The sequence below is a fragment of the Helianthus annuus genome, chromosome 7 (genome assembly GCF_002127325.2).
Source record: "Helianthus annuus cultivar XRQ/B chromosome 7, HanXRQr2.0-SUNRISE, whole genome shotgun sequence".
Taxonomy (NCBI): domain Eukaryota; kingdom Viridiplantae; phylum Streptophyta; class Magnoliopsida; order Asterales; family Asteraceae; genus Helianthus; species Helianthus annuus.
In genome coordinates this window covers 76,464,039-76,536,127 of record NC_035439.2, presented here as the reverse complement: position 1 = coordinate 76,536,127, position 72,089 = coordinate 76,464,039, and the positions used below count along the sequence as shown (strand labels likewise).

At 36.9% G+C, this 72,089-nt stretch overlaps 1 protein-coding gene across 1 annotated transcript; it reads right to left on the bottom strand.

Annotated features, from left to right (window-relative positions):
• Positions 1-41,759: 41,759 nt before the first annotated feature.
• LOC110883358 lies at positions 41,760-60,294 on the bottom strand. The gene is made up of 7 exons (XM_035974921.1): positions 59,869-60,294; positions 59,399-59,488; positions 58,863-59,168; positions 58,412-58,453; positions 58,167-58,311; positions 49,663-49,764; positions 41,760-41,824 (listed from the first exon to the last, which is right to left on the bottom strand). Exons 1-7 carry the CDS (start codon positions 60,136-60,138, stop codon positions 41,760-41,762), a joined length of 1,020 nt encoding a protein of 339 aa, XP_035830814.1. The 5' UTR covers positions 60,139-60,294.
• Positions 60,295-72,089: the final 11,795 nt, after the last annotated feature.

Sequence of the window (72,089 nt, the reverse complement as noted above, 5' to 3'; positions counted from 1 at the left end):
GGATATTCTTCATCATCCTCTTCTTGGTCAACAGCATGCACATTCTTGTTCTCATTTCTATGGTAGGATTTGAACTTGTTGCTTTTGAAGGAGGATCCTTGCTTATCTTGTTTTGAGGATCCTACTTGTCTTTCCTGGATCCTCTTGTCGTCCTCTAACCGGATAAACCTGAGTGCTCGAGTTCTTACTTCATCTAAATTCCTGCATGGTGTCATAACAAGATCATCATAGAATAATGAATCTTTAAGCAGTCCCATTTTGAAGGCTTCAACAGCCGTAGCCATATCCAAGTTGGGAATGTCCAAGGATTCTTTACTAAATTTAGTTATATAATCCCTTAATGATTCGTTATGATTTTGAGTTATCCTGTACAGATCACTAGTTAATTTTTTAAATTTTCTACTACAAGAGAATTGGTTATTGAATAAATTAACTAAATTGGCAAATGAAGTAATAGAGTAAGGGGGAAGACTTAGCAGCCACTTAAGAGCTGATCCAGTAAGAGTGGATCCAAATCCTTTACATAGGCATGCTTCCTTCAATTTTTCTGGGATTGGATTGATCTCCATCCTCTCCCTGTATTGTGCTATATGCTCCTCTGGATCCGTTGTGCCATCATACAGCTTCATGGTAGGGATATGGAACCTTTTGGGTACCTCTGCATCACAAATTGGTGGTGCAAAACGGGATACCTTGTGGCTTCCATCCGCAATCTCTGGGATAGGCTTGACTACCCCTGGAACACTTGAGATCATGTCCTTTAGTTTCTGTAATTCCCTGGCCATAGCATGATTGGTACCTGTATCCTGCATGAATCCAAGGTTAGTAGTAGGATAATTATTTAAAGTGTTACCTCCCATTGGGTTCAAGTTAGGGAATCCATATTGCTGGGATTCTGGAACAACCGAGGGACCAATGGAAGCAATGGTCTGCATTGGAATGAAGTCCCCTTGATGGACATCTAGACTCCCTGTTTGCAAACTTTTTAGGGATCCTGGCATCTGTAAGGATCCTGGTATCTGGGATGATCCTGGAACGAAGGAGGATCCTTGAACCTGGGATGATCCTGGAACAAAGGAAGATCCTTGAACCTGGGATGATCCTGGAACAAAGGAGGATCCTTGAACCTGGGATGATCCTGGAACAAAGTAGGATCCTCGAACCTGGGATGATCCTGGAACAAAGTAGGATCCTGGAAACTGCTGTGTCTCCGGATAGGCTCCCGAATTCCTGAAGGATCCCATGTACTGAGGATAGGATCCTACGGGCTGAAAATGTGAGCCTGATGTCTGAGTCATTGCTGCCGAGTTGAGATGTGATCCTCTTGATTCCCCTATAATTTGCACGTCCGGGATCCCTGATGGCTGGGAAGTGATCATTGGAGTATCAAAGCTCAAAGATTTGGGCATCAGTGGAGAATGATCCTCTGCCGCTTTTTTTTGTCTTTTGAGATCTCCAATTTCCCTGAGGATCCTTTCGTTAGTTTCATCTTGCCGCTGCATACGATCCTTCATCTGCAAAATTAAAGCAAATACATCACTAGTACTGGGAATAGAAGAATTCATAGCAGAAGAAGATAGAGGTTTAGAGGAAGTGGGAGTTGATCTCTTCTCAGTATTTTTCTGGGATCCTGCCGGTGGAGGAGGCAAGGTGATCTGTGATGAAGTGACCGCAGACATCGCCGTGGACGTGTTCTTCAATGATGAAGCCATGTAACTCTCTGAAATGATTTCGAACAAAAGATTTTCTTATGAATGAAGCACCAATTGCCCCACGGTGGGCGCCAAACTGTTTTGGTCAAAAATCACACAAGGATAATGTAACCAAACTTTATGTAAACGGGGTATGATGCTTGGTTAATTATGAAAATAAAGGATCACTTCTGTGATAAAAGATGCAAAGACACAATGATTTATACGAGGAAAAAGCCCTTGATCAATGAATGATCTCCGGCATAAAAAACCTCGGGTGATGGCCACTACCGATCACCAACTTCAATATAACAAAAATATGATTACAACTTCGGATAGTAATGAGCTGAGTACAAGGATCACTGAGTGTCTAAGTGTTTGAGAGTTGTGTCGTATGTCGTGTGTGTTCTTCCGAATGAGGAAGATGGGTATTTATACATGTGTGGGTGACTTATTTTAGGTAAAATGACTAAATATCAGCTCATTACCCCTTTAGAAATAAAGACAATCTAGCCTAAATTGCTGCCCATGAACCAAGCCATGTTTCCATATCCTGTGCAACGTCTATCTCTGATTTAGCTCTTGCCATATTTGTGAAGACGCGTCCCTGGATCATGGTCTTTAGAGTATATCCTGCTAGATGTTCCTGCAAAACAATATTGTATTAAGCGGAAGTGGCCGTTAGTATGAGGATCACCATAATGTCCCATGATCCTGATCCTGAAGTTCTGCTGAGGATCACTGTCTGCCAAAGAAAGAAGGATCACTGGTTAGGATCATGTGTAAGGATCACCTACAGTAAAATCCAGCCCTAACAGCAAGCATGGACACTTTTCCATCAGGTGCCTTGGGAAGTTTACCAACTATATCCATTCCACATCTCATGAATGGCCAAGAAGAGGATATGGGATGCAAGAGCTCTGCTGGTTGGTGAAGGATGTTACTATGTCTCTGACAAGGATCACATCTCTTGGCATAATCCACAGCATCCTTCTTCATAGTAGGCCAATAGTATCCTGTTCTAAGGATCCTTCAGAATAGTGCCCTGCACCCAGTGTGGTTTCCACAATCTCCTTCATGAAAATCCTTTAGAACTTCTTGGATTTCAGGATCCTCAATACATCTTAGATATGGTCCTGCAAGAGATCGCTTATATAACATGTTATTCAATATTATAAATTGAGATACCTTGATTTTGAAAGCCCTGGGGTTTTCTCCTGTAGGGATCTCTCCATGCTGTATATATCTCATGATTGGAAGGATCCATGATCCTGAATGAGATCGTGTATCATTACTAGGGATGATAGCAGAATCCTCTCCTATCTCCATAGCTACATGATCCTCAATAGCAGGAGTTAGAATATGAATAATAGGGATCTTGATATCCTCTGGAATCTTCAAGGATGATCCTAGGTTGGCCAATGCATCAGCTTCTGCATTCTCTTCTCTGGGTACCTGTGTCAAACTAAAGGAAACAAAAGAGAGTGCCAATTCTTTGACTATCTCTAAATATTTGATTAGCTTTTCACCTTTAATAGCATAGGATCCATTAAAGTGATTAGTAATTAACAATGAATCTACATGTACCTCAAGATACCTGATCCTCATATGCTTGGCAATTTGCAAACCAGCTATCAAGGCTTCATATTCAGCCTCATTATTAGTAGTTTGAAACTCACAAGCTATGGAGTGGGGTATTATATCCCCCTGTGGCGATTTTAGTAGTATTCCAAGTCCGGTTTCTTTAACATTAGAGGCTCCATCAGTGAAGAGTATCCAAGGATCCTTAGTTTCTTCAAGCTGTTGGACTTCTAACTCAGCTTCCCTTTGCAAGTCACTACTGAAATCTGCCACAAAGTCAGCTAAGGCTTGGGATTTAATGGCAGTTCTAGGCTCATATCTTATATCATAAGCACTGAGCTTCACTGCCCACTTAGCCATCCTTCCTGACATTTAAGGTTTCCTGAGAACGTTCTTAATTGGAAAGTTAGTCTTAACAATAATGGCATGAGTTTCAAAATAATGTCTTAATTTAGTAGATGCCATAATCAAGGCAAGGATAAGCTTTTCTAAATGTGAATACCTGGATTCAGCATCAAGCAAACTCTTACTTACAGAATAGACAGGATGTTGTGTACCTTCGTGATCCTTAACAAGGACTGCACTTACCGCTTTAGAGGATACCGCTAGATATAAGGATAATACATCCCTTTTTTCTGGTTTCATCAAGGCAGGAGCTGAGGATAGGTAATCCTTAAGAGCTTTGAGAGCATTTTCATGCTTTTTAATCCATTCAAATTTCTTGTTCTTTCTCAAAATGTCATAGAATTCCTTGCACTTTTCTGATGACTTGGATATGAACCTGTTCAAGGCTGCGATCCTCCCTGTTAATCTTTGCACATCCTTTGCATTGGCAGGAAATTTTATGTTCACAATTGCCTTGATTTTCTCTGGACTTGCCTCAATGCCTCTTTTTGTTACCATATATCGAATGCTTCCTCCAAGTCTCTAAGGTGATCCTCAGCTTTCTTGGACTTAACCACCATGTCATCTATATAGACTTCCATAGTGTGTCCAATTTGTTCCTTAAACATCATATTGACTAGCCTTTGATAAGTAGCACCTGCATTTCTTAGTCCAAATGGCATAGCAATATAACAATATATACCAGTTGGGGTCATAAAGGCTGTATCCTCTTGATCAGATGGTTCCATCTGAATTTGTTGAAATCCAGATGAAGCATCCATAAAAGTCAACAACTCATGACCCGCGGTAGCATCCACCATGGAGTCAATGTGGGGTAATGGGAAAGGATCCTTGGGATATGCCTTGTTTAAATCAGTAAAATCGACACATACCCTCCACTTTTCATTTTTCTTTTGAACAACAACCACATTGGATAACCACCTTGGATACTTGACCTCTCTAATCATACCTGCCCGGAGTAGTTTATCTACCTCCTCCTGGATAATGGCATTCCTCTCAGGTGCAAACTTTCCCCTCTTTTGGTGTACTGCTTTGAATGACCTGTTAATGCCAAGTTTATGAGTTATCTTTAGAGATACCTGTCATGTCTTCATGTTTCCAGGCAAAGGTAGTCTTTCTCTTCTTTAGGAAGGATATAAGCTCCTGTTCAATGTTATTGAGGATCCCTGATCCTATAAAGATCTTGGATTCAGGATCCTGAGGATCCATAAGCATATCCTTCACATCATGTTCCCTTGCCTCCAAGACATCTCTTAGAGGATGCTTTAATTTCTATTGCTCCCTTGGTCTTGAGGCTGGCTTCATTAAGGAGGTGTAGCAGTTCTTCGCTTCTTGTTAATCACTCTCAATTTTCACCACTCCCCATGGACTAGGAAGCTTTACACATTGATGATAGGTCGATGGGACTACCTTCATGTCATGTATCCATGGCCTGCCAAGGATAACATTGCAACAGGAGAAGAAATCTATAACACAAAATTTTTGATAAGACTGAAGACCCTCTATATAGATGGGAAGTTTAATGTCCCCCAATGTGTTCTTGGTTTCTCCACTGAATCCCACAATAACTGAGGATCTTGGCACAATATCCGATTCAGGAATGTTCATCTTCTTGAGGACATCAAGCTGAATGATGTTTACTGAGCTTCCTCCATCTATTAGGATCCTGCGAACAAAGTGGTTAGATATAAACAAAGTAATAACGAGACCATCATGATGAGGATCCTGTACATCAACACGATCATCCTCATCAAAAGTTATAACTTTTTCCTGTGTAACTATAGAGGTTCGGATGGGTCTATCCCCATTATCCATCTTGGTTTCCTTGGCATATCTTTTGGCTGCTGAAAAGGAAGTGCCACATATATCTGATCCTCCAGATATGAAATTTATAACTTGTGCATCTGCCGGAGGAGCAGGAGCTCTTTCTGGAACCTTTTCAGGATCCTGGATCCTTGACTTTTTTTCTTCCCAAAAGCTCCTTCAAGTGCCCCTTGCTTAACAAGTAACCAATCTCTTTTCTTAGTGCAATACATTCTTCAGTGAGATGCCCGAAATCCTCATGATATGCACACTATTTGGACTTGTCTTTTGTTGCGGCTGGTTTATCGCTTTTTCTAGGCCATCTTGCTTTTTCACCTAGGTTCTGCATTGCAAGGATTAGTTCATTGTTATCAACAGAAAAACAATATTCAAAAATTGGAGGATAATCCTCATCATCCTCTTCCTGTTCTACTGCATGCACATTCTGGTTATCAGACTTGTTGTAGGACTTGGACTTGTTGTTCCTGAAGTAGGATCCTTGCTTCTCCTGCTTCGAGGATCCTACCAGCCTTTCTTGGATCCTCTTATCATCCTCTAATCGGATAAATCTAAGGGCCATGGTTCTCACTTCATCAAGATTCCTGCAAGGGGTCATGACAAGATCATCATAGAACAATGAATCCCTAAGTAAACCCATTTTGAAGGCTTCTACAGCCGTAGCAATATCCAAATTAGGAATATCCAAGGATTCTTTACTAAACTTAGTGATATAATCTCTAAGTGATTCATTTTGACCTTGTGTTACCCTGTATAGATCACTAGTTAATCGTTCAAACTTTCTACTACATGAGAATTGACTATTAAACAGGTTAACTAGATTAGCAAATGAAGTAATAGAGTAAGGGGGAAGACTTAGCAACCATTTAAGAGCTGATCCTGTGAGTGTGGATCCGAAACCCTTGCATAGACATGCTTCTTTTAACCTCTCAGGAATTGGATTGATCTCCATCCTTTCTCTGTATTGAGCCACATGCTCTTCTGGATCCGTCGAACCATCATATAGCTTCATGGTTGGAATCTAGAACCTTTTTGGGATCTCTGCATCACAGAGAGGTGGTGCAAAACGAGATATCCTGTGGCTTCCATCCGGGATATCAGGAATGGGTTTAACCACTCCTGGCACGCTGGATATCATATCCTTCAATTTTTGTAATTCCCTAGCCATAGCCTGGTTGATACCTGTATCCTGCATAAAGCCATGGTTAGTAGTATAAGAATTATTGAAAGTGTTACCTCCCGGAGGATTCAAGTTTGGAATTCCGGATGTGAATCCATATTGGCGGGAGTCTGGTATAATTGAGGGACCAGAAGAAGCAATGGTCTGCATTGGTATGAAGTCTCCTTGATGAACATCTGAACTTCCGGGTTGTACACTCCTTAAGAATCCTTGATCCTGAAAGATGTTGGATCCTTGATGTGTTGTAGATGGGGGTCTTGGAGGATAATCCATGGATCTGAAAACCTGAGACCAGGATCCTTGAGGCTGAAAGGAGAATCCTTGAACCTGAGAGGATCGTTGAACCTGAGAGGATCCTTGAACTGGCTGTGTCCCCATGTACCCTCCTGAACTGGTGAAGTATCCCTGATGCTGGAAGAAGGATCCTTGATGTTGAATAGAGGATCCTGAAGGTTGAAAGTAGGATCCTAGAGCCTGAGTCATTGCTGATGATCCAGAACGCATTCCTGTTGATCCACCCTGGTATTGGACATCCAGAGCTGCAGAATGCTGGGAGGTTATGACCGGAGTGTCGAAATTCAGCGATCTGGGTATCAATGGAGAGTAATCCTCCACTGACTTCTTCTGTTTCTTGATGTCACCAATCTCCCGGAGGATCCTTTCGTTGGTTTTGTCATGCTCTTGTATGTGATCCCTCATCTACAAAATCAAAGTAAAAAGATCACTGTTAGTAGGATTAGAAGAAACAGTAGAAGATGGTGGTTTTGTGAAAATGGGGCTCTGTCTCTTCGCAGCATTTTCAGCATTCTTTTGGGATCCAAAAGGTGGTGGAGGCAAAGGTGGAACGCCCTGTGAAGAAGTGATTGCCGGCATGGAACTTGAAGTGCTCTTTGCTGAAGAAGCCATCTACTTGGGAGATAATGAACACATATTTTCAGCAGCAAAAATGCAGCAGCATATGACATGTTAGATCATCCTCAGATAACATACTCAACATTTAGACACGCAATCTACTACTTTTGTCATTTCAGCTTTACTATCCAAAACTGGGCTGTTTTCGGGCATTTTAATAAAATAGTTATCTTACTTTAAAAATTCCCAACTTTTTACAGAAGGTGCTAAACGATCCAAATATTATTGTGTAAAAATCTCAGGATCCAATTCATCACCAATATTTTATAAAAATTCATTTTCCGGACTGCAATCAGATTCATTACTTTCTAACTACAGTCCACGGAATAATTCATTAAAAATTCATTGTAAGTCGGATTGACGAAATTCCAGTGGGACAAATACTATGACATCAGTTTCCATCTACAGTACCAATTTCGTGACCTAGTTCTACTCAGGTTTCAAGTTATGATGAAGAATATAACACATATTTTCAGCAGCAAAAATGCAGCTTTAGCTGCTGTTACAAAACGACACTTTAAAAATAGTAAATGAAGTCCAAAAATTATGATTCTAGTGCCATTAGAACCGTGTTTATAATACATAAATCTAGGCTTCAGAAAATACAGTTTTCATGTTATTAAGGTCCTGTTAAAGCCAACTGAAGTTGGCTGTAATCACCAATCAGACTCCTGTTTTCAGCTTTTAGCTTTCTAACTCGTGTTCGATCGATTCCGTTAACATGTTTAGTGATCACAACAACATCAAACATCAATATTAACAAGCAAATCATCAGATAATCAACAAGAATCAAAACAACTTCATATTAACATCATGTTTTCATCTTACTTCATCATCATGTTACTTTATATTCAAGACTTTGTTTATGACCCTATAGTGTTCATGGATTCTCATCATCAAATAACTATTAACCACTTAAATAACATGAAAAATGAATGGATCTAAGTTCTTACCACTAGTTTAAGACTAGGGAAGTTCAAGTGTAGAAATGTGGTGGTTAATAGCGAATGGAAAAGGTCCTTCCACTTCCGAGAGCACCAAGCTTCGTTGTATGACTTGTAGCACCTTTGTATCACTAGAGAATGGATGGAATGGAAGTGAAAAATGGTGGTGGTGGTGCTACTAGGGGCTGCCGAGATCAAGAAGGGAGGGAGAGTGTGATAGTGTTGATGGGTGAATGGTGAAATAAGAATGAAGGACTTGTGGTTTTATAGCTAAACTTCCCAACATCCTTTTAACCAATAGACTTAGTGTTCCCTAAGTACATAACAATTACAATAAACAATTAAAAGAAATCAAAGTGGTGATCCCACTTTCTAGAACAGGTTGTGGGTGGGGGGGGGGGTTTCTAGTTGGATAGTGATGGATAGTTAAGCTAGTTTAGTTAGAAATCAAGTATATAGTTAGGGGTTTATTTATTAGATATTTATATAGTGTGTTATGATGTTCGGGGATCATAAGTGGCTCAGAAAAATAAAAACAATGCTTCTAGCATTATTTTAGTGTTCCGGGTAATGTCCGGTTATTCGGTTCAGTGTTGTTCCGTTAAAGTGCTTAATTAATCCGTAAAGTGACCTATATATATATATTTTTGTAACATTTTTAATTTTCAACACTCAGGAAAGCATACCGGACTATTTAGTAACTTTTCTGTACACTACTAGAATGTTAACAAGCACATGTAAGTATAACACAGAAATCAGAAAGCAGTTAAGTAATTCCACACAGTCATCAAGCACTTTAATTATCATTAATAAATTGTACGGAATACATGGAATTATGAGGGTTGTCACATTCTCCCCCTGTTAAGAAAAATTCGTCCCGAAATTTAGCACGTGGTTACTGAGGAAGCTAGTTATGTTGCGTTGGTTTCCTGGTTTTCCTGGGGTGTCACATCATCCCCCAGTTGGTTTGGAATTTCGTCCCAAAATTCTGCAGTAGCTTCAGCCTCAGTAGTAGTTGCGTTTTTCTTAAACAGCTGGGGATACTTGAGTTTCATTTGGTCTTCTCGTTCCCAGGTGTACTCTGGGCCATGACGGGAATCCCAACGGACTCGGACGAGAGGTATTCTGGTACGCTTGAGAATCTTGACCTCTCGATCAGTAATCTCTATTGGTTCCTCGACGAATCGCAGCTTGTCGTCGATTGTAAGCTCTTTGAGAGGAACTATGAGGGTCTCATCTGACAGACACTTCTTCAGATTTGACACGTGGAAAACATTGTGAACTCCGCTGAGTTCTTCATGTAGATTCAACCTGTAAGTGACTTTGCCAATTTTCTCAATGATCTCGAATGGTCCGACATAACACAGATTGAGCTTGCCTCGTTTGCCAAAACAAACTACACCGTTCCAAGGTGAGACTTTGAGTAGCACTCGATCCCCAACCTGGAACTCGAGTGGCTTTCTTCGCTTATCAGCATAGCTTTTCTGACAGTCACGAGCTGCCGCCATGCGATGTCGTATCTGAGCAATCTTCTCGGTTGTATCTACTACGAGTTCTGGGCCAGTAATCTGACTGTCACCAACTTCTGCCCAACAAAGAGGTGATCGGCATTTCTGTCCGTACAACGCCTCGAACGGAGCGGCCTGGATGCTGGTGTGGTAACTGTTGTTATACGAAAACTCCACTAACGGGACGTGTTTTTCCCAGCCATTACCAAAATCGATTACACATGCCCTAAGCTTGTCTTCGAGGGTTTGGATGGTGCGTTCAGATTGCCCATCTGTCTGTGGGTGATAAGCGGTGCTCATATCTAAATGTGAGCCAAAAGACTTGTGCATGGCTTGCCAAAGTTCAGAAGTAAAACGCGCGTCACGATCAGAAATGATGGAGGTTGGCACTCCGTGCCTTGATACCACTTCCTTTAGGTAAATGTCTGCTAGAGTAGAAAACTTATCCGTTTCCTTGATAGCCAGAAAATGTGCAGACTTGGTCAGTCGATCCACGATCACCCAAATGGTATCATTTCCTTGTTGAAGTGGGCCTAATGGTATCTGGTATTCGACCTTGACCCTAGCACAAGTCAAGCATTTACTGACGTAGGTTGCTATGTAGTCTTTAGGTCGTGGTACATCTTATCCGAACCAGGATGTACTGAATAACGAGACTTATGTGATTCATCCATCACAAGCTCGCGTAAATCTCCATAAAGTGGAACCCAGATGCGCCCGTTAACATAGTAGGTGTCGTTTTCCTTTTGCTCTAGCCGTTGCCTCGATCCTCGTAAGGACTCAGCCCTGATATTCTCTGCTTTCAATGCTTCATCCTGAGCATCGCGAATCTGAGCGGGAAGGTTAGATTGGATGGTAAGCTGTAACACACGTACACGCTTAGGTATAGTATCCTTTCGACTGAGGGCGTCAGCCACAACATTGGCTTTGACCGGATGATACTTGATAGCGCATTCATAATCGTTCAAGAGCTCGACCCATCGGCGTTGTCGCATGTTTAACTCCTTTTGCTTGAAGATATGATCGAGACTCCTGTGATCGGTGTAAATGGTGCACTTGGTACCGTACATGTAATGTCTCCATATCTTAAGCACGAAAACAACTGCTCCCAATTCCAAGTCGTGCGTAGTGTAGTTCTTTTCGTGAACCTTAAGTTGGCGTGATGCGTAGGCAATGACCTTGTCACGTTGCATCAACACGCAACCAAGTCCTTGGATGGAAGCGTCGCAAAAAACCACGAAATCATTTGTGCCTTCGGGCAATGAGAGGATAGGCGCGCTACAAAGTTTGTCTTTTAAGTGTTGAAATGCGGACTCCTGTTCATCACCCCAACGATAGGTGACACATTTCTGAGTCAGTGAAGTGAGAGGTTGCGCAATCTTTGAGAAATCCTTGATAAACCTTCTGTAATATCCTGCCAAACCCAAAAATTGGCGGATTTCTGTTGGTGTACGGGGTGCAGGCCAGTTCTTGATCGAGTCAACCTTGGATGGATCTACATGAATCCCATCCTTGTTTACCACATGGCCTAGAAAATGGACTTCGCGAAGCCAGAAGTCACACTTCGAAAACTTGGCATACAACTGCTCTTTTCGAAGAAGTTCCAAAATAAGCCTTAGATGTTGCTCGTGTTCCTCCTGACTCTTAGAATAGATCAGGATGTCGTCGGTGAACACTATGACAAACTTATCTAGGTAAGGCTTGCACACTCGGTTCATGAGATCCATGAAGACCGCAGGTGCATTCGTTAATCCAAAAGGCATAACCAGAAACTCATAATGGCCGTAACGAGTTCTGAATGCTGTTTTGGAGACATCTTCCTCTCGGACTCTCAACTGATGATAGCCCGATCTCAAATCAATCTTAGAGTAATAACTCGACCCTTGCAATTGGTCGAACAAATCATCAATGCGTGGAAGAGGATAACGATTCTTCACGGTCACCTTGTTGAGTTCGCGGTAGTCAATACACATTCTGAAGGTACCGTCTTTCTTCTTTACGAATAATACTGGAGCTCCCCAAGGCGAAGAACTAGGACGTATGAATCTCTTTTCTAAGAGTTCTTTTAGTTACGTGGACAGTTCTTCAAGTTCTGATGGAGCTAGACGATAAGGTGCTCGAGCTATGGGCGCTGCCCCAGGGGCTAGCTCGATCTGAAACTCGACTTCTCGATGAGGCGGAAGACCAGGTAATTCCTCAGGAAATACCGCAGGAAAGTCGCTCACAATAGGAATGTCTTCTATCTTCCTTTCTTTCGAGGATGTATCAGAAATGAGGGCTAGAATAGCTGTGTGGCCCTTTCGCAAACACTTCTTGGCCTTAAGGAAAGAGATGACGCCTACAACAGCACCACTCTTGTCGCCACGAATCACGAGGGGTTCTTTATCAGAACGAGGGATACGGACGATTTTCTCATTGCAAATAATCTCCGCTTGGTGTTGAGATAACCAATCCATCCCAATGACAACGTCAAAACTACCCAGAACGATAGGAATGAGGTCGACAGAAAAGGTCTGATCGGCAAGGACAAGCTTGCAACCCTTAACTACATGTGTAGCCTCTAAACTTTTACCATTTGCTAACTCTACGATGTGCTTGGTGTTCAAAAGTGTTGGAGTACGCTTAAGCATCTGACTAACTTTTAAGGACACGTAGCTAGTATCAGCACCCGAATCAAATATAACAGTAACAAAGAAATCATCCAGAAGAAACTTACTCATCACAACGTTGGGATCGTTCCTTGCTTCACCATGACCAATCACGAACACACGACCTTGGGCGCCATTGCCATTATTGTTACCTCCGTTGTTGCCTCCGTTGTTGCCTCCATTGTTGTTTCCATTGTGGTTCTCGTTTCTTTGGTTGTTCTGATTCTGGTTTAGCTGAGGGCAGTTACTCTTAAAGTGGCCTTCAGCGCCACACTGAAAGCATCCTTTATTGCCCTGCTGATGCTGCTGTTGGTGGTTCTGTGGAGCTTGTTGTTGTTGGCGATTCTGATTTGCAGGACGCGGGCTCCTGCAATCCATAGCTTCATGACCCAGCTTGTGACATCTCTGACAACGACCCTTGTTGCACTGCCCGGTGTGATGCTTGTTGCACCGATTGCACTTGGGGTGGTTTCCTTGGTATCCACCCTGTCCTTGACTACCAGTAGATTGCTGACCAGGACTCTGGTGGGCATCAGTCCTTCGCTGCTGAGACTGAACTGAAGTCGAACCCTTGCCCGAATTTCCATCCCACTTGTGCTTATTATCATTGGGAGCATCAGAAGTAGTAGCGCTAATACGCTTGGGTAACCTGTTCTGCTCAACTGCCTGATCAGTGAGACGATGAGCCAACTTGATGATTTGCTGAATGGTGCCAAGATTAGCTGAGGTTACGTGGCTTTAGATTTCTGGCACCAAACCCTTAAGGTACAGCTTAATGCGTTTGATGGGAGGGTCCACCATTGTAGGACACAAGATGGCTAGCTCGTTTGACCTCTTCGTGTATGCCTCGATCTCAGACCCCGTCATCTTTAAATTGAAAATTCCACCTCCAGCTTGTGGATGTCGTCACGACTGCAGTACTCTTCTTTAATCAGTTCTTTGAAACCGTTCCATGGGGTGGCATTAGCAACCGCCAGCCCTAGCAGTTGAACCTGTGCTTTCCACTAGGTTAACGCTGCACCTTCGAGTGTTCTAGTAGCATATTTCACCCTACGATCTTCAGGGCATTCACACATCTCGAAAACAGACTCGAACTTCTCGAACCAGTGAAGAAGACCTACAGCTCCCTCTGTGCCGCTGAAAGTACTAGGTCGGCAATCCATGAAGGTTTTGAACGTGCACACAGGAGGCTGAGCATGTTGACCTGTGGTGCGAGAGTAAAAGACAAGGTTAAGCACGAGGGTCAGTTTGTGAAGGTAAGATCTAAACGTCCTAAGATGGGTTGATATGGCAGGTTATACCTCCGGCAGGAACAGCTGCGAGTGCCTCAGCAACTCGTTCATTGATCAAAGCCGTCAGCTGGGCTTGAGTTAGGTTGATACGTCCTCCGCGTCCGCTCATGATATTAATAACGAAGAAACGTAAGTGAGAAAAGTGTCACGAAAGTGCGTAAGTGTGGAATGACAGCAGAGAGTAAGCACACAAGGTTCAAATAGCAATTATCTCGTTAACTAACGCATAGTGTGAACTATCTAACCGACAATATAACATAAATCATACCACCTATTGTGTCGAGTCTTGCACGTGGAGCGAAGCGTCGTTGTGGATCGTTGAGCACTGTACAAGTTATAGTCTGGTTTAATCAAAAAGTTTTTTCCCTTTTTAAAACCAAGTTCACTATAACCAATGGCTCTGATACCAATCTGTCACACCCCCAAAATCCACCATGCGGAGTATCACCGCTTGGGGGCGTGTAACACCCCGAAATCGGGGTTGTTAATTAAACCATGTTAATAATAATGAACGGGTAAAATACCGTAGGTGGTTAAGTAAACCCGGTGAATATTAGGATTTAAATAAATAAATCTAATATTTATTAAAAGGATGAAAAATACTTTGAGAAAAACAAAGTATATAAAGGGCCCGAGTTAACGGGACTTAAAATAAAACGGAATATGAACAAGATAAAATAACTAGGAATAAATAACCTAGTTAGTCACAAGTCTTGTAGTAATAAAGAAATTGGTTAAAACACACTATATGCAACTTGGAGAAAGTTGAGGGGCCAAATATGAAAAAGTGGAAACTAGTTTTAATTAAATAAAATCCTACACCAAAACAAACACACTAAGTGTGTGTTCTGGTCGATACAATCACAGGAACCAAGGGGCTCTCCTACTCAAACCCTAACAAGCACAAAATCAACAAATTGAAGGGGAAAATCAAGTCCAAATCAAAATCTAAGCTCAAATTAGTGATCACCTCCATGAAGGGATCATAAGGTATGCCAATTTTCGTTATTTAGTTCCATCTTGAATTCTTGGTGAACATAGAAAATCGAGAATTTGGCTTACATGATTGATGCTTGGATGAAATTAGGACGAAATCATGTCTAGGAGTAAACCCTAGTCAATAGTTTGTTGAATTAATGTTTATAATTGTGAAATTCATGGTCACCCATCTATGTGTTAAATGGGTGTTTTAGAATGATGAAGAACACTAGAAATTTGATTATAAATTGAGTGTTATTTATTTACATAAGGTGAATCTAGATGTTATTATGCATACTAGATATATTAAAATTGCAAAAATTGTTTAATCTTGGCTAAATAGTTAGTCATGAAACTTGATTTTTGATTTAGTGAAATTATGCCTACTAGGTGTTTGTTAAAATGCCTAAATGAAGTTCTTAAATACCCTTAACGGGTCAAAATAAGCATACGAACGTAAACGGGTTTAAATTGTGTAGTAAACCTGTGATTAGAACCTAAAATGGTAGTTAACATTAAATTGTAGAAGTGTATGTGATATAAGGATCAAACAAACATGTTTGTTTGATAAAATGCATAAACAGGCTAAAATTCGGTAAAAAGGTAACGATTCGAAGGCTTAGAAGTCTCAAAATTTATTGTGTTGGATGTTGGATTTTAACTCCATATGATGGAGAATTAAATTACGGACGCGTAGGAAAAAGAATCACGTAAAACGGATTAAAAACGAGAGAGTTATGCTCATTTCCGTGAAATCGGGTTATGCTGAGAATCTACAGCACCAGCAAACAACATTCTGTCGAAATGGGGGCTAGGCGTAGCGCGACGCTCCCCCTGAATCCCAAAAATGTTTAATTTTGTTTGTTTGACCCATATAACTTGTTTAAACTTGTTATTTAACTATCAAAACTAACTTTTAAGTTGGTTTTGATCATAGGCGATCGCTAAGAGTGCCCTGATGAAGATCAAGCTCGAAGAAGAACCGAACACACGAGATTAAAGCTTCCGCACGGCGTTATGTCGTAACTTTTAAACGACGAACTTATTTATATAATGTTGAAAACTTTTAAGTTGTAAAAGTTCTAAATTACTCGTATTTTCCAAGGATACTCAATCGTAATTACATGTTTATTTTCGTTAATTATACGAAAACCTTTAAAATAATAACAAGGGTGTTACAAGTTGGTAATCAGAGCTTAAGGTTAAAAGAATAAAGTGTTCGGTTCGAGGCTTGATCGCAAATCCGGTAAGTACATGTATATCAATGGTTTAGTATGATTAAAATGTTGAGAACAACACATATGGTTATCGTGTAATACACGTTACACCAATAAAAACGATATAGAATAGATATAGTTAACGACATTACACGCGTTGATGCGTATAGTAGAAAAGCCTTGTATTATAATACATGCATCCTTTAATGTCGAAATTACTAACTGTTGTATATGTTTTAGTTGAAGGACACTCACATATGAAGATAGCGAGAGTTTAACAAATCGCGGATTTGACAGAGGAACGGTCCAAAGTATGCTCACCAAGGGCCTAAATCGCGTAACGGTCGTGAACAAGGCTAATAGCAAGAGAAGCCCGTTAGGGCAAGCATTACCAGGTGCACATTTTAAATTTAATTGCACAAATAGTAATATGCAACAAATATGTAGAAATTGAAAGTTGCATATGTAGATTAAAAACTTGGAAAAACCCGAATAGAAAATGTATTCGGGATATTGTTTCCAAGAGAAACAAATAGAGGCATTACTTACATAGGGCATGATGTGAAAACTATAAAACGGTCATGCGTGTCATGTGTTAATCGCTTACTCTGGCCAAGTAAGTAGTGGCATATGATACCATGAACTTCTTATAGCGGACACTTTACATCCGATGTAGTAAGGACGGGGTTAAAGGGACAAATTAAAAAGGTACCCAAGTGAGTCAAATAAGTAAAATGTTGATGGTAAACGTAAACGCAAGTCGGATGACGGAAGCGTATTACGTTAGAATAACGAGCCCGAGAGAAGGGGCAAGGATTAAAGTAAATGAAAACACAAACCAACTAATGTGAATGCTAAGGCATAGGGGATAAAGTTTGACTGTCAAAAGTGATGAAATTCACACACACAAGTCAAAGGGGTAGAATAAAAGAATAAAGGACCTGACTAAATAAAAGCGATGGATTTCGCTAAGACGATCAAATAAATTAAGATGATGTCTAAAACCATATAAGAATGGTTACTTGATGATGACTTCGGTAAAGATACCCGATGAACAAGTAGGATTGTGGGTGAATGCGTAAACCAAGAGACGGAAACGCGAAATAGAAAGTCAAAAGACTCGGAATATGAGTCATGACTAAAAGACGATGAGAATATGCAAACAGAAATTCTGATAACTACGTTTAACAATTTTAAAGTCGAACGGGTCGAATAAAGAACGGAGTCTGAAGTTCATAAGTGATGAAATTTCACACGAACAAGTCAAACGAGTTAAATTAAGAATAACGCTTAATAACGTAAGTAAGCGCGAACTGAATAAATAAAAGCGCGAAATATTAACAAATCTATATAAAAGGTTATGGGATAGTGTAGAATGGGAAAACGCCTACTAACGAAACAAGAACGATAAAAACATTAAGATAAAAGAACTCGGGTAATGAGTTGTAAAGAAGTATAAGTACGAACCGGGAAACGGTAAGTATAGGACAAACTGACGAGTAAATGACGTAAGGAGTCAAAAAGTTGGAAGATTAGTTCGAAAGTAAACAAAAGAAACCTTAGATTACGGTCAAGGTCAACTAAAGTTCAAAAGCGAAATAAATGATTCCAGACATAACAAGGGATGCCTTGAAGCTATATATGTATAAATATACATTTGAATATAGACGTGAATAAAAGATGATCTATGGGATCATCATAACTTGCGGGATTAAATGTAGTGATAAGGTCTACGGGACCAAGAAGACCATTGCATCATAAATAGAAAGAAACGAACTGTTGGGTCTCACCTTAAAAAGGTGAAAGATATAAAGAAATAGCCTATGAGGCTAAGTGAAAGAACCTATAGGTCAATGATGTAAAGCGGGGAAACTGGTTGTAACTCCCCATGTAAAGTAATATCGGAAGGTAAAATTTGTATAAAAGCGATGAGTTTCGCTAAGTTAACAGAACGGGTTAAAATGAAGAGATCATGAAAAGTTTGGTGAGCAAAAGTGGAAGATTTCACTAAAACATCTAAACAGACTGAAATGACAAAAGAATTCATGATTATTAAATTGTGTTATTTTCACAAAAGGGCGAAGGCATTGCCAAAATGACAATAGAAAGGAATAAGTCCTCGAACGTAAAATTCCTAGATACGAGAAAAAGACGTAGGACAAGGGGAAAACGTAAACTAAAAATTAAATTTTTAGTCAAAAGCAACGTGTTAACAAACATAAGTATTAAGGAGAGGTTTAAGAAATCGTAAACACACATAAGGACGATGATGCCAGTATAGAATACCCGGGTGACGGGGTATGAAGCGACGGTAACTAATTAGTCTAGCCGGTAAAAATATGCAAAGTCAAGATAGTGTTATGACCAATGTAAAGCGCTTGTCAACATAAGACAAACGCGGAGTAAACGTGTTGATGGACTAACGCGACTAAATGGTCGAGTGATTACTCGGTCAAATAGGCGACAAGATAAGAAATATAAGATGAAGGTTATGGTTCATGAGGACTTACACATGAAAGACACACATGTCAATACGAATGATAAAATAGTGACCAAAAAGAATGAATGCTTTAAAAATGAAACCAAGCTCGTTTGGTTTAAACCAATGAACTACGTAAGCAAGGTTTCGGGGACGAAACCTCTTTAAGGGGGGTAGACTTGTGACACCCCGAAATCGGGGTTGGTAATTAAACCATGTTAATAATAATGAACGGGTAAAATACCGTAGGTGGTTAAGTAAACCCGGTGAATATTAGGATTTAAATAAATAAATCTAATATTTATTAAAAGGATGAAAAATACTTTGAGAAAAACAAAGTATATAAAGGGCCCGAGTTAACGGGACTTAAAATAAAACGGAGTATGAACAAGATAAAATAACTAGGAATAAATAACCTAGTTAGTCACAAGTCTTGTAGTAATAAAGAAATTGGTTAAAACACACTATATACAACTTGGGGAAAGTTGAGGGGCCAAATATGAAAAACTAGAAACTAGTTTTAATTAAATAAAATCCTACACCAAAACACACGCACTAAGTGTGTGTTCTGGTCGATACAATCACAGGAGCCAAGGGGCTCTCCTACTCAAACCCTAACAAGCACAAAATCAACAAATTGAATGGGCAAATCAAGTCCAAATCAAAATCTAAGCTCAAATTAGTGATCACCTCCATGAAGGGATCATAAGGTATGCCAATTTTCATTATTTAGTTCCATCTTGAATTCTTGGTGAACATAGAAAATCGAGAATTTGGCTTGCATGATTGATGCTTGGACGAAATTAGGACGAAATCATGTCTAGGAGTAAACCCTAGTCAATAGTTTGTTGAATTAATGTTTATAATTGTGAAATTCATGGTCACCCATCTAAGTGTTAAACGGGTGTTGTAGAATGATGAAGAACACTAGAAATTTGATTATAAATTGAGTGTTATTTATTTACATAAGGTGAATCTAGATGTTATTATGCATACTAGATATATTAAAATTGCAAAAATTGTTTAATCTTGGCTAAATAGTTAGTCATGAAACTTGATTTTTGATTTAGTGAAATTATGCCCACTAGGTGTTTGTTAAAATGCCTAAATGAAGTTAAAATGTTGAAATTCCATGTGAAATGTGCATTTGAATACGTTGATAGATTAATTGACTTTTAGGATGTCAAACTAACCAATGATTTGATCGAGTGATAAAGTCGACATAAGACCCGTTGGGTGGAGTAGTCATAATTGATAATGACTAAACTAACCGCCTTACGAATTATGATGATAGTTGAAGCTCGACAAGCTAGGTGGAAGCTTGGGGAAAGAAACGGGTTAAATGGAACAAATATGCCAAAAAAGAGCATAGCCGGATGGAAGGTAAGTGAAACTTACACCTTTTTGTAGAATACATATCTATTCTATAATTTATAAATACATTGGAGATAATATTCGAAATATGGTTTCCGACACGTAATGATTTGGTTCGGAATCAGAAACAAATGTTAGAAACCATAGTAATGGTAAAACGGGGTGGAACGGTAAATTAGTCAAGAAAAGAATAAGATAAAATGAGTTTTCGAACGGCTACTTTATAAGTAAGCCAAAACTAGTAAAAAGAGTAAAAAGGGATCAAATGGTAATATTGATACCATTTGACAATTAACGACTAATAAGTGTATGTCGAGTCTCATGCTCGCAGGATGAACGGCTCGTGAATTAGCGAAGCTATGAAATAGCACATAAGTCAAGACAAGGTATTAAAACGGGTCAATATGTTGATCCGAGCCAGGTACGCATAATTATGTTGTAGTTAAAAGTGCTATTTTGGTCGAATAATGGGTGAGAGTCCTTCGTCATAAAAGAAGGACCAAAATCGACCAAAACGCCCTTGTAGGCTAAATTGAACAAACAACCCTTAAAGGTTGTTTGGAAACGAATTTCATGATTAGATAAATACTTAGAATAAGTATAGAAGTTGAAAGATGTAATATGTTAGTCAAATGGCTCTATTTGAGTTTTGTCATAAAATAATAATCCGAGGGGTAAAACTCGGAATATATAGATATCCACACTAAAAACCAACGCGCATATAGTTGTGGTGGAAGAATACTTGATAAGAAATGTAGGAATAAGATACTAGAAATGAATGAAAGCGATTTCAAGCTTCAAAGTTCTCAAATACTCTTAACGGGTCAAAATAAGTGTTGGTGCACTACATCTGCTGATTACGTCTTGTATCGAGTCATTAGTCTTAAATGTTAGATCTGGGCACAATATACGAGAAATAGTGAGACTGTATAAGTTTTAGGGTTATGGATCGCTCATAGGTACATGTTGATAGTTGGGCCGCTTATGTGTCAACATGATGAACCGCTTATGTGACAATCATGTTGGGCCGCTTTTATGACATGTATATGGATCGCTTATTGGGCCTGTCCAATAAGCGATTCCAGTGGCCTATATATACCCTATAGGCGATCTCATTTGTAACGGTTCCTGATTTTCGTACCGAAGTGCTGCCGGATCGAAAACAGGTTGTATTCATCGTCAAATCAATAGAAAAGGAGTTTAAAGTGATATACAAGCTATTCCTACGTCATTTACTTGTTTTTCCGCACCTGTACTTGACGAAAACACCTCTGAACGACTCGTTCGGGTCATCAAACGATCCTACAAGTGGTATCAGAGCTTCAGGAGGAGGAGTTCTACAGGAAATAGCTGGAAATTGTCGAAAATTCTGTCTTCTACTCATTCTTTTTCAGTTTCAGATATTTTTCACGGTCGAAACTTGCTTAAAATCTCAGGGATTGTGCGCGATGGTATAAAGACAAACCCTTGAAAGTTTGGGGTTGAAATTCAAAGAATTAGTGGGTCAAATCGTTGTCCGAATTTGGATCGCTTTTCTGGAACATTCATGGATCGCTTATTGGACCTAGCTTGAACCGCTTATCCTTACATGTTTTGGACCGCTTATTCGATCAAGTGACTTGGACCGCTCCAAAAACAATTGTGAACCGCTTATTCATACATTTTCTGAACCGCTCGTACGAACAATTACCTGGATCGCCTATTTGGACCATTTGAATATTTCTTGAACCGCTCGAACAGCACATTTTTGAACCGCTCGAACAGTAAACTTGTGAACCGTTCGAACAACATTTCTTGAACCGCTCCAAATACTTTGTCTGGATCGCTTTTAAGAATTTACTTGGACCGCTTTTCTGTCAGCTGAATTGAATATTGTGCTAAGTCATCATGAGTTCTGAGTTTTACAACGCTTTTGCTACATCAACCACTCCAGCCGCGATTGCTCAAGCCATGAATCTTGAAAATGAGACGGGAACCACCCAGAAACCCCCGAAACTGATGAGTATTGAAGAATACTACGGGTGGAAAGATCGTTTTGAAAACTGGGTTCAGGCAAATCATCTCAGATCGTGGGAATGCATATTAGAAAAGTACACATTGCCTCGAACAGAATTGCAAGTCATTAAACAGATATCTGAATTCTCAGAACAAGAACGTGCAATGTACCGAGCAGAGAAAATGATGATCAGTTTGTTACAGCAGGCGATTAAAGAAGATATATTCATTCTGCTACAACACGACAAAACTGCGAAGTCAATTTGGGATGCTCTTAAAGTGAAATTCGAGGGTAGTGAAAGTATGATCAAAAGCAAGAAGGCATTGCTTAAAAAAGAATTTGATTTGTTTAGCAGTTTGCCGGGAGAGGATACTAAAAAGCTAATTGAGAGATACTGCCACTTAGTGCGTTCGTTATCGATGTTGGGAGTTGAAAAAGGTCGTGAGGAATGGGTTGATAAATTGGCTGACGCGTTACCTCAGAAAGAGTGGGGAACGTATTTGATGATACTGAAAAACATGGGTGTTTATGACAAACTTACAATTGGTCAGTTTATTGAGAAAATTGAGAGTCAGGATCTTGAGCAGCAAAAGATCGCGAGGATGAATAATCCTAGTGGTCAACAAGATGTTAAAATGTACTATAAAGGTAGTATTCCAGTTTCTGAAGCTGAAAGAAGTCCGAAAATTCAAACCGCTTTCAGTGCTGGTGATTCATCTGACAAAGTTGATCAGGGTTCAAACAAGAGCAGCAGTGGATTTTCATCGTTCTCGAGTGTGAATCCGAAAGAGACTAACACAAGTTTTCAGTCTCAGAGTACAAAAACTGGAAATGGATATGTGATTCAGTGCAACATAGCTCTCAATCTTCCAGAAGGTCAAAGCTTCTCTGAAGACACTGCTAAAGACCACATGGCACTTCTGGGTTCAGTTCTGTTATCCTATGAAGGTCTTGTTGCTGGTCGGATCGGAAATCCTATGCACCAAAGAGGATTACGACCAAATAGACGCCGAGGAAATGGAACTTATGGATATCAAATGGTGTCTTGCAAGTGTTCTTCGTAGAGCTGAGAAATTCAAAACCATTACCGGGAGAAATGACTTTCTTGATGCACATGTTTCTACTTTAGGTTTTGATAAATCTAAAGTTACTTGTTTTCGATGCAGGGAGAAGGGCCATTTTAAGCGGGAGTGCAAAGGAAGAGAAGCTAGCGGAGCACAGAATCCATTCGGGAAAGATGATTATTACCGCAAAGCTATTTATCAGCAAGTTGGTCAATCCCAGGAACCTCAGACAGCTCACGGAAGAAAAATTGAAGATCCCAAGAGAGCATGTTTGGTAGATTTCAGCTGGAGTGATTACATATCATCTGAACCTACAGCAGAACGAGTTATCGATCAAGATGATGAGAAACTACCAGAGGGTTTTAGTTGGGATATGTTTGTAGATGAAAAGGGAGGTTTTAAAGCTTTCATTGCAAAGATCGTCCGAGAGCCAAATTTGTTTGCTACTTGGATGAGATCTATTGGAGAGAATGTATCAAGTGGAGATGAAAAATCTATGTCATCTGATGAAAGTTCAGATAGTACTAATGGATTCTCAGAACACTCTGGAGATGTTTCAGATAATTCAGATGAACTTGTACAGGAACAGGATGTTGTATTTGACAAAACACCATCGGATTCTAGTGTATCTGATGATGATTCTGAAAAATCTGTACATTTTGATCAATCACCAGATCATAGTAGCAGTGATGATGAAGAAGAGAAACATATAAATATTGCAAAATCTCATATATCTCCTGAAAGTTTTCATTTTTATTTTGTAGAAAAAATGGAGAAGCTTAAAGAGAAACAAGCTGCTAAAGAACAACAATTTGAATCTGAAGGTGATGTTCAGAATGCTGAAAATGTTGCTGAGAAGATTGGTGAGGTTGTGAAAGAAGTAGAAAAGGTGATTGAAGTGGAAAAGGTGATTGAAGTAGAAAAATTGATTGAAGTTGTGAAAACAGTCGAAGTTGAAAAAATTATTGAAGTCATCAAGCCCTGTGAGAAGTGTTTGGAAGCCTGCAAAGAGTGTGCAGCCAAAGATGATATCATAGCTGAGTACGAGAAAAAGAAAGAGCAGTTATTGTTCAATCTCAATTATGTGAAGGAATCGTACGACGTGTTGAACAAAACAGTAACTGGTCTCCAAAAGACAAACACAGAAAGAGAACAGGCGCTGACGATGATGAATGCAACTTTAATGTCGAAGCAAAAAGCTATAAATTTTTACATTGAAGAGAGTGCCAAATGGAAGCAAGAGTTGGAAACTGAAAAGATTGAAAATGAGAGGATTAGGAGGTTATTGTTGAGCTATTCTACCTCTGATTATGTTATTGATCGAGTTTACCCAACTGTTGCAGGTATGGAAGCTTTTCAAGCTGAGAAGCCGAAAGAAAAGAAAGATTGTGGTAAGAAAACGACTGTTAGCTATAACAAGTGTCCGCCTCCAATTTGGGATGGGTATTCACCTAGGAAACCAAATGAGGAACAACTTGCAAAAGCAGTCAATATACAGCTTAAAACCGACATAACTGACGTCTTACCAGAAAACATTGATGTGACGTTTACCTCATCCGATACTGATCATGAGTCTGAATTAGTCAAAAAGGTGGTCGATCAAGTGTTGGATACTGATGAGGAGACAGAGTCAAAATCGGAGTCTGAAAAGCCAAATTCGTCTGTCAAAAGTCAAAATTCTTCGGTTAAACAGTCTTATAGTAAAGAGTTTTTGTTATCGAAAGCTGATTTGAATGATGAAACATTCGAAGTTGTTTATACTTTGAATGGTTCTGACAAATTATATTACAACAAAGAGTTTCCAATTTTAAGTGTTAAAACGGAACTAATCAACAAAACTTTTAAACTAATAGAGGTTAATATTCCTGAGTTAAAAGTTTTAAAAAATTTTGATAAACCTAAAAAATATACTTCTAGAGTTCAACAACGTTTAAACAAGAAAAAAGGTTACAATTCTGGTTCTGGTTTTCAAAAGAAACCTAACCAAAATCGTACCTACAAAAAGAAAGGTTTAGGTTTTGTTCCACAAGAAAATCATAAAAATGAGAAAAATTCTAAAATGAAATCTGAATTTGTGATAGGTGGAAGCTCGGAAGATGAACAGCAGAAACCATTTTGGAGACAAACTAACAAAGAGTTTCTTGCTGAAAAGAGAAAGAATGGAACTGGAGTATTTCATCCGAGAAATGCTCAAACCTGTTTGAAATGCAATGAAGCTGGTCACATTGCATCGGATTGTTCGAAAGATATCAAAGCAAAACAAGGAGCTTCTCAGAAGATGAAAGACAAAGTTGAAGAAAAATCTGAGAAATCCAGAATTTTTAAAATTCGAAAAATGAAGTTGGAGAATGTTCAAAGAAAAAGACAAAATTTTACAAAAGACAAGGAAATGACAACCAGGTCTGGGTTGCGAAGAAAGATGAAGTGAAAGTCGGCGATGAATCTGGTTCCACAAAGCCAGAAGAGCCACAAGTTATGGAGAAAAGTTCAGAAAATGATGATGTTCTTCCATCATTGAAGTTTGAGGAGGTTCTGAAGGAAATTGATGTCGAGAAAACATTCAACGGGAATGTTAAGAAGATATTTGAGAAAATGTTGAGTGGAAAAGCTAAAGGGGTAAAAGATTTTTACGCAACTAAAAAGGCGACATACAACCCTACAGCTGAAGAGTTGAAAGTCCTCAAGTCTGAGAAGACTTGGAAGGAAGTTTGCTTCCCAGAATAGTCAAAGGACTACGCCGGAGATCCCAAGTTTATATCGTGGATCAGGAATCGGCATCATTCTAGTTTATGATATGTTTGTTTGAATGATTGTGATTCATGTTTGGATGTTTTGCAGGTGAAAGGACTACGCCGGAGCTTCCAGGTGGGTAATTGCGAAGCAAGAATCGGCATTTTGATTGATATAATGGTGATGTAGACGTAATATTCCTACACGTGGTAGTTGTTGGGTATCTACAAGTGGTAATCTTGATTCCACAAGTGGTATTTGTGGTTAAATTTTGAGTGTATTCTTTGAAGTACATTTACAAGTGGTACAGAAGGTTCTTAAATGCAAAATGGTAAATCAGGGACATTAAATTGTACTTGATTTACTATTCATGGCAAAAGATAGACAAGATGATGAACCACATCCCCGTTTTTAAAAGATAGACCTACAAGTGGTTGTTATCTACACAAATTAATTTTCCGGAAAAATCATTTTGATTAAAACAAACTTAAATGTTTTGAAATCTAAATGAGAAAATGATTTGTGATAGGGGAAGTTCAGATTGTTTATGCCTGGTGAATGGCGAATTGATGTGATTCAGTGTCAGTTGTCAAGTTTCTGTATAGTTTGTTTTACTTTTTATGTTTTTAGTAGGTCAAGAGTCTAGAAGTTTTCAAATTTTCTTTAAAATGTGTTTGCATTTTAGGGGGAGTAGGGAAATTTCAGAAAATTCAAAAACATTTGAAAATTTGAAAAAGCCAAAAACATTATAAAATTCAAAAATGAGTTTTGTTGCGAAAAAGAGGAAATGATAGTACATCAGTGAGCTATCACGGCACGCTAAAGAAATGTAAAGTTAAAAAGTGTTAAACAATCTTACTGCGGATGTGTCAGTAGATTTTCGCACATTTAGTAAATTGAAACGAGATATAAACCTAAATCAAACTTGCTTGATTCGTGGGTAACTATTCTTGGATATATGGGTAACCCCCGAAATCTTGTTTGAAAGGTCCCATATTCTGAGATACTAGGTCTTTATACTCAGTGACATCTGGGGTATTATCCCGGGACTTCTGCTGTATGGAAGTACTGACCTAGTCCCCGGATAATACTTTCTGCAAATGCTTGAAAAAGCGCCGCCCTCAGCAAATCGATGAAACAATAAAATTGATAGTCATTGCTGTTGTAAAAAAGATCCTCTAAAGGGGACCCACCAAAAGTCGAGCCGTCATCTCTCTGCTGAATGGAAGTTCTGACCTGAGCTCTCACGGTTTCGCACCTAAACCCTTTACAGATATCAGCTGTGGTATACTCACCTGTAAGACTGAATATTTGGGATCTGGATACGGGAGTATATTCAAGTGGAGTGATACACAATTAAGTTTAAGTCTTTAAAACATTAATATCGTATCTCGAATCAATTGAAATTTGTGTTGAGAATTTAAGAGGACAAACATACTGACAATCTAGGTAAATTGTTTAAAGCTGAATATGAAATCAAGCTTAACGGTGTTGGTGATAGGTTTCATAAACTGATATGATCCTCTTGCACGAGCTCACAAAAAATATTGTTTGTAAATATTTCATTCTTTGCATTTTATTTTCTCATATTGAAAATCCAAAAAGATTTTAGTGTGTTTTAGCATAAATTTTTGAAAAAAATCAAAAAGATTTTCGACAACTGATGTTGGAAAACTGATTTTCAAAATTCCGAGTGCTAAACATGATGAACAGTATTTGAGGGGGAGTGTTTGTGTAAATCTAACTGTTTTCGTTAAATCTAACCTTCTTCAAGTGGTTCATCATAGATTGTTGTGAGAGTCATGTGTTGGAGAAGAGGTATCTGATATGTGATAAAATTAGAAAATTTATTTCTGGGTTAAGATTGTGCAGGTAACCAGGTTTCAATCTTGAAAATCACGTCTGTTGTTGATGCTGATGAACTTAAGGAATCAAGAGATCTGATCAAGAGAATTAAAGTGTTTTTAGAGCCAGGTTATTCGATTCTGAAGGCCTGTGTAGATCAGACAACGATCCTGAAGATGTTACTGAAGATGTGAATACCAGTAAATCGAGAGGGGGAGTCTGTAGATAGAGAAAGAAAAGCTCGAAGACTGATCAAGACTGAAGATGTGAAGATTCAGCATGGTGTGACTCGATAGTCGACTCCATCAACATCTGAGGGGGAGTCTGTTGGTGCACTACATCTGCTGATTACGTCTTGTATCGAGTCATTAGTCTTAAATGTTAGATCTGGGCACAATATACGAGAAATAGTGAGACTGTATAAGTTTTAGGGTTATGGATCGCTCATAGGTACATGTTGATAGTTGGGCCGCTTATGTGTCAACATGATGAACCGCTTATGTGACAATCATGTTGGGCCGCTTTTATGACATGTATATGGATCGCTTATTGGGCCTGTCCAATAAGCGATTCCAGTGGCCTATATATACCCTATAGGCGATCTCATTTGTAACGGTTCCTGATTTTCGTACCGAAGTGCTGCCGGATCGAAAACAGGTTGTATTCATCGTCAAATCAATAGAAAAGGAGTTTAAAGTGATATACAAGCTATTCCTACGTCATTTACTTGTTTTTCCGCACCTGTACTTGACGAAAACACCTCTGAACGACTCGTTCGGGTCATCAAACGATCCTACAATAAGCATACGAACGTAAACGGGTTTAAATTGTGTACTAAACCTGTGATTAGAACCTAAAATGGTAGGTAACATTAAATTGAAGAAGTGTATGTGATATAAGGATCAAACAAATACGTTTGTTTGATAAAATGCATAAACAGGCTAAAATTCGGTAAAAATTTAACGAGTCGAAGGCTTAGAAGTCTCAAAATTTATTATGTTGGATGTTGGATTTTAACTCTATATGATGGAGAATTAAATTACGGACGCGTAGGAAAAAGAATCACGTAAAACGGATTAAAAACGAGAGAGTTATGCTCATTTCCGTGAAATCGGGTTATGCTGAGAATCTGCAGCACCAGCAAACAACATTCTGTCGAAATGGGGGCTAGGCGTAGCACGACGCCCCTAGGCGTTGCTCGACGCCCCCCCTGAATCTCAAAAATGTTTAATTTTGTTTGTTTGACCCATATAACTTGTTTAAGCTTGTTATTTAACTATCAAAACTAACTTTTAAGTTGGTTTTGATCATAGGCGATCGCCAAGAGTGCCCGGATGAAGATCAAGCTCGAAGAAGAACCGAACACACGAGATTAAAGCTTCCGCACGACGTTATGTTGTAACTTTTAAACGACGAACTTATTTATATAATGTTGAAAACTTTTAAGTTGTAAAAGTTTTAAATTACTCGTATTTTCCAATGATACTCAATTGTAATTACATGTTTATTTTCGTTAATTATACGAAAACCTTTAAAATAATAACAAGGGTGTTACAGGGCGTGACATGACCAAGATCGAGCCACCAATCATATTGAACGACGTAATTAAGTAAATAGAACCAACCACAATACAATTGGTGACCAAAAGCTAGTTAACCAAGTTTAAATTAAACAGCGGAAGCATAACGTAAATCCAAAAACATAAGTCCATAGTTTATAAGTTTAAAGTCCAAAGCGTAAGTTTAATAAGTTCATAAGGATTTAAATATTAAGCACGAAACATAAAAGTCCGTATCCCACAACGACTCCTTCCTCGTGCAAGCTCCAAGCATTCAACGACCTGTAAGGCATGTAACAACGAGTCAACAACAAAGTTGAGTGAGTTCACGGTTGGTTGATTGGTTTTAAGTTGTTTCTGAAAACGTGGTTTGTCTTTCGTTGGCGTAATTGCCGTGGGGTTACCCTGTAGTTGAAAGCATGATTAACCAGTTCATTCTTTATTACCCAAACTATATCCATGATCAGTGGGGGCTTCCCCTTGTGAACCACTAGACCGTACCATATCGAGTACTAACGCAAATAAGTTGTGCCCTACATCAGTGTCTATCATCACTAACAGTTTGCCATAGTCCATTAGTACACGTCCGTCCGACTGGCATGGTGTGAGATTTGTTAAACCTAATAGCGCTATTAACTAATGACCCGCTCGCCATTGGCCTCGGCGATTAAGTCGATATAAATTGAGGGACTTCATGATAGAGTTTTGTCTAGTAAGTTTAAGGTTGTTGTCCTACCCAAGGAGGACGAACGTACGTAGTTCTACCCAAGGAGAATACGCAGTATTAATATTGGCATCCTGCCTATGGAGGATGGTCGTACATATCCTACCCAAGGAGGATATGTAGATTCCGTTTTAAATTCTTTTACCCATTCCCAACCACCGGGAATCCCATGCCTTATAAAGTGTGTGAACTCACCTCGGTTTGCTCAGTTAGATTCTCAAATGTAGCTAACAGTCAAAGTCGGTCAATCACGTCCTAATATGATTACCAGTTAGATTATTAGTGACTTCAAATAAGCACAAAGTTACTACACGCGTCTATCACATAACAAGCACCACATCAATAGTTCATGCTCATATCAACATTCCACCTATAGCTACTCAAGAACAGGCATACGATATTGCACATATTACTTTCATTGACATATGACATGTTAGATCATCCTCAGATAACATACTCAACATTTAGACACGCAATCTACTACTTTTGTCATTTCAGCTTTACTATCCAAAACTGGGCTGTTTTCGGACATTTTAATAAAATAGTTATCTTACTTCAAAAAATCCCAAATTTTTATAGAAAGTGCTAAACGATCCATATATTATTGTGTAAAAATATCGAGATCCAATTCATCACCAATATTTTATAAAAATTCATTTTCCGGACTGCAATCAGATTCATTACTTTCTGACTGCAGTCCACGGAATAATTCATTAAAAATTCGTTGTAAGTCAGATTGACGAAATTCCAGTGGGACAATTACTACAACATCAGTGTCCATCTACAGTACTAATTTCATGACCTAGTTCTACTCAGGTTTCAAGTTATGATGAAGAATATAACACATATTTTCAGTAGCAAAAATGCAGCTTTAGCTGCTGTTACAAAACGACATTTTAAAAATAGTAAATGAAGTCCAAAAATTATGCTTCCAGTGCCATTAGAACCGAATTTCATAATACATAAATTTAGGCTTCAGAAAATACAGTTTTCGTGTTATTAAGGTCCTGTTACAGCCAACTGAAGTTGGCTGTAATCACCAATTAGACTCCTGTTTTCAGCTTTTAGCTTTCTAACTCGTGTTCGATCGATTCCGTTAACATGTTTAGTGATCACAACAACATCAAACATCAATATTAACAAGCAAATCATGAGATAATCAACAAGAATCAAAACAACTCATATTAACATCATGTTTTCATCTTACTTCATCATCATGTTACTTTATATTCAAGACTTTGTTTATGACCCTATAGTGTTCATGGATTCTCATCATCAAATAACTATTAACCACTTAAATAACATGAAAAATTTATGGATCTAAGTTCTTACCACTAGTTCAAGACTAGGGAAGTTCAAGTGTAGAAATGTGGTGGTTAATAGCGAATGGAGAAGGTCCTTTGTATCACTAGAGAATGGATGGAATGGAAGTGAAAAATGGTGGTGGTGGTGCTACTAGGGGCTGTCGAGATCAAGAAAGGAGGGAGAGGGTGTGATGGTGTTGATAGGTAAATGGTGAAATGAGAATGAAGGACTTGTGGTTTTATAGCTAACCTTCCCAACATCCTTTTAACCAATAGACTTAGTGTTCCCTAAGTACATAACAATTACAATAAACAATTAAAAGAAATCAAAGTGGTGATCCCACTTTCTAGAACCGGTTGGGGGTGGGGGGGGGGGGTTTCTAGTTGGATGGTGATGGATAGTTAAGCTAGTTTACTTAGAAATCAAGTATATAGTTAGGGGTTTATTTATTATATATTTATATAATGTGTTATAATGTTCGGGGATCATAACTGGCTCAGAAAAATAAAAACAATGCTTCTAGCATTATTTTAGTGTTCCGGGTAATGTCCGGTTATTCGGTTCAGTGTTGTTCCGTTAAAGTGCTTAATTAATCCGTAAAGTGACCTCTATATATATATATATTTGTAACATTTTTAATTTTCAACACTCAGGAAAGCATACCAGACTATTTAGTAACTTTTCTGTACACTGCTAGTATGTTAACAAGCACATGTAAGTATAACACAAAAATCAGAAAGCAGTTAGGTAATTCCACACAGTCATCAAGCACTTTAATTATCATTAATAAATTATACGGAATACATGAAATTATGAGGGTTGTCACAAGCAATGATTCAGGTTCGACATGTATTGGACCCAACTCCATAGGAAACATAGTTTCATCTACATTAAAGGTCAGCTGAGTCTTCCAATCGTCCTTGATGTGTTCTTTTAGTCGACGAACCATCACTAGCACAGAAATAATCAAATGATGCGGGTAAATTGGCTATGAGATGTGGTTCTAGACCCGCATCTTATGGCATAGCATCTTATGGCTATAAGCCAAAATGGGCATAACCACTTGATACATGATTGATAAAAGACCGAAATGAGTTAAACTTTAAACGAGCTAGAACTTAAGTTCAAGCCTTACATGAAGCTCTTTTATCTAACTAGCTTAAGCTTGATATATGCACATTATGATCATGGAGCCTAAACGGGCCGCGTTAACTTCCTTTAATCTGGAAAATACTAAAGTCTATAGCCCATTGTTTTAACAACTTTGTACGCGCGTCCATGGTCTGTTACTATAGCTGCAGAAAGAAATATGAAAATGGCAATCAAGGTTCAAATAATAGCATAAGCTTATGCTTCATAATTAAAAAAAAAACATGGAGAAGAATCAAACTTTGCAAAGCATTCTTGGGGCCCTCCATCAATTGTACGTTTGCTAAGACCTGGTTAAGAACAACAAAACCTCACTAAGATGCCTACAGCAGCACTGAATGTCACTAAGATGATTATTGCAGCATTAAATGACAATTGACCAAAACAAAATAAAGCATTAAACAACCAAAAGGCATGAACTTAAACACCATATATTTTTTTTCAATATAAATTTAACACAAGGGCAAGTCATATTCCATCACATTTTCAATCTTTAGGGCGAATATGTATTTCAAACCATAACTGAATCTATATACTTATCTGCTTGCTTAGAAGCTCTTTGAAGATGATTTTGGATCTGCAAGCACCAAGTAAGTCAGATGCCTTTAATATACTCAATAGAAAACTATAGAATTTGCATACACTTAAAATGGAAGAGAGAAAAATAGATGCAAAAAAGAAGGAAATTCATATTTTGATGGTTCAGTTATGGTCTAAAACCTACCTATGCACACCCCTATAGTATGTTACTTTCTACATATGATTTTGGTACCCTTCAATTACAGAACATGTTAAGACTATGGGGTATGGGGCGTGGGTTGGAGAGAAACACCCAAGTCACCACCCCGGGTGGGCTTGGGTTTGGGCGTGGCCCCTTGGGCGGGAGTTTAAGGCCGGGCGTGGGGCATGCTAGCGATGCTATGTGGCCGGCTCTTATTGGCTTGTTGGCTAGGGCATAGCGGGCCATGTTTAAATTTTAGATTTTTTTTTATTTTAATACACCTGGCCAAGCCACGCCGGGCTAGCCACGCCCCGCCATACCCCTTTGAAATTGGCTTTTGGTCTTGGGTGCCTCATAGTCCACGTGTCGCACCATGCCCCCAACCCACGCCCCATCATACCCCACGGTCTAAATAGGCCAGCATTAGAAAATTAGGCTATGAATAGCTGAACATGTCTAAAAGAAAAATAACACATTAACCAAACCGAGCCCTTTTTTATCTGTAATATGTTAGACCCATTTTAATTATATGACTAAATTAGACCCAAAACAAATTTTGATTTGTTACCAAACCCACATGATCAAATAGAAAGCAAACTAAAACAGTGTCATATCAAGAATATGGTTGCACGTTAAATAGAAAAAAAATGAATATACCTTCTTTGGCCGAAACTGAAGTTTTGTGGTGTAACAATTTTTTTTTGGAGGCACTTCAACATGATGTTCAATAAGGCTAGTAATCCATAGTAAATGATCACTTACGAATCAAATATAACAACACTAGGTCCGCTATAGACATAAAGCAAATTAAGAAAAATATGAAATTAATGATTGAGTAAAAGAGGATCAATTACCCATACTATCTAGAGAACGGTGAAACTAACCGTTAACAAGAGTGGAGGAGACACTGCTGTAATGTAAGATTGTTACTTAGCGATTGGAGATGGATCGGGGGAAGATGGTAGAGTTCTGTAGAAGGTAGAATGGAGCATGCATCGGGTGGCGAACCTTGAAGCTCAACACTGTCATCCCCTTCACACACGGGTTGCTCGTATTGCTCGCACTAACCATAACTTTCTGATTGCTAAAAAGGTGAGACTTGAGATAGTGGAACGAGGGAGTTAGATTTTGAAATGTTTTGAAAATCTCAAAAAAAAAATTGGGAAATGGGCAGGTGAATTCTATTTGGGATTTATGGAGGGAAGTGAAAATAAGATGGAAAGTTGGAAACTATAATAAAATAAAAGAAAATTAATATATTTAACATGATATAATAAATACTTTGGTGTATATGTAAATTTATAGAAATAAAACCAAAACATACATAACATAGAAGTTTACATCTACAAGAACTAGTGGGTTTTACGCACTTCGCGATGAGTTTTTAGTCGGTATCGGTTCAAACTATTACCGTTGGTTTGGTTTGTTATAAACTGGTATGATACCGGCACATATTTTACATGGATTGGAAAACCATAAAATTGATTAGGAGTACTCATACCAATGTTGTTCAGATGGTATAAATGTTGTTTTCACTGCCAAGACCAAAACAAACCAACTATATTTGATATTTTGAATAAAACTTTTATTGAAATATAGATAACAACAAGCATGTCGTAACACATATTCAGAATTTATAAAAGTATATATATTCTATATTGCTAAAATAACGAAAAGGGTATTATGCCACTTATGCCTATGTATGATCCACTTCGACCACCATTGATCCTTATAAACCCTAATTAACCATCATTGGTAGTCTTTGGCAAGTATTAACCATGATGGCTGAGTTGAACATTAGCGATCCTAATGGACCATCAATAACTCTAATTGACAATCATTATATCTAATAGATTTAACGATTCTAATTCCCCATCAATAACTCTAGTTGAATATATATGACAATGGTTGATCATTGACGACCTTAATTTTAAATAAATCTTCCTTGTGGACAAGTGATCATCCTTAACGCCCTTCATTCACAAAAATCAAACATAAACAACCCTATTTGACCATCACTAGTCCTAATTGGCCCATTGATCATTCTAAACGCCCTTCGTTGACAATTATGGAACATGAACAACCCTAGTTGATCACCATTGGCTCTAATTGACCTATCAACCATCCTAATGGACTATTAATCATCCTAAACGACCTTCATTAACAAAAATGTAACATGAACAGCCTTAGTTGATAACCCTAATTGGTCCATCAATCATCTTAATGGACCATTGATCATCCTTAACGCCCTTAGCATGAACAACCCTACTTGACCATCATTGGTCCTAATTAGCCCATCAATCATCCTAATAGACCATTGATTATCTTAAACACCCTTCGTTGACAATAATGGAACATGAACAACCCTAGTTGAGCACCACTATCCCTAATAGACATATCATTCATCTTAATGAACCATTAATCGTCCTGAACGACCTTCATTGACAAAAATGTAGCGTGAACATTGAACAACCTTAGTTGACCATTGTTGCTATATATTTAAGCTACATGCACGTGACCGTCGATATATATTTAAACCCTATTTTATTAATTATTTAACGATACGTCGATATGTACACTGATACATACATATATGCATACATAATACAGTTAAATAATTAAGTACATACTTGTATATACAATAAATCAAAAAATAAAAGAAAATAAATGTTTGTAGTCATGAAAAAGGTATTTTTTTATCATAAGGAAGTTGTTTATTTATTATTATTAATACTATATATGAAAACCATTTTCTATATTTTATTATTTAGTATCATTAACAAAAATAATCAATCATACCTATAAAATTAGTATTTACTTAACACTTATTCTTTATCATTATTTTTATTTATTAATGTTATATCAAGAGATGCCGTTCTAGAACCGCATCTTTTGGCTCTTTATTTTTTTCAAAACCATAAGATGCGGTTACATAAGAACCGCATCTTTTGACCCTTTTTTTCAAAACAAACATAAATATTTTTCAAAACGCGTATAAGATGCGGTTACAGATGGGGACCGCATCTTTTGAAAACATTGATAGCATCTTTTGTTCAATTATGTACTAGTGCATATCCCTGAACCATTTGGGTTTTACTTGGATTAATTTCAAGCCTAGCTTAACTTTTTCAGCCTACTTGTCCTGATCTGTCACTTTAGGTTGGGCCTGTTTTCCATTGCCTTTGCCTTCCTTTGTTTTCCTTTAGGTTGTTTCAGGTTAGATTGTTTCCTTTTGGGCTTTTGAACTACAGCCGCCGTAGCCTAAAATATCAAACAATTTAATATGTATATATATATATGTATACAAACTCACGCACACACATTTATCTATAATGAATTGATTTAATTACCCTTTGTGGTTCAACATGATGAATTTGGTCCTCTTCAAACGCACTCATTCTTGTGTTGATAAGTGCATCACTTGTGAATAAGTTGTAAAGAACTGTAACTTGGGGTTATTGTTCTCATACCAATAACCCCTTTCCCTTGAAGTCTACCCGAGTGACGAGATTGAGGAACACCGATACTTTTGACACCATCCAAATAACCTGTAAATAAGTTAAGCATTGCAATATTAATTAAATTTAACAAAACTAAAATATTGTAAACGTTATGATATCATACCTGTGCAGAACTCATTCACTTCTTCAGAAGTATATCCTTCAACAATACTACCCTCGGGCTGATTACGAATTTTTACATAACCTTTTAAGAAACCCATGTATCTTTCAAAAGGGTACATGTAGCGTAGAAATACAGGACCGTAAGCCTGAATTTCTCTTACGATATGGATCATCAGGTGAACCATCACATCAAAAAAGGATGGTGGAAAATACATCACAAGTTCACAGAGTGTGACGATAATTTCTGTTTGCAAACTTTCTTATGATTGTGGATTTATTATTTTCGAATGAATCGTGTTGAAGAACGGACAAAGTTTTGTGATTGTATGTCGGATCTTTTCCGGCAACGATCCACGGATTGCAATAGGAATCATATGTGTCATCAAAACATGACAATAATGAGACTTCATACCAAGCAATTTATAGTCTTTCAATGACACCAACCTTTTTATGTTTGCAGAATAGTTGGATGGAACTTTAATACCGTGTAAACATTCACAAAACATTTTTTTTCTTTTGTTGACATTGTATAGCACACCGGTGGCAGAAAAAAACCCTTAGGTTGCACAACAGGATGGAGCCCTTCACGTATTCCCATTTCTTGCATATCTTTACGGACATTGATCACATCTTTAGTTTTCCCGGGAATGTTTAACAACAAGCCAAGAAAGCTCTCACATACATTTTTCTCGATATGCATAATATTTAAGCAATGTCTAACTTTTAAATGCTTCCAGTAAGGCAAATCCCAAAAGATAGACTTTTTTTTTCCAAATGCCTGGCTCCAAATGAGACTTTTCCCCAACTCGACGTTTAAATTTCTGACTTTTGAGAACGCATCAAATTGTTTCCTTACTTTTCCATGCTCTGGTTTTCCATCAAACTCCAGAGCTTTGTTCCGGTAATCGTGATTGATTGGAAGGAATCTTCGATGTCCCATGTATACGGTTTTTCTGCAATTATTTAACCACATTGAACTCGTGTCATCTTCACAAACAGGACAAGCAAGTTTACCTTTGGTACTATATCCTGACAAATTACCGTATGCTGGAAAATCACTTATGATGCAAAAAATCATGGCACACAAATCAAAATATTCTTTCTAATAAGAATCATACACGTTGACACCTGGACTCCATAGGGTTTTAAGGTCATCTATCAATGGAGCCAAATAAACATCAATTTCATTACCAGGTTGTTTCGGACCCTGGATCAACAACGACATCATTATGTATTTTTTTCATGCATAACCACGGTGGAAGGTTGTAGATGCAAAGAAGAACCGGCCATGTATTGTGGCGACTACTCATGTTTCCGAAAGGGTTGATCCCCTCCGAACTAAGTCCAAACCGATTGTTAAACCTGAGGTCATTTACACAAGTGAACCAGGAACGCACAACTCCAATTAATACTCTTGCTTACATCCTTTGATCAAACAAAATAAACGTTATAGAACCAAAAGGAAACAAACCTTTTTTCTTATTCAAAACTAAACCTTGCATATTTATAAACCTAAGCTACTATCCTAATTAATTACAAACTTACTACAACTAGGAAACATACCTTTTATCTCTATCCATATCATACTTAGAAAATTCAAATAATATATATATCTCCATTGTATCATACTTAAAAGGGGTTTTTTAATTATATTTTAAGTCAGGGTTTGTAAACACTGTCTAAAGCTATGTAAGCATATTTTAAGTCGGGGTTCGTATCAAAAGACGCGAATTTTATTAGTGTTCAATTATATTTTAAGTCAGGGTTTGTAAACACCGTCTAAAGCTATGTAAGCATATTTTAAGTCGGGGTTCATATCAAAAGACACGAATTTTATTAGTGCTTAAAGGATATTTCGTTAGTATCCTGATGTGATGAGATTGTGTGTGTATATTTAGACGGGGTTATGTGCATTACCGCATCTAAAAACAAAATTGAACCACGTCTAATGGTTACTTGTGTACTAGTGACTTTGTATAACAAGTTTTATAACAAGTTTAAATAAGGGACTTTGTATAACAAGTTTAAAACCCAATTAAAAGTTTTATAAATAAGGCCCAAAAATTTATAAACTCAATTAACAAGCCCACCCTCAAGACACAAGTGGCTAATAAAAAAAAGTTTTTCAAATTTATAACCCAATTGTCATGTGGGAAAACAGAACGTCGACTTGGGGCTTGGGGGATTCACGTTCAGTCGTTCATCATCATCAGATGACAGACATCAGACAGCGATTCATCATCATCACAGCAGAGAGGGATTTATAGGTCGAAATCGAGTGAGAAATTAAGGATATCATCATCATCATCGACGCAGGAGGTGTTTCAAAGGGCGAATCCAAGGTTTTGTGGGGTGGATAAGCTTGAGATTGAAGTATAAATTCTTATAATTATTTTTTTTATATTAAAATTCTTATAATTCTATTTTTTGTTAATTTGTTTTTATCAATTTCATAACAATTATCGTTGTATTTATATATTTGATTGAATGATTGGTGAGTTTATATTATATGAAGACTTGCGAATAGGGCCAAATTTTTTATCTCGAACAGGGCCAAAAATTTTTTCTTGTGATTTTCGGAGACGGCCTTAATTAGTGTATAAGTGATTAAAACAATGTGTCCTATCAAATTTCAAATGCTCAAGACTATCTTCAAAAACTGAATACCAGATTCTATTGCATTTTTTGGGATTATAAGTATAAAAATACTCTTATAGATAATATTAGTTAGTTGAAAAAGCTACAGGTTATTCAATTCATTAGTTTATAGATTCTATATATAGTATAATTCATTAGTTTTTTTCACTTTAAGAAATTTCTTGTTCTTTAGAATTTTTGGTTTACAGGTATTTCAATTTTCTGTTGTGTATAATTATAACTTTGATTTATTCTTCTATGCTCACACTTTACATTCATCTTATTTATTATTTAGTGGTTTTGGAGCTTCAATATTTATCCTTTCAGATCTTTACACAAGTATGTATGTTTCTAAAACATGATATATTGTTTGTTTTTTGATATTATGTTTAACTTTGAACGTCATGTTCCCCAAACTACTCCAGCCACTACTACTATTACTACTACTACTCCAGCTACTGCTACTGCTGCTGCTGCTACTACTACTACTACTACTACTACTACTACTGATATATCAGTTAAAAAGGAGAACAGAGAAGAAACTCATCACGATGTAATAATCAAACAGGAAGAGATACAAGAAATATCGGAGGACGTTGATCTCGATGATGACAAATAGTGATGTGACAATATAGATGACATTCTTAAGATGTTTAAGACGTATGATTACTAAATTGATCTTATCATGATGCAAAGTACTTGACATTTGAGCTTTTAGTTTTCAACTTTTATATTTAAGACTTATATTTTTTTTATTCGTGTACTACTTTATATAACTTTTATTTATGTTTAAGACTTATTTTTTTTATTCATATGTTACTTTATTGCGTCAATGGTTTCTTGAAGTACTTGATAATTTAAATTCTAAATTTAATAATTTTTAGATATGTGTAATACTTATGACATATATCCACCACAATAATGCTACCGTAAATATTATACGGATAAGAAAATTATCCGAAACAAGTGCTGCAGTGCAAAGTGTCACTCCCGCGGCATCGCGCGAACACACTACTAGTATTATAGAAAGTGGATTAAATTATTCATAAATATATATTGCGCTTATTCTTAGTATTTGGTGTAACTATCATTACATTTATTTATTTATTATTATTATTTTTTTTTTTGGTTTGAGACAAATAACATCTGCATGAACGATTATGTATCACGTACAAATTAAAATGTAAAGATTCCAACAAAAGATCCGCTATTAGCTTCATCAAGCAAGCAATTATTATTAGTATATGATAAAATTAAAACAGAATCAACAGTGATTTGTGATATTTTAATTCTTTATTATGAGATTTTTAGTACTTTATTATGAGATTTTTAGTGATTTGTGATTTTTTTAATTCTTTATTATCAGACTTTTTTTTATATTGTACAATACCTTATATTCATTTATTAGACTATGGGTTATGGGGTAGATTTTAGTGATTTGTGATTTTTTTAATTCTTTATTATGAGACTTTTTTTATATTGTGCAATATCTTATATTCATTTATTAGACTATGGGGTATGAGGCGAGGGTTAGGTACAAATGCCCAAGTTACCACCCCGGGTGGGCTTGGGTTTCGGTGTGGCCCCTTGGACGGGAGTTTCAGCCCGGGCGTTGGGCATGCCTAGCGGTCCTCCGTGGCCGGCTCTCATTGGCTGGGTTGGCTAGGCCATAGCAGCTAGGTTTAAATTTTAAAAAATAACTGTTTGGCCAAGCCAAACGGTTCACCCAAGTCACTATAAAACCCCCCAACCCCACCGCCTGTCCACATCGCTACCCCAACCCTTCACTCCACCTACCCGAACCCGCTACCCACACTTGATACCAGCATAACGCGATGAAGAGCCGCCAACCCGGTGAGACCCGTTACTGGCCGGAAGCTTTCGTTAGCTACCGACACAATTTAAACGCGTGCCAACACAAGTGGCGCAAGCTACAACCGAAGCTCGACCGTTTTAAAGCCTACTACGATAGCGTCCCAGGCGGTTATATAAGTCACGAAGACCGGGTGGCGGTGGCTAACATCGAGTTCCGGGGCAAGGAGCAGAAGCCGTTTGACAAGATCGCCCTGTTCGAAATCTACCAAACGCTTTAGGCTTTTTTTTTTGTAATTCATTTTTTTGGAATTTTGTAATTTTTAGGAACTTTTAATAATAATTTTAGGCTTTTTTTAACCTTGTGTGTATTTTTTAATTTTAGGTTTCTTTTTTAATTTTTATAAAACTGGCCAACCCACACGGGCTAGCTACGCCATACCGACCCAACACGTCACTCACCAGCGGGGGGGCTCAAAGTCCACGTGTTAACCCATGCCCCAAACCCCCAGCTCATCATACCCCACGATCGAAAACACCAATGCCTTTCGCGCAACGCGCGTCATTATAAAACACTAGTTGCATTAATTTTCTTAAGGAACTCAGACATTATCTTCAATCCTTCTTCATCTGCCAATGAAACAAACAAATATCATTGTTAGCAGTAATGCTTGCACTCTTTTTTTTAATAATGAACTCAGTGACGGACCCAATATCTTTTCTAGGACCGAAAACTTAATCATATTTTTAGCGTGTTCTGGGGGAACAGGAGGCTTAACCATATTTTTAGGGTTGGGGGAGGGTCGGGATTTTGCTTAAAAACTACAAAAATCTTTTTTTTTTTTCTAAGAGGGCGGCAATCCCTTCAACTCAGTAACTCGGTTTGCACCTAATTGAACCATAAGCTAGTAAGTTCATGAATAAATATGTTACTTCCATTTGTTACTCACAATTGTTAACCAAGTTTGAAAATGCACGGAAAAGCAAAGTTTAGGTTTTTTTTTTTTTTTTTTTTTAATATGGAATATATGAAACGATAGAGTCAATGATGTAATTATAACTAGTATAAGGGTTAGTTTGAAAATATGGAATATTTCAAACGAAATTGTAGTTTAGATTAGGGTTAGAAGGTTGCGTCGTTCTATGAAACGACACATCTATTAAGCCTGCATATACGTAGATAGGATGTAAACAAACATGGTGGACCAACCGTACTGAAACAAGTGGACTGATGTGTTTTCTCTCTTTAAATGTTGTTGAATGAAATCGTGGAATTTCTATACCTATGTTCTATATGTTGGGGAACTTAGAAATCAACGGATAATCAGAGAGATCTGTGATCACTTTCAGATCAAATTATTTCGGTGGTTCCACCGAATAATTCAATTAGATAAAACTCTGAATTCAAGAACAAGCGTGTGATGCAAATTCGTATGAACCAAAATGTGACCAAGAACAACAATTTCGAATTTTGATGTAATCTTGTAGATAAGTGCCTCAAGCCAGTCACTTTATTTAAATTAAAATTGCCTCCTAAATGCCTTTAATTTTATTTCAAAAATTATGACGAATTTTTAGAAAATTATATATCTAAGGCATTTTCCCTGTCCCTTGCAACCCTTATTCGGGGTTTCGCCCGAACACTCAGAATTATAACAACTTGAACAAAGTTACACTCCCACTCATCCTAACTTGTTTGATGTGTATTATAATTCGCTTTGCTCTCAAAGTCAATTCCAATTATACAAAAATATCAAACATTATATTTTTTATTCTATTTACTATAATGTAAAAGGAATTACTGTATAATTGTAATTGTTAACATAGTTAACGTGTAACTATATGTAACAAACTTTATAAGCATACATACTCTTATACTCTGTTTCTGAGTGTCATTTAATAGGGGGAGAGGAAAGAAAAGAGATGAAAATATAAAAAGACTATGTTCCGGAGAATTTTTAAGGATAGAAGGGGAGGGGAAATGAGAGAAAAAGGAAGAAAATTTGTACGTATATTTATCCTCCAAATCGGAGAGAAAATTTTATCAATTACTAAATCACCTTGATATCTAATTCTTGTTATAAACACCAGTAAAAGGTATAATGGTAAAATTGTTACATTCTTTTCTTTTCCTCCTAACTCGGGAACACATAGCCAATGAGGTGATGGTGGAGTGGTAAGGGGAAGACTTGGTGTTCTAAGGGACTCAAGTTCGATTCCTGCCCTCCCCATTATTTTCTACGGCAGCTAGTGATGATGGAAGACTAGGCGAATAGGTGGAGATCGCAAGTTCGATCCTTGAACTGAGTGGGTTTTATCTCATCGCACTGTCGTGCCTTCGGGCGAGTGTTCACGGGCTTCGGCCCTAGGTAAGGGTTTTCCCCGGTTCGGAGGCGAGTGTATCCTGATGTGGTGAATTTCGCCAGTAGCCCATTATGGAGGATTCGTTGGCTGTTCAAAAACAAAAAAAAAAAACAAAAAAGAAACACAGGAACACATAAAATTCTTGATTTCTTCTCTTTTCATTTACTTTTCATTAAACTCAGGAACACGAAAAAATCACATTTTTTCATTCCTTTTCTCTCTTAATTCATTTTCCTTCCTCCCCCCTCCCTGTTAAATGAGACTCGGAAATACAGTGTTATTGTTAGGATTGAAGTGTGAAGCCCAGCTCATTCCGGGTCGGTCAACTTGTTGGCAGAAATTAGAAGACCAACGGGTCAGCCACCCTATGTGTTTTTCTTATGGCCCACGTGTTTATTTCTTGTTGAGAAAGAAAAGATAATGTAACTCTAGATAATCCTCCCTGTATATATATATTTTCGTATCATGTACTTTTAATCTTGTCACCCAAAAGTAATAAAGAAGAAACCGTATTCGTTACCCGTGCACATAGATTGCACTCTGTAACCAAACCAAGTAAATCTCGTTTCCATCTTTGATATTCTACACTTGATTATTATTATTATTATTATTATTATTATTATTATTATTATTATTATTATTATTATTATTATATATTGTATTTTTTGTGTGATTGTGTTTTGCCGTCATCGTGTCCATAATCTGTCGTCGTCACAAGATCAAGAAAAGCAACAAAGTTGTATTTTTTACTTAAATTATTTGATCGTCTAATCAAATAAATAATCAGCCGCCACCAACCTTGAACAATTGTTTATTGTTTTGCGTTGACCTAGTGAAACAAAGTCAACATCACCGTATCTCAGAGGATATCAAATAGAAGGTGAAAGCAATATAAAACAAGGTTTGTTTTATGTATTTTGTTTACAAGTTCTTGGTTATTTAGGTTGGTTAAAAATAATAGTCTTTATTATTTGGGTTGATTTTATCCGATGCTTGTATTTTGGTTTTGATTGGTTACTTGTTTTGTTATTCGTGTCACTTCTTGTGTTATATTTTCGTTTTAGTAATTAACTAGAAATACTGTCAAGTTCTTAGGGCCATAACATGAGACTCTCGATTTTCACTAAGTTTACTCCTATTAGACTGCTTTCGGTTGCCTATACTCGATTTGCCTCCATCATATCATTATGATGCTTAAGATATTGAAACTTATCAAAAGGGGTCTTCAAGCTATGGTCATAAGCGAGGAATGGTCTTCTTATAGAGAAGATGACAATGTGAAAGCAATGAAGTTAAAGAAAGGATTTTGGATGATGAATGGTTGGAAAAAATATCATATATTCTTAGTTTTACTGGACCTATATATGAGATGATTAGAGTTTGTGACACCGACAAGCCATGTTTACACTTGGTGTATGAGATGTGGGATTCGATGATTGAGAAAGTGAAGATCGAGATCTACAAGAAAGAAAAACGTCAAGCACATGAATTAAGTGTCTTTTATGATGTTGTACGTGATATTTTACAATGTTTACACTTGGACAGAGAATAACACTCCCCTACATTGTTTAGCTCATTCTTTAAATCCAAGGTATATGCTTTTAAACTATATGCTTGATTTCTATTATGTACATATGTTTTGACTGTTGTAGATATTATAGTGATGCATGGTTACGTGAGGATTCTGAAAGAGTTGCTCCACATAGGGATCAAGAAGTTTCACAAGAAAGGCGGAAATGTTTTCGAAGGTTGTTTCCTAATGGTGATGAGCATACAAGAGTACTTGATGAGTATGCAATGTTTTCAATGAAGAGTGGTCCTTTTGCGGATTTAACAAGCATTGAACAGATGGCTACTATGGAACCCAAGAATTGGTGGGTTAACTTTGGTGCTCAAACTCCTTTTCTCCAGACTTTGGCTTTTAAATTACTCGGACAACTTAGTTCTTCTTCCTGTGTTGAGCGTAATTATTCATTCGCTAAGGAGGAACAAGTTGACTACAAGTCGTGCGGAAGACTTGGTTTACATCCATAATAATCTTCGACTTTTGCCAAGGAAACCGAATGATGATGTAAAGATGTGGGATGTGGGTGGAGATGCTTTTGATTCAATAGAAGATGTTGGGTTTTTGGAGGTTGTCGATCTTTCGCTAGACGAACAGGAGTTTGAAAACGATTTGATTAGCGATAAATTATTACCTATGGTTTATGTAATGTTTTTGGAGTTTAATATATTTTTCGACTTTGTTTAATATAATTTTTTTAATATTATTTTTTTTGCCATACCCGTATCTTGTATTTTTGAATTTTTCCATTCCCCGTACCCGTATTGTCCTGGTACCCCAGTCCCGTACCCGTATCCGTGCTACATAGGATGGAACTAAACAATACAAAGCACGATTGGTAGCTAAGGGGTTTCAACAGAAACCAGGGGAAACTTTAATGAAATTTTCTCTTCTGTGGTCAAAATTACTACAATCAGGCTAGTGCTTAGTATTATGGTTGTAGAAAATTTACATCTAGAGCAGTTTTATGTGAAGACTAATTTTTTGCATGGTGACCCTGCAGAGGATATCTACATGGCAGAACTAGAGGGATTTCAGACCGCTGGAAAAGAAAACATGGTGTGCAAGTTGAAGCGGAGCTTATATGGATTAAAGTAGGCGCCGAGGCAGTGGTATATCAAGTTTGATGATTTCTTGGGCAGGAATGGTTACAAGAGATGTGAGATGGACCACTACTGCTATCTCAAGAAATTCGCTCATTCTTATATCATTCTACTATTGTATGTAGATGATAAGTTGATACCCGGTCAGATATGATAGAGATTAACAAGCTGAAGCGAGAAATGTCTGAAGAATTTGAAATGAAAGACTTAGGTCCTACCAAGCATATTCTTGGAATGAGCATCATAAGGGATAGAAGGAACAATTGTCTAACTTTATCTCAGGAGAAATACATGAGCAAGATTTTATAGAAGTTCAACATGAGCAGTAGGAATACCACTACTTGTAGTATGCCTATGGGTAGTCACATTACACTTTCAAAAGATTAGTCTTTTATGACAGATGAAGAAAAGGCAGAAATGGCAATGATTCCTTATGCATCAGTAGTGGGTAGTCTTATGTATGCAATGGTGTGCAAGAGACCCGATATAGCTCATGCAGTGGGAGTTGTCAGCAGGTATATGTCTAATCCGATGAGAACTCATTGGGAAATAGTCAAATGGCTGCTTAGGTATTTGAAAGGTACATCAAAGATGGCATTATGTTTCAAGGGGAAGGATGCTATTCTTAAAGGGTATTTAGATGCTAACTTAGGTAGATGTAAGGAGACCTACAAGAGTACAACTGGTTATATGTTTACTATGGGGGATACAACTATTTGTTGGATGTCAAGATTACAAAAGAGTGTGGTACTCTCGACCATTGAGGCTGAGTACATGGCAGCTGTTGAAGCAGAGGAGTTAGACAGAAAACAAGTGGATTATTCATTGTACTGCGATAACAAAAGTGTTGTTAAACTGGCAAAGAATCTTGTGTATCATGGGAAAACGAAGCAGATTCATATGAGGTATCATTTTATCTAGGATTAATAAATGATGGGATTATTCAGATGAATAATATCAAAGGAGATAGGAATCCAGCGGATATGTTTACGAAGGCGGTGACCATGGATAAAGTGAGGCTATGCATAGCCTCAGTTGGTATCCATGGATAATGTTGAGTAGGTGGTGACGAACAAGTGGAAGACAAAAAGCTTTGAAGATTCAAGATTACAGATGTACGAGTACATACAGGTGAAGCACAAGTGAAGCACAGGTGAAGAATGTTCTATGGCTTCAATGGGAGATTGTTTGAATTGACATGTGAAGCCCAGCCCATTCTGGGTTGGTCAACTTATTGGTAGAAATTAGAAGACCAACGGGCCGGCCACCTTTTGTGTTTTTTTTTATGTCCCACATGTTTATTTCTTGTTGAGAAAGAAAAGATAATTTAACCCTAAATCAGCCACCCTATGTATATTTTCTTATCATGTACTTGTAATCTTGTCACCGAAAACTAATAAAGAAGAAACCCTATTCATTGCCCGTGGACATAGCTTGCACTACATAACCGAACTACCGTAAATCTCGTGTCTATTTTTAATTTTCTTCACTTGATTATTGTTATATATTGTGTTTTTTGTGTGATTGTGTTTTGCCGGCATCGTGTCCATCATCTTTGTCGTCGTCACAAGATCAGAAGCAACAAAGTTGTATTTTTTGCTTGAATTATTTGATCGTCCAATCAAATAAATAATCAGCCGCCACCAACCTTGAACAATTGTTTATGATTTTGCGTTGACCAAGTGGAACAAAGTCAACATCACCATATCTCGGTGGATATCAAATAGAAGGTGAAAGCAATATAAAACAAGGTTTGTTTTAGTTATATTGTTTCCAAGTTCTTGGTTATTTAGGTTGGTTAAAAATAATAGTCTTTATTATTTGGGTTGATTTTATCCGTTGCTCGTATTTTGGTTTTGATTGGTTACTCGTTTTATTATTCGTGTCACTTCTTGTGTTATATTTTCGTTTTAGTAATTAAATAGAAATACCATTAAGTTCTTAGGGTCCGAGCCGTAGTGTTGTTTCGGGTCAACCGCGTACGTGCAAGTGCAAAGTAATACCTAACACCTATTATAAAAAAGCCATAGGTTTAATCATCATCCAGAACTACATAATTGGGTATTACCGAGAGTTTGTGATCGAAAAAAAGACCGTACAATCAACAATTCATTTGCGACTCTGATTACCATTTTTATAGTAGTGCCCCTCTTCCTATAAAAATAAAAGGGTAATCTGCAATCTGCGTCTCTTAAGAATGTTGGCGGTGTTAGGTCGAGTTCCCAAGATGAAAATTTTGCTGCCTAGGTCCGTGTGTTATAAAAGTGCTACATGTTGAGTTCCTGAACCTAACTTCTGTTAGTTTGACCATGGTTGAAAAGACCATTTTACCCCTATCCTTTATAGTGAAAAGACTAATTTACCCCTCATCTTTATTATTGTTGTTATTATAGAAAATCCATTCATCATCATTATCAAATCTGGTAATGTTAGAGCAATGACTTGTAACATCATCATCCTTTGCTATAGAATAATAGAAAGTCATTTTTCCTGATCCTTAACTATAGAAAGTCATTGTTACAAATAAACACAAACCCAAATCAAAGCCACCATTTTCTAAAGATCCAATCACCGGAGTTCCACCACCACCATTGTCGCCGGCGACCACTGTGTCTTTCAACTGCAACCCTTCTCTATTTGTCTACTAAACCTTAAACTCAAAGATATTCAGCCGCTCTAACATTATCTCAACCTCTCTCTCTCTCTCTCTCTCTCTATATATATATATATATATATATATATATATATAGTTTGATTCAGTTTATATTTGTTGTTATTTGCAATCGAAATCTAGCGAAAGGGAAGTGTGATCTGGAACCAGATCATTGACCTGTGGGTTTAGATAATGATATAGTGTTAGTCTGGTTGCTTTATGGAATCATTAATGTAAGATGATACTATAACCTTGATAAGAACATATTTGTTTGCGGAAATTGATTAGGATCTTTGGTCTGATGTAATTTGAGTTTTACTTTGAAGTTGTTACATAGTTGAAGCACGCATAACAACTTATATCCAACTGTTGAAGAATTAGAATCTCCTTGGCAGGTAGTCATAAGCAATTTGATTTTAAACAGGTGACACACATTTTTCTATTGTCTCATTAATACAGATTATGTCAGATCTCTTATTTAGGTATTCTTAAAGTTATATGGGTTTATTAGATGTTCTTGAGTTTTTTTTTAAGTAATTTTTGGAAAATACATGTGGTAGCTATGAACATGATGAAGATGAGTTATGAACATCATGAAGATGATAAGTTGAGTTCTTTTATATATATTGTGAGATTACCTAAATATCCTTTGATTTAATGGTCAAACTAACGGAAGGATTCAGATTGTGGGGAGTTTTAAACAATGGGAACTCAGCAAGCAAATTTTCAAAATGGGAACTTACCTCGACACAAATTGCAGTTTACTAAAAAATAACAACAATACCTAATTTTGGCACCTCATGACCGCCATGGTGGTATATCACCAAAGGATCCACGTATGCTTCCGCGAGTTCAGGTGCAGTTTCCCTTGCAAAGTCATTCTCACCTATACATGTGTGGAAACTTATTGAGTTTGCCTCTATAAGGCGGTTACACTTTGAAGAGTAATAAATAAATATGTTAAACCATGCATATTTGTTAGAAGTTGGAATTTCAAACACGACCTGTAAATCCAGTACGGAAATAATTGTGTCTTAGTGATTTGTCCAGTCCTCCGATAAATTGGACAACATGTCATGTAGGGTTGTGCCAAAACTAAATAGATTGACATTTTTGCATAACTAAGGCTGTTTTGTAAGTAGTTTTCAAAAATAATGTGATGCTCAAAACAATTTCACAAATAATGCTTTCTCCATTGTGAATGGCGATTTTTCTTGAGAAGTAGCCTTTGTGAGGAATGTCGCACGGAATACTCAGCTTTAATCATTGGAACATGGTACATCTCCATTATGAATGGCGATTTATGCATAAAGGTCATACACATGCCATTCAAAATGGCAATTTCTGGTACACACTCCATTCACAATGAAGATTTCTGGTACATACTCCATTCACAATGGAGATTTATGCTAATTTATGTCGCAGGTCTTTGGACTTTAGTTTTTTGAATGGGTTATATATACAACACGTAAATAAGAAAGTATCAGGAGTTATTTTTTGAATATGGTACAAGAACTTGATATTTTTTTTGTAACTTTTCAATGAAAAAACCGATATTCACCGTTATTTTTTGAAATGGTAGGTAAAATCCTATCACAACGGGATTGTCTTGTTTCAAATGACGTGTTTCTGAGCTTTAAAATTGCAGGTTCCTTTGCACCCTAGCCGGTTCGGATTGCAAAACAATGTTCTCCCTCCAAGTGAGTGTATCTTAACCTGAGAAGAACTCACTTATACAAAGGGAACTTGGCGATGACCTGTGGAGCCGTAGTTATTTCCATGTCTTATCTTCGTTTGTATTTACACATTTATATAAGTGTTTGTAGTATTGTATTTTATTGTTTTGTAAAAAAGCGATCAAATCCCTACAATGTTAGTTTGTTATTTATTCCATAGTTTCTATTTTATACCGTGTTAAAAGATGTTGAAATCAACACATAATTTCATAATACAAGTTAAGTCCAAAGACCTGCGACATAAATTAGCATAAATCTCCACTGTTAATGGAGTGTGTAATAGAAATCTCCATTGTGAATAGAGTGTGTACCAACATTCCCTGCAACATTCCTAACAAAGGCTACTCCTCAAGAAAAATCGTCATTCACAATGGAGAAAGCATTATTTGTGAAATTATTTTGAGCATGGCATTATTTGTGAAAACTATTTCCAAAGCATCCTTAGTTCTGAAAAAAACTCCGAGTCATGTTGAGTTATGGTTTAAAATGTGGAGTAAATTACAAAAATCGTCCTTTATGTATGCTATTTATTATAAACTGTGTTCTTTGTCTTTAATAAGTACAGTAACCGTACTCGATGTTTGCAAACCCTTGCACGTTATGTCATTTAGCCCTAACTCAATTAATTTTTATGGTTAAATATGACCAAATGGACCCCACACGAGGGTGTTTTGGTCATTTTACTCTAAATACTAAAATAAATAATAAAATAAATAATAAATACATTTTATCCCTTCTCTCTCTCTAACTTCTGCCCAATCTCCCCTCTCTCCCTTTCTCTAAATTTCTGCCTCCACCAGCCACCACCATCACCTCTTCCTGTAACCACTACCAAAACCATCAAGTCCGACCACCAACTATATATATTTCAGATGTTTACAAGATCCTCAACTTTATAATTCAACATAGGTTATATTATATTAGTACATGAGATCTAATTCCCCATAGTCCATTATTCAACTTCAAAATGAAATTGCCACTGCTCAATCCACAAATAGTACTAGTGCCTTTAGAAACTAAAACCAAAGAATATGAAGCATACATCTCGCAAAAAAAGGAAAAGAACAATTAACCCTAATTTTGAAATCGATTAGTGAATTCCTTTCATCCTCAGTCCTCTTTCATCTCTCGAATCTCTTTGACGTTTAAATTGACCATGAATTCCTTCATAATTTACATCTAAAGAGGTATATAAACACCTATATCTCTATTTTACTCTCAACAGTAAGAACGATGTTGAGGGTTGGTCAACTCACCGGAGATGTGGTTTAGATTGGTGGTGGTGGGGCTTTCCACTGGAGGTGGGGAGATGGGTTCTTAGTGACGAGAATGGGAGATGATGGATGGAATCCTTGCCATTGGTGGTTGCTGAAATGAGAGTGTGATCGTGGGTGAGTAGAGAGAGAGAGAGAGAAAGGGTTTCAAAAAATAAATAAGAGGTCGGTGTTTACGAGGGCGGTGAGGGGGTAGTTGGTGGTGTGAACGCTGGATGGTGGTGGTCGTTGCTGGATGGTGGTGGTGTTCGCTGTTGTGTGGTGGCCAGAAGTTATCCGGTTATACTAAAAATGTGGTCGGCAACATTTAGAGAAAGAGAGGGGGAGTGGTGGGGGTAGGGGTAGGGGTAGGGTGAGGGTGGGTTTTATTTATTTTTTAAAAATAAAATTATAATTGTATTAGGATGGGAAATGACCAAAATACGCTTATGTGGGGTGGCATGTTCAGATATAACCATTAAAAATACGGTGGAGGTATCCACACCCCCCTCCCAAAAAAAGTATCTACGCACCCCCTAACCCTAAATGACCCTCATTACCAATACGCCTCAAACTGGCCCCACCCATATGCCCCTCATTGCCCAATACGTTTGAAAACTATTTACACACCCCCTCCCATCTAATTAAAGCCAATCATTGGGTGTCAGCCAGCCAATGATTACCAATGATTGGGGTGTAAGGAACTTTATTTTGATAGGGTATTTGTATGGGGAAGTTGTGAAATATTAAGAAAATTAATTTTTTTTTTATAAAATGTTGTTATAAAATATTGTGTTAGTATTATAAAAACTTTATATTTTTATGAAATGAATTGTGTATATTTTTAATAAAAAATGTGCATATGTTTTTTTATTAAGTATTATTATTAAAAACTTCATATTTTTATGAAATGAATTGTGTATATTATAAAATGCCAATTTTTTATAAGTATTATTAAATATCAATTTTTTTTATAAAACGAATTGTATATATCATAACAAAGTTTTTATTTATGAATTATTATTATTTCTTTAATTGTCAAATACGAACGTAGATCGGCGTTCTAGTTCATGAATTTGAAATACGAAAGTAGTTTCTCCATAACTATTACGCTACCACCATCGTCAAAACACCGACTTTCGATATCCTGTTAATAAAAAATACAATTTACCATTAGACTCGGCATTCGAAAATATATTGTAAAAAAACAAAACACCACCACAGCTGACCCACCACCACAGCCGACCCACCACCATCACCACCACCACCACAGCCGACACACCACCACCGCCACCGACCCACCACCACCACCACCACAACCGACCCACCACCACCACCACTGCCACCAACATAGCCGACCCACCACCCCCACCACCCTAGCCGACCCACCACCACCACAACCACCCCAGCCGGCCCACCACCACCGCCATAGCCGACCCACCACCACCACCATAGCCGACCCACCACCACCACCACCCCAGCCGACCCACCACCACCACAACCACCCCATCCGACCCACCACCACCACAACCGACCCACCACCACAACCACCCCAGTCGACCCACCCCCACCACCACCACCCCAGCCGACCCCCCACCACCACCACCCCAGCCGACCCCCCACCACCACAACCACCCTAGCCGGCCCACCACCACCATAGCAGGCCCACCACCACCACCATAGCCGACCCACCACCACCACAATAGCCGACCCACCACCACCACCCCAGCCGACCCACCACCACCACCCCAGCCGACCCACCACCACCACAACCACCCCAGCCGGCCCACCACCACCACCATAGCAGGCCTACCACCACCACCATAGTAGGCCCACCACCACCACCATAGTCGACCCACCACCAGCACAATAGCCGACCCACCACCACCACCCCAGCCGACCCACTACCACCACCCCAGCCGGTACCACCACCACCCCATCCGGCACACCACCACCACCACCACCATAGCCGACCCACCACCACAACCTACCCACCACAACCCCAATACCACCACAAACGGCCAAAATAAAACCACAAAAAGAAAAGAAACTAAAGTTCAATGAGACCCGTATAGGTCGATGAGACGCGTATGGAAGTGGTGTGTCATAAATGTCATGTCAACTTTTCCGAAAAAGTAGATGTATATGTGTCTCATCGGGCTATACGAGGCATATCGGCTGAAAAGTTGTCATAAACGTCATGTCAACTAATACTAATAATAATAATAATAATAATAATAACAATAATAATAATAAATAAGAACAATAATAAATACTAATAATAATAATAACAATAATAATAACAATAAATAATAATAATAAAAATAATAATAATAAATAATAAATAATAACAATAATAATAATAATAATAATAACAATAATAAATAATAATAATAACAATAATAATAATAATAATAAACAATAATAATAATAATAATAACAATAATAATAATAATAATAAATAATAATAAATAATAATAATAATAATAATAATAATAAATAACAATAAATAATAATAATAATAATAATAACAATAAATAATAATAATAAATATCAACAATAATAATAATAATAATAATAAATAATAATACCAATAATAATAATAACAATAATAAATAATAATAATAATAATAATAATAACAATAATAATAATAATAGACAATAATAACAACAATAATAATAACAATAATAAATAATAACAATAATAATAATAACAATAATAATAATAAACAATAATAATAACAATAATAAATAATAATAATAATAACAATAATAAATAATAATAAACAATAATAAATACAATAATAAATAATAACAATAATAATAATAATAATAATAATAATAAACAATATTAATAATAATAAATAATAATAATAATAAATAATAATAATAACAATAATAAATAATAATAATAATAACAACAACAATAATAATAATAAATAATAACAAGAATAAAAATAATAATAAATAATAATAACAACAATAAATAATAACAATAACAAAAATAAATAATAAATAATAATAATAACAATAAATAATAATGATAACAACAATAATAATAATAAATAATAAATAATAAATAATAATAATAACAACAACGATAAATAATAATGATAACAACAATAACAATAATAAATAATAAAATAACAATAAATAATAACAATAATAATAATAATAAATAATAATAATAACATTAATTAAATAATAATAATAATAACAAAAATAATAATAAATAATAACAATAATAATAATAATAATAATAAATAATAATAATAAATAATAACAACAATAAATAATAACAATAACAACAATAAATAACAAATAAAAATAATAATAACAATAAATAATAATGATAACAACAATAATAACAATAAATAATAAAATAATAATAACAACAATAAAGAATTTCACGAAAAAGAATTTGTTAACTTGGCAAAGGAGTTGGTAGATGTATCGTATTACACAGCGTAGAGCGTTAGCGATAGTAACAGAACTTCACGAAAAAGAATATTTTAACTTGGCGAAGGTGTAACATCCGTGAAATATAGTGTATGCAACAATTTTAAAAACAAATATTAATTAGGGTGTTTTATAACCAAAAAAAACCCTTAATTACCACATAAAATTGTTAAAAAAAATTAATTTCATATGAGTCGTATAGGGCAAGGAGACCCATATACAACTCCTATAAGGTGCTCATTGATCAATAACCATCCCCTGGTTGACACCTTATGAGTATCTCATTGACCAATAAGCCCCCTGGTAAAGTACATGTCTCGTGTACTTTAAAGTGGAAACCACCTGGGGAGACTTATTGGTCAATGAGACACTCATAATGTGTCAACTAGGGGAGGCTTATTGATTAATGAGCACCTTATAGGAGATGTATATGGGTCTCATTGCCCTATACGACTCATATGAAATTAACTTTTTTAACAATTTTATGTGGTAATTAAGGGTTTTTATGTTATAAAACACCCTAATTAATATTTTTTTTTTAAAAATTGTTGCATACACTATATTTCACGGATGTTACACCTTTGCCAAGTTACAAAATTCTTTTTCGTGAATTTCTATTACTATCTACTAACGCCCTACCCTGTGTAATACGATACATTTACTAACACCTTTGCCAAGTTAACAAATTCTTTTTCATGAAATTCTTTGTTGTTCTTATTATTATTATTTACTATTTATTATTATTTTATTATTTATTATTATTATTATCATTGTTGTTATCATTATTATTTATTGTTATTTTTATTTTTTATTATTTATTGTTGTTATTGTTATTATTTACTGTTGTTATTATTATTTATTATTGTTATTATTTATTATTATTATTGTTATTATTTATTTATTATTATTATTATTGTTATTATTATTATTGTTATTATTACTTATTATTATAATTATTGTTATTATTTATTATTATTATTGTTATTATTTATTATTATTATTATTGTTATTATTTTTATTATTATTATTTTTTATTGTTATTATTATTGTTTATTGTTATTATTATTATTATTAATTATTGTTGTTATTATTATTATTGTTATTATTATTATTTATTTTTATTATTGTTATAATTAATTTAATAAATTGTTATTATTTATTATTATTATTATTATTGTTATTATTATTATTTATTATTGTTATTATTATTATTTATTATTATTTATTATTATTATTATTGTTATTATTATTATTATTTATTATTATTATTATTGTTATTATTTATTATTATTGTTGTTATTTATTATTATTATTGTTGTTATTATTTATTATTATTATTATTGTTATTATTATTATTTAGTATTGTTATTATTATTATTTATTGTTGCTATTATTATTGTTATTTATTATTGTTATTATTATTATTTATTGTTGTTGTTATTATTATTATTATTATTGTTATAATTAATTTAATGAATTACACCTTTGCCAAGTTAACAAATTTTTTTTCGTGGAGTTCTATTACTACCTAGTAACGCCCTACCCTGTGTAATACGAGACATGTACATTGTCACTCATTCCATAGCTTCTATACTTCGGTGAAGTATTTCAAAGTTCATTTCGTACCGGTATCGAGCAATCATGCCGTTAACTTAGCCACGATGAAATAATAATAATAATAATAATAATAATAATAATAATAATAATAATAATAATAATAATAATAATAATAATAATAAAGCATATGCACATATTGAGTTGCTCATTGACCAATAAGCATTCCTTGCTGGACAAATTATGAGTGTCTCATTGACCAATAAGCCTCCCATGGGTAAACCTCCGAACCATCGAACAAATGGGAAGTAAGTTTGATAAATAAAAAATTTGACATTTTGTAATACACACAATTCATTTAATAAAATATGAAGTTTTAAATAATAATAATAAAAAATAAATAATAATAATACTTAATAAAAAAACATATGCATATTTAAAAAACAATGTTAAAACTATTCCCGGCAGACGGGTTGGGCCGGGGGTCGGGTAGGGTCCGTGTGCCGGGTCTAGTTATATCATCGTTTTTTTAAATGTGCATATGTTATTTTTATTAAGTATTATTATTATTATGAGTTTGAAAAAATTTGAATCAAATAAATCATGTATGCTTGGGTAAATAAACATTCTTGGTCGATAAGGTTCGTATAGGTCGATAAGGGTCATATGGGTCACTTTCACGCTTTTTCAGACTGAACTCATGTCATGTCAGTAATTATACCTTAAATTCATCAAAAGTCGTGCCGATAAGCCTCTCATTGCTCAATGAGAGGCATATAGGGATAAATGCTCCAACTACAACAACCTTATATGCCTCTCATAGGGCAATGAGAGGCTTATCAAACCCCTTTTTCTGACACATTAATTGCTTTCACACTATATACTCCCCTTATTGCCCTCTGGAAGGGGGGGGGGGGAGGTGTGCACTCAAAAAGTAGGGGTGTGTCAATACCCTCACCCTAAAAATAACTGAGTTAGTGATAAAGTACATAACATGCAAGAGTTTGCAAACATCGAGTACGTTTCTTATACTTTTTGAAGATAAAAGACATGATTTGCAATAAGTAGCATACATAAAGGACTTTTTTTTTTTAATTTGCTCTAAAATGTGTCCAAATTAGGGTTGGTGGTCTTTGCCACAAATAAATAATATGTGTCTATTCAATGTTATCAACTTTAACCCCCTACCCAGTCAACCCCAATCGCCAACCCATTAACCCTGCCGCTACTTGATTAGTGTAATTATTTTATAAACTTTGGAGAGTTGATTAGCCTAAACTTTTTACCGAAAATGTGGAGTGACGGAATATTTATTGGGGAAGAAAATGCAGTTTCAACGATCTTCGGTCCTGGAAATGTGCTCCCTCCAAGTTTCGCTCCAGATATGATGACAACATGTTCTATTTTTGGAACTTTCGTCAGATATACACTCTATAACAACGATGATAGTGTTAATTATACTATGGGAGTATCTCTATTTGCTCATATTTATGGTTGATACAAATGACAGATGAGATGTTTTAGGTCTTACATGTTCCTGCAATCCTGGTAACACACCTGTTACAATGCCTCCCTGTTTATGTCGTTAAACAATCAGATAAATAAGTTTTTTAATTCTAAATTTACCTAAAAGAAGCAAAATGTTTACCCATTTCGTTGGAAAAGAGGTTTATTCCATAATCATTTTGGAATATAGTTATGGAAAAAGTGAACAGTTTATAAATATACTTTTAAAGGTTTTTTAACGTTAACCAATTTATTTATTTGACGTTTTTTAAGAGTTACTTGCGATTTTAACTCTTAAAATAGCTTTAAATAATGAACAAAGACGATTACAGACTAATGGCAGGTAGACGAGCAACAAGTTGAGCCGCTACCCCCTTTTGAATAGCAAACCCTACCCTGCTAAACACAAAATTCTGCCCCTTAACATGCGCGGTGTTACTGCTTACCACCTGCTGAACCCGCTTGAGGAACCGCACCGCGTCAGGGGCGAGAGCGCCAAAAGTATCGAAAGCGAATGGGGTGAACACGTGCTGATTCTCGATGCAAGCTTTCTCATGCTTAGCTACTTTGGCCGCCTCTGCCTTAGTTGTTGCTTGACCCGTCACAAACCCGTGGTCCCTTAGCCCAACGAGGGGGGACACACCTGTCAAATCAACACACGCGTGTTTTCCTCCTTCCCATCCAAAAACAAGAATGTCAGCGGGCCGTAGGGTAGATCTCCCTTCTAATGGATCGGTCAAGAAGTTCACCGGAGCTTCCTTTTCCGCCGAGATCCCTGCCCGCTTAAGGACATCATAAAGCACATCATAAACTAAATCGTGTCGATATTTAAATATACACAAACATACAATTGAAAATTTTTCGGTGCCAAACTATTTGATTCATTAATATTGTCAAACTTTGATTCATGATTTTATGCATTTATTTAAATGTATAAAATTACAAACAAAAGTTACAAATTTAATAAATTAAATTATTTCTCATACTTCTTAAGAACATATATATAGTTTACCTGAGATTTACCAAGCACACCGTCGAATGGTCCAAGCTTTACCATACAGTCTTCTATGTATGCTATGCCCTCTTCGAAGTTTCCGTAGGTCTTATTATAATCAACACAACACAAGTCAAAGTGATGAGCCCATAATTCTTTTAAAGTACCCCACGCAAATAAAATCGTTCAACAAAACAGTCTAGCCGAGTCATAATCAACTCAGGCTTGTAATCCTCAATTCGAGTTGAACATCAAGTGCGTACAGCTTTTGGCTCGTTGAATTAGACACGTTATTTTACACAAGTATCAAGTTATAAGTTAACCACAATCTACCATTATACATGTATAAAACAATATAGTACTACGTATCAAACTAATATAACAATTGGAAAACTATTATCTGGAGCCAACAAGCAATATACCTTCAACTCAAACTCAAATCGAATGTTTGGCAACAAAATCAACTCAAGCTTGTTATGTACTTTTACCTCATCATCCTTCGCATACCATTCGAAATGTTCATCGACAATGATTCCATCGCTATAAGCCAGGAATGGACCATTGATGAATACAAGATCCATCTTTTCGAGCACAAAATCCGGCCAAATGCTAAGTTCTTCTTTAAATAGCGTATCATTTGACACTCCCCCATGGAGGCACAAGATTCTAGGTTTCTTTGGAGTTTCTAAGCTCTCCATGTTTAAACTAATGCTGTATAATATAACGGAGCAAAACTTAAGTAAAAGAGACATTAGCATAGCTATAAAGAAGGTGATGGAATTGTGAATAACAAGATAATGAAATTAACACATTAAAATCAACAACACATATTTTAAACAAAACGACTAATATTAGCCCTCAGTTTTCTTTTATTATCATTCCAATCTAGTCGCTATTTGGGATGCAAGTTGATAGTTAGGTAGCTCAGAGATATAAATGGTTAAGGAAAAGTAGGTGTATACTTGAATGGCACCTCGACGTTATTCACATGTTACATCGCTATTACAAAATCAAAAGATGATTTCAGATTTTGTCTCTTCAATATTATGCTAATGGGGTGTGGGGGACGGCACCGGGGCGCGAGTCCCGTCCACACCGCTCCCTTGGGGCCCGTTCCTCGCTTCCGTCGCCCAAGCCACGAGACTGTCGAGCCTTTTTGATGTTTTCTAAAATAATGTCGTTGATGCAACGACTAGTTTTAAAATAATCAATTTTATTTATTATATAAACCAATTAACATCTTTTTCTTAATAAAAAAAAAACCCTCACCCATGCTCTCTATAACATCTCAAACTCTCTCAAAAAAAATAAAATTCAAACAATGTGTTCTTCATTTTCGTGGTGTTCGTCATCTTCGGGTGAAGCCATTTGGTTTTTTTCAAATGTTGTAATTTAGATCGCACAGATTATCATTGCAAAGGAAGAAGATGATGAAATCACGTCACAACCATGAACTACGCAAGCGGCCATGAACAGAGACCGAGAAAATTAGTTTATATTTGTATATATAGATTTAATTTTATATCGCTGTTATATTTTGTATTAATAATTTATTTCTACTATAACTTATTATATCGTTATTATATTTTTATTTGTAACGTACGTGTAGGTGCCCACGATAGATTAGTGGCCGATTACGTTGGCGAAAGCATGGTTTTCCAAGAATGCTCGGAAGCATTGATTGCATGCATTAGCCGTGGCAAAATTGCCCTAATTAATGCGTGGCGAGGTCAATTTATGCGAGGCGATCATGGACATCCAACAATAATACTAGAGGCTGTTGTGGTACGAGATCTGTGGATTTTGCATGCTTTCTTTGTAGTTCCTGGTTCGACTAACGACCTTAACGTCATCAATCAATCAGAGATCTTCAACGATGTCATAAAAGGAATCAATCAAGACACCAGCTTTACGATTTCGTGGGTGGAATACAGTCGCGGGTATTATCTTGCTGATCGAATATCATCCTACTCTACAATCATTAAAACTATTTCGCACCCGTCAGATGAAAAAAGAAAGCAATTTGTCAAGTATCAAGAGGTGGCGGGAAAGGACATTTAACCGTGTGTTGGGGTTCTACAGCAAAAATGGAACATCATTGAAAACCTGGCACGTGCTTTTACACCAAAAAAAGTTGTGATACTTTATGTATGCATGTATCTTGATGCATTTATCAAGTATCAAGAGGCGGCGGGAAAGGACATTGAACAGTGTTTTGGGGTTCTACAACAAAAATGACACATCATTGAAAACCCAGCACGCGCTTTTACACCAAAAAAGTTGTGATACCGTATGTATGCCTGTATCTTAATGCATAACAAGATCATCGAAAACAAACGCAGGGTGATTTGTGAGTACGGCGAAAATGCGGTTAACTAGAATTATGTTCCAGTAAGCGGAGAATAACAAGATTTAAATGGGTTCTCGTTACAGGACAAGTACATACATGAAAACCTTAAAGCGGACTTGGTGGAACATGTGGAACTTCACACACAACAAACCCAATGGCGATGCACACAATGACCCCATGACGACCAGTATTTTTTTTTTATTTTTTTTATTAAGTTTAGATTTTATTTTTTTAATGTAAATATATCCTACATTATTAATTTTAGTATTTAATTTATAGGGTGGAGATACAATAGGAAGTTTATTTGGCTAGGAAGGATAGGAAGTGATCTTGACCATCCATTAAGTTAATCAAGGGTTAAGATTAAATCAGGGAAATTTAAAGGAAGAAAATAGGCGCGTGAGTTTGTTCAAGGGCATTCTAGTCAATCCAAGCCAATAGTTTCTCTCTCCTCCAATTCCCCCCCATTTTTTAAACGTTAATAACTCTTTCATACGACATTATTTTTTTATAAAAATTGCACCAAAAAAAACGAGCGTTTTTTTATCTTTAAAACGAGTATACTATTGCTATATTTAAAAAAAAAAATTTAAACCCAGTTGCATAAAACGCAATAGAAAGACCACGTAAAACGCAATGAAAAAAAAAACCTAAAAAATGACATTTTTCTAAAACGCAATGCACCAAAACACAAAGAAATGACTTATTTGTAAAACGCAATGGCCAGAAAACACATAGAAATGTCTTATTTGTAAAACGCAATGGCCAGAAAACACATAAAAAAGTGTTTTACCTAAAACGCAATGCACCAAAAACACAAAGAAATGACTTATTTGTAAAACGCAATGGCCATAATACACTTAAAATGTCTGTTTTCTAAAACGCAATGGACTGAAAACACATAACAAAGTGTTTTACCTAAAACGCAATGCACCAAAAACACAAATAAATGTCTTATATGTAAAACGCAATGGCCAGAAAACACTTAAAAATGACTCATTCTAAAACGCAATGGACTGAAAACACCTAAAAAATGTGTTTTTCCTAAAACGCAATGACTAAAAACACTTAAAAATGTGTTTTTTTTCTAAAACGCAATAGCCAGAAACCACATAAAACTCTCTTATTTCTAAAACGCAATGGACACATAAAACTGTCTGTCACTATGAACTGTCTGAATTGTCTACGAATTACTGTCTTCGAAATAAGCCAATTTCTGGAAAATTAATTTTTTATGCGTTTTTAGTGCAGCTCAACCTCAGCCAGGGGCTCTGCCCCTTGGACCCCGCCAGGGGCTGCCGCCCCTGGGACCCCGCTACCAGGGGCTGCCGCCCCCGGACCCCCGCAAAGATCGTAAAACGCAATGAATAAATCAAAAACCCAGATCATGAAAATGAAATTAAAGGATTTCTTACATGGATTGAAGCCGATTTCTTCATCAATTGACGAAAATTGAATGATAGAAACACTTATCAACACTCGAATCGAACGAATCGAGTGATTATCTCCAAAATCACCGGAAAAACGAGATTTTTTTTATGAAATTAAACTGGGTTTTCTTCAAAAAAAAGCTGAAGAACACGTTGATCGGGTTCTGAATCATTGATTGGTGATGAAAATCGCACTATAATGTAGTGATTATTGAGATAGAAAGTGAAGAAATAGTTGAAGATGGTGGGTTTTGAAAATGGTGGGTTTTTGAATTTACTGGGTTTTGAAAAAGGAAGAAGAAGGAGTTGGATTGACTAAAATACCCTTTCTCTTTATTTTAAAATTTGCCACATGTAATAATCCTATGGCTTCCTATCCTTGCTAGCGAAAATTAACTTCCTGTTTAATCTTTTCCCTTAATTTATATATATTTATATTGAATATTATTTAACAAAAATAAAATTAAAAAAGAGAGGCTCAGCACCCACACCCTAGGCCCATTCCTTTGGTAGGGTGATGGCCCCTCGAGGACATGACTGCCTATGTAGAGGTCCATCCCCAAGTGATAAGGCTAATGGGAGGGGTGTGTGACAAATGACAAATAACCGATAATTCCGTACAATCTAATCACTATTTTTATTTCATAATCTCATTCATTTAGCGTAATTTAATTTCGTAACTGGGTCGTACATTAGATAACAGTGTTAGGACAAGTAAACAAAACTGTAACATATGTTGGTTTTCGTCGGGTGCTCAAAGTTCAGTTTAGCCTCTTTTGGTGATTTTGATTTTAGTTAGTGTTTCTTGGGTTTGAAATATTGTTTGTGAGAAAAATAACTTGGAATCTATTTTTTAGGTTTCAAATAATTTGGGCTATACATACATGTCGGATTTGATTCTAAGTTATTGATTTTATATATTAAAAGTTTTGATTTTTTTTTTATTTTTTTGTACTTCATCATCTTCAATGACAAGAAGATGAAAATAGTCAATTTTTTTTTTAAATTGGATGGTCCTAGGAAGAAAACAGTAATAAATGATACTTAGGAGGACCAGTTTCATAATTTTTACCACACCAATGGGCCTGCATATGTAATTTGCTATTTAATTTTTTTTTTAACGACAAATTTGTATCACTGACGGACTACTGAAGTATAATCGTGTCACCAGCGGAACCATCCGATCATATCTATCCCCACTAGGCATAATGCCTATTAATGTGCACAAAATGCAACATATAAATTACATCAATAATGGCTTAAAACTAACCCTTTTTAGTACTAATGTTGGAAAAATTGTGCTTTTGTCTTCCTTTTACATTTTCAGGATTAAATGAGCTCAAAATAACAAAAGAAGCAAAAAGACAGCAAAATCCAACATAATTACAAGAAAAGGAACAAAAGTGATATGCCGACCCTACCGACAGCAGCTTCCCAAGCAAAACAAAGAAATCAGAAGACTGAACATGCCCCGTGCTCAGCGAGCACGGGGCCGTGCCCAAGAAGTAGCAGAAAAGACAAACCTATAGAAGCTTCTACTGCCCACCACGGGGCCGTGCCCAGTGGACACGGGGGCGTGGTCAGAATGTTGCAGGCGCATTTATTGTAATTGCGAATTACAATTAATGAAGAGAGAGAGAGTGTCAGACGGACACGGGGTCGTGCCCAGGCTTCTGTTCAGCCTATAAATAGGAGTGCTTGGAGCCATTTCAACTCATCCCTTGGCACACCACCTCTCTCACACTTCACCCACCACCCACCACCATCACAACACCATCATCCACCACCATCATCCATTGTCCATCATAGAGTGTGTGAGTCGTCTCGGGATCCAAGATTGATCGTAAGAGTTCTTGACAATCAAAGGCCATGTTTGCCTAAGTCTCTTACATCACTTGGTGAAGAAAAGTGTTTAGTGTAATACTTTTTATTTTTAATCTTTTGCACTTTTTAATTGGTTTTGTATTAATGACTTTAATTACTAGTTTCTTATGTTGAAGGTGATTCTTCCTTATCGTTTATCCGTGGTGTCTTGGCATTATTTTACTGTCTATATAAAATAAAAGATTTTCACCATTCATATCTCCATGGTCTATATGGAGGTATGTTGGCTACCTGGTCGGGCGTTAAGGGAACGGTTTGGTAAGAGTCTTGCCATTGTTCAGTGTATAGATCCTGCAAAGGACCTGGGTCAAATTTAGTAGGACCTCCTTCAATACCCAAAGGTATTGGATGGCGGGGGTCCAAACTCTTTGATCCCCTCATAAGTTAAACTACTATTAAAACTTTAACCCAGCTACTTAGTACTGTATCCCTGCTGACTCAGACTACTTAGCTGAGGGTAACGTCACCTTCAAAAGAGGGGCCTACCACATTATGCATTAATAACTTAATTAATTATCTTTCAATAATCCGACCATTCAGAATTGTATCCTTGCTGACTCAAACTACTGGGTTGAGGGTAACGTCGTCTTCAAAATAGGGGCCTACTACAATAACTAAGATAATCTCTTAAACAAGTGCAAAAGTGCGAAAATAATCAAAGGTTACACTAACACACGAGTCGGATCCAAGTGATTCATCTTGTCTATCTGTTTTTACTTTTACTTTTATTTTCAGCATTTTAGTTAGTTTTATTTTCTTAGTTTAAATTTTTTTTCTAAATTTTGATTTGATTAGACGTTGAGGATAAACCGGTACTAAAAGCTGTTGTGTCCTTGGACGACCTCGGTATCTTACCAACACTATACTACGTCCACGATGGGTGCACTTGCCCATATATGTGTCTAGTGTTAGTAAATATCGTGTTAGTAAAAAGGTCCTTGGACGACCTCGGTGTCTTCGCACGCATCAAGTTTTTGGCGCCGTTGCCGGGGACACAAGGATTTTAAGAAAGCTTAAAATCGACGGCCTAATCAGTTTTTCAAAACCTTTTTAAAACCGCGCGCACATTTTTCTGCATTTTAGTTTAGTTTGCATTTACAGTAGCCTGAACACGGGGCCGTGTTCACTGAACACGGGGCCGTGCTGCATATTTTTAGTTAGATAGATACAGAGTCTGAACACGGGGCCGTGCTCACTGAACACGCCCCCGTGCTCAACGAGACCAGTAACTTTAATTAAAACGCCCAGATACAGACCCTGAACACGAGGCTGTGTCTAGCTTCTGTTTCCGTCTTTATTTCTGTTTCTTTGGTCCCGAGACTCAGTTGTGGTCTGTTGAGTGATTCTTATGGATCAATACTCAGGAGGCTACAACTACGCCTATGAGGAGGATGATTATATGAGAGACTATTGCACTAATTGTGGAAACCCGCATTGGGTACAATATTGTAACTTATTTCAACCATCCACTTCATACAACTATTATGAGGAGCCCAGGTACGAGCCAACGACTTCATACACATCCTATGAAGACCAAAAGTATGAACCTCCTCCCTCATACTCATATTTTGATGAACCAAGGTATGAGCCTTCATACTCATACTTTGAGGACTCAAGATATGAGCCACCACCTTCATACACTTATTATGAGGAATCATGGCGTGAACAACTCACCTCGTATGAGTACTATGAAGAACCAAACTACGACCCTTATCCATCATATGCTTACAATGAAGAACAATGGTATGAACCATCTACTTCATATGAGTACTATGAGGAGCCAAGGATCGAACAACCGGATTCAAGTTTTGAGGATCCCGATCCTTACTCTATCACTGACATAGCCGATAGGATAATAGAAAAACTTAAAACTGTGGAACGTTGCATAAAAGAATCTCGCGCAAGGGAAGAGGAGTCCCGCGCAAGAGAAGAATTAACTAAAGAAGCGATAGTTGAAGAGTTAAAAATGGAAGAACAAATAAGTGAAAAAACCAACTCATGAGTTAAACAACGAAAAAGGTGAGGCCAATAATGTTAAAATTCAAGAAGAGTCTAATTTTGAAGAAATGAATCTCTTGTCACCTTCTTTCGAAAATCATTGTTTAGTACCAACTCATGCTAAGTTTTTAAAAGAGCTAAACACTAACACTAAAATTGAAGAAATGGTAAGTGTTAAGTTAACTAATGATCAAACTTCACTAATAAAAGAAGATCCTTTTGAAATAAACATTACACCGGTTCCATGTTTTTTTCAAAATTCATTTATTAGTAATGTCACCATTGATAACGATCTTTGTATTAACATAATGCCTAATTACATTTTCGAAAAATTAAGTATTAGTGATTTTGCTCCACTTCAAATACCCATTTTTCTATCTAATCGGAAGATAATAAAGTCAATCGGTGTAGTTGAGGACGTTTTGGTTCAAGCAAATCAAATGGTAGTTCCAACCGACTTTGTCATCCTCGATGACGCTCCTCTAGTGCTGGGAAGACCTTTTGTAAAAACTCATGAAACCTTGAAAAACTTGAAGTTTAATAATCGACCTCTTCAATTAGGGGCATTCAAAAGGAGCATCAATCTTGAGCGTTCAATGAAATATCCTTTTGGCAATAATGGCCCCCTAATTGAAGATGAAGATGAGCCACCCGATACAAGTGAAAAAGTTTACCACTTTGTTGAAGAAGAGGTCGCCATAGAACAAACCTTTAAAGTTCTTGATCTAGATGAGCCACAAAATAAGGAGTCTCCTAAAGACCCACCCATTGAGCTCAAAGAACTCCCAAAAGGTTTGGAATATGTTTTTCTAGACAAAGATGGTAAATTACCTGTAATTATTTCATCTAAATTAAGTAGCTTAGAAAAAGAAAAATTAATTAAACTTCTGAGAAAACATAAAAATGTGATCGCTTGGAAGCTTGTAGATATTAAAGGAATAAGCCCTTCCATGTGCACGCACAAAATTTTAATGAACGATGACTACAAAACAGTGATACAATCACAACGAAGAGTAAATCCCAATGTGCAAGAAGTGGTTAAAAAGGAGGTCATCAAACTACTTGAAGCCGGACTAATTTATCCTATCTCCGATAGTCCATGGGTAAGTCCCGACCAAGTAGTCCCAAGGAAATGAGGTATGACGGTAATAACTAATGAGAAGAATGAATTAATACCAACAAGAATCGTCACAGGATGCAGAGTTTGTATAGGTTATAGACGATTAAATGAAGCAACAAGGAAAGACCACTTTCCTTTGCCCTTCATTGATCAAATGTTAGAACGATTATCCGGTCATAAATTTTACTGTTTCTTGGATGGTTTTTCAGGTTACTTTCAAATTCCAATAGCACCTGAAAACCAAGAAAAGACAACTTTCACATGCCCCTACGGAACTTTTGCTTATCGACGCATGCCATTTGGTCTATGTAATGCACCTGCAACATTCCAACGTTGCATGGTGGCCATTTTCCATGATATGATAGAGAAGACAATGGAAGTCTTCATGGACGACTTTTCTATCTTTGGAGATTCATACGACCAATGCCTCGATAACCTCAAACGAATGCTATCCCGATGTGAGGAAACTAACCTCGCCCTTAACTGGAAAAAATGTCATTTCATGGTAACGGAGGGAATAGTACTCGGTCACAAAATCTCGAGCGAAGGAATGGAAGTTGATCGAGCAAAAGTGGACACTATTTCTCGATTACCTCCACCCTCCTCCGTTAGAACAATCAGAAGTTTCCTAGGGCATGCCGGATTTTATAGAAGGTTTATCAAAGACTTTTCAAAAATTTCAAGACCTCTAACAAAATTACTTGAAAAAGATTCGCCTTTCATCTTTGAAAAGGAATGCAATCAAGCTTTTCTGACCCTCAAGGAAATGCTAGTCAATGCACCTATCATGATAGCGCCCGATTGGAAACTACCTTTCTAAATCATGTGTGATGCAAGTGACTTTGCTGTTGGAGCAGTCTTGGGACAAAGAAGAGAAAAGCATTTCCACCCAATTTATTATGCTAGTAAAACACTTAATGATGCACAAGAAAATTACACAACCACTGAAAAAGAATTACTAGCTGTGGTATTTGCTTTTGATAAATTTCGTTCTTACCTTGTTCTTTCTAAAACTGTAGTCTATATAGATCATGCAGCTATCCGATACCTATTCAAGAAAAAGACGCAAAACCACGTTTGATCAGGTGGATTCTACTCCTCCAAGAATTTGATATTGAAATCAAAGACAAAAGAGGAGCAGAAAACACTGCGGTAGATCATCTTTCACGCCTAGAAGACCCAGCTTTGGAGGCAACCAGGGACGAACAAATCAACGAAAAATTCCCAACAGAGTCCCTGGAAATGGTGGAAAGTAGACAAGAAACATGGTACGCCGACTACGCTAACTACTTAGCTAGCGGCATAGTCACCAAAGGATGGCCACATCACCAAAGAAAGAAGTTCTTTGCTGATGTAAAGCATTACTTTTGGGAAGACCCTTATCTTTTCAAAATGTGTGCCGACCAACTCATCCGAAGGTGCGTACATGGCAGCGAAGCACGAAGAATTCTCCGCCATTGTCATGAAGGACCATATGGGGGACATCATAGTGCCGCTAGTACCGCACGAAAGGTATTTGATTCAGGATTTTATTGGCTGACCATTTACAAAGATGCACAAAATCTTGTAAAGACATGTGATGCTTGCCAAAGATCAGGTAATATTTCTTCCAAAAACGAAATGCCTCAAAATGGCATTCTCGTTTGTGAAATTTTTGATCTGTGGGGACTCGCTTTTATGGGACCCTTCCCACCGTCAAAAGGAAACAAATATATACTTGTGGCAGTCGATTACTTGTCTAAATGGGCCGAGGCCGAAGCACTTCCAACAAACGATGGAAGAGTAGTGGTAAGATTTCTGAAAAAATTATTCTCTCGTTTTGGAACACCTAAAGCATTAATAAGTGATAGAGGTACCCATTTTTGCAATCACCAACTCGAAAAAATCTTAACAAGATATGGGGTCTATCACCGGGTCTCAACAGCATATCACCCTCAAACAAACGGACAAGCCGAAGTAACTAACAGAGGTTTAAAACGAATACTTGAAAAAACCGTAGGTTTAAATAAAAAGGAATCGGCTGATAAATTAGATGATGCTTTATGGGCCTTTCGAACTGCTTATAAAACCACTATAGGCACAACCTCATATAAGCTCGTCTATTGAAAAAGTTGTCATTTGCCAGTAGAAATAGCTCACAAAGCCTACTGGGCAATAAAAAATGTGAACCTAGATTTAGAAATTGCAGGTAAAAATCGATTCTGTCAAATAAATGAATTAGACGAACTAAGGAATTATGCATACTCTAACTCAGTAATTTATAAGGAAAGAATGAAAAATTTACACGACAAATACATTAAACCTAATGAATTTCAAGTAGGAGACCAAGTTCTATTGTTTAATTCACGACTTCGATTATTTCCGGGTAAACTTAAATCTAGGTGGTCAGGACCTTTTTCCATTACCCATATTTTTCCTCACGGTGCAGTAGAAATTAAATCTCGAAATGGAATCCCATTCAAAGTCAATGGCCAACGGCTGAAGCTCTATCGAGGATCCATTGAGGATGAGGAAAAAGAGATCTCGCTTCAAACGGTCAACGAATAAAAAGCATCCACATCATACCTTGTATGTTACGAACAAGTGAGTACACATCGAAACCGGTAAGTCTTCTAACCATGTTTCTGGGAAAAACGGGCACTCACACGAGCACTAAAAAAAATTCAAAACTTTGCTCGGCACGAGGCCGTGTCCGCTGGACACGGGGCCGTGTCTGCGCAACTGTCGGGATAAAACCCTCTTTTCACAACAGTTACATCATTCCACACGCCCCGTTTCCTCGAAAAAGCTCTGGTCCGAAGCGATTTTCTGCAGATTTTCGACGTCTCTTCTCGTTCTAACAACATCAAGGTATGATTCTATCATCATTAGTAGTTAGATTAGTTACTTGCATGTAGTTAAAACATCAAAATTTGGGGAAAAATCTATGGTTCTTGAAATTCATCCGGATCGAACCTCAAATTTTTGAAATAATCTGTTAGCATTAGTTTAGATTAGTATAATGGGAAGTAAATACACTTGTATTGTTGATAGATTTGCCCGATTTCTCACAAAAACCTCAAACCCTTGTTTTTGAACCGAAAAAGATGAAATTGAAGGGGTAAACGGTTTGTTTTGGGAAAAACGGCACTTGGGGTTTCATTTTCGGGGGAAACCGCTCCTATTTGGCCAAAAATTTTCAGATTTTCGGGACCGGGTCGAAAAATGAAATTTTTGAGTAATAGTCGCCTGGACACGGGGTCGTGCCGGCTGAACACGGGGCCGTGTCCAGATAATTGTTTGCAGTTTTTTCCGAAAATCTCACTGTTTCATGCTAACTTTGGGTGTATTCTTTCAGATGGCGGCGAAGTTCACAAGGTTCAACGCAAATGAGCTCGATGCTAGGGCCAGATATGACATACTTCAAACAAGACCCGAAGAATACCCAAAGCAAGCATGCACGGACCTCTTAGCCATGGTCGATCAACTTGACCGGTTCAACAACCTCGTTACCGGACCACTAAGGATTGCCCTAACCACTCGACTTCGATCCGTACACGAGTGCACTTTGGAGTTCTACAGTACTTTCACCTTCACCTCAAGGTGTGACTCGTTTGACAATGAGGGGGTTGCATTTCGATGTGGAGGGACGAGATATTCGATCTCTATGGCGCAATTCGGGGCGATAGTGGGGCTATATTCTGAAGAGGATTCGGGAAATGAGGAAAACACCAGGGTAATGCGAGAGTTGGACGAAAACGCCCGCCAAGCCGCATGGGCTCAGATTGGTGACGGGTTCTACAATCCGAGCAGCACTAAGAGTACTAAGCTGAGGGATCCGCTTTATCGCTACATTCATAGGCTCCTCACTTACTCTCTTAGTCAAAGGCATGACAGCAGCGGCGTTGTTGGGTTAAGAGATTTGGTAGTCCTTCACTGCATACACAA

Bases quoted from the DNA above. Each gene is read 5' to 3' on its own strand.
- LOC110883358 (XM_035974921.1), bottom strand. From the start codon at position 60,138: ATGCTAATGTCTCTTTTACTTAAGTTTTGCTCCGTTATATTATACAGC. The intron at 58,312-58,411 runs GTAAGACCTAAA...TCGTTGTTATAG, and splicing joins TACCAGGATTGCAGGAACAT to AGTGTATATCTGACGAAAGT. The intron at 41,825-49,662 runs GTATTGTTGTTA...TTTCATTGGCAG, and splicing joins TCATGAGGTGCCAAAATTAG to ATGAAGAAGGATTGAAGATA.